Raw genomic sequence first — 60948 nt, 5'->3', positions numbered from 1 at the left:
TGCTAGAGAAACAACATGAAGTTTCTCTACCATTTAACTCGTATCTTACAGTATCACTACAGTGAGAGAACTGCGATCCCTTTTATGACGTTTCAACAACCTTTCCGTTCTAACCCTTTTTGCATTTATTCTGATGTCTGAAACCCGGAACAAGCTGCGCAAAATTTGTTGATCCATTTCTTATTCAAGAGCTGACCATTGGTTTAACAGTCAATTGTTCTGCGCTGAAGATTTTGGTAAACTGTCTGCAGCTCTGAATGACAATCCAAAAAGTTGTGAATGACAACCCAAATGCTGTAAGCATGCGATCAATTTTTTGCGAGACCTGCGCGACTCCTGCCACAACAGGGATAACCTTCCACTAAGATTCATCCTGCCCAATAACATTATTGTAAACAATTGACTTCTTTTGTGTATGATGACTATATGTATATAATTATGTATATAATGTTGTATAAAGTGGCTGTAAAGCTTGTGTTCAACTTTGTATCTGCTTAGAGTGAACTCAAAAAAAAAAAGATCAAAAAAACCGATAAAGTTTTAAAAATCAATTTGTACGGGAGGTTTTTTTATCAAATTTTTATATTGAAAGTAAAATTTTATCTTTAATTAAGCTCCTCAAATTATGATACAGGGAAAAGTGAAAAAAACTTATCACCCTAATAAACGCGTTGTTACTTTTTATTTGATAAGAAAACGCTTAAACACATTCTTCAATTCATTATAATAACATCCTCATTCACGTTCTCACTCTCTTTTAATGTAATCTGATTCGTCTTGCTTCCTTATTTCGTATTCAGTTCTTTCTTTTTAAAAGGTGAACAGAATTCGTAAGTTGCAAGATTTAAACGGAATTAAGTATGAGTAAAAACCATGAGATGATTTTAATGATGAAATGGTTTTACGGTATTTGAATTATTTGTATTATAATTAAAGTAGTTAACATTTTGTAATATTAACTATTCTCGTAATTCTTTTATGTGTTAATCTAATTAAAAGATACTACTTTAGTTTCTAATTAATTTTCTCAAAGTGAAAAGTTAGATTTTCGAGAGAAAAGTAATATTTAGAAGCTAGTTATTGCTCTTAATGTCTGAACAGATATGATTATCTATCAATAGTCCGACACCAATATTTTACACCTGCTTCGTTCATCAATACCAATGTTGATAGCTTAACCGTTACTTAACAAATTGGGGTCAAAGGTAGGGTCAAAATTCTTCTACGTATTTGTTTTTCTTTAAGCTAACTTCTTGTCTGACCATACAGTGACAGTCTGACAGTGATAGTCTCACAAACATTACTTGATTCAACCACTGCATGTTTTAGATTGTTTGCAATTGCAAATCATGTATGGTAAACTTTTTACATAAAAACTTGTAACTAATGCTAAAAATTTCAAAAATGTTTGGCATGCGTTCTAAATTTTAGAAACTAATGTAAACGAGTGTAAATGATGATACACCATATTGATATACCTTTAAACTAATACAATAACATAATAGCTATAATATAATATCTTTAATATCTATAAAAACGACGCAAACAAATGTAGTTTTTTTTCTAAATAAATCATTAAACAAATCATTTGCTGATACTTCTCTAGTCTGACTGAAATTATCACTGAAATTGATCTTAAGCTACACCTGTTGTATGATTGCAATGTATAACTAACCTGTTGTATGATTGCAATGTATAACTAACCTGTTGTGTGCCCAACTGAAGCTTGCTAAATTACCATGCTTAACATACTCTAACATCAATTACCAATAAAAGCTGATGTTAAAAGATTGCGAGTAGTTTTATGTATCACAAGTTCAGAGAAAGGGACAGCAACTGCATTGTACTTAGGTCGTTAGGAAAGTTCGTAGAACTTCATCTATAAAGATACAATGAGACAGGAAATAGTTAAATATTTATATATCATTTTAAACTGTTTAATAATGAACATTTTAAGTACTTGTTGAAATATTTTGAATGTTTATTAAAAAAGTTATTTAAACTTTATTATATACGTTTAAAAGAAAAAATTTAAAAATGGAAAAATTTGAATATCGAGCATATATTAAAACCCGTGCTCTACTTGGAGTTTCAGCACAAGCCATAACCGATGAGTTGTTTTTAGTTCATGGTGACCAAGCTCAAAAATATAGTACAGTTGCCAAGTGGGCTACTTTATTTAAAGATAGTAGAGAGAGTCTTGAAGATGATCCTCGCTCAGGGCGCCCTCAAACAACGTATACAGCTGAGAATATTGAACGTGTGCAAGCCATTATTGAAGAAACTCCGCATGTAACACATAATATAATTGAAGCCCTGACATCGATTAATCGTTTTACAATCAACAAAATTATTCACAACGCACTTAAAAAAAGAAAGCTAACACCACGTTGGATACCCCACGAGTTAACCGATCAAAATCGCAAGTATAGAGTTGAGGCATGTAAGGAAAATTTAGCTATGTGATATTATTACAGGGGATGAGTCGTGGTTTTATTTGAGACAAGTTGGACACAAGTCGGCTAACGCTAGTTGGCCGACTTGTGTCCAACAACCGAAAAACATGTTCTCCATCTTCTTCAAAACAACAGGTGTTGTTCATTTGGGTTATGTTGAAAAGGGAGACACCATTACTAGCGAATATTATATAAAAAATTGTTTTAAACCTCTTATATGCGAAATAAATAAGCAAAGACCTAAAACAGACACTCAAAATTTCAAACTTCTCCATGATAACGCTCAACCCCATGTGACTGAAACCGTACTGAAAGAATTTTTTTTTGTTTTCAAATTTAAAAAGTTTTTCATAAAATTGATTTTAATACTTAAATGATACATGTTGATTTATTTTCAGCCAAATCTTCAGTCTGCATTTCTTTCTGCTATAACCAGATTCTAGCTATCCATCCAATTACGATATTTTTAGAACAGATATCAAATCCCGTTTTTTTCTACAGTGATCGAGCTTCTTCGCCTTAAATAGAATTCAGAGTGGCTTTAAAAGTTGCTGCTTACTTTTTTGGTAAAAATATTATTAATGTAGCTAAAAGGGTCTTGAAAGTGAAAGCTATAACTAAAGCTAGTATATTTGTTATTTAAACAAAAAAATTTTGTTTTCCCAGATTTTTCAATATTTTTGTTTGTTTAAATGCTTAAATAAATCTATTTTTGGTTATCAATAAAATTTATATTTCGTTGTTTTAAATTTGTTGGAGTTGTAAAATTTAAAACATAAAAAAAAAAAGAATTGATTTTTTTAACTCAAATCTTTATGTCCTAACAAAGATATCATGTGCGCGTAAAAGAAGCTTGTTTTAAAGAATTTACCCTCGTTTTGACTAGCCTTTCTCGCGGTTCAAACGTTTTTTTTTCAATTGTAATATTAAAGCATATTAAATAAGCTCAATCTATTTCTGACCCTGTCGGCTTTTATGATCGTGAGCTATTTTTTTCTAAGGCACGAATCTCATTAAAATGGTAAGCTTTTTCACCATAAAAATTACTTCAATTTCATCGACACTAAAATAAATTTTATTGTATTTTAAACATTTTGTTGTACTTTCTTCATATAATTACTGTATTGTTAACGTTGGTTAGAATTTAACAAATAAAAATCCAAAACATCAACAGAAATTTGTAAAATTGTGTTGCTTTTGTATAAATAGATAATAAAAGAGAAGGTAGTTATAAAACTTATAAAAGAAAAATTGCAATCTTTAAGAAGGAGTCAAGTCATTGTTAGTTCCAAATTAATGGGCAACAAGTGATAGATATTAATAAAAATATTATTACTATTTGTAAAATTAATAGGCAACAAGTGATAGATATTAACAAAAATATTATTACTACTTGTAAGATTAATAGGCAACAAGTGATAGATATTAATAAAAATATTATTACTACTTGTAAGATTTATAGGCAACAAGTGATAGATATTAATAAAAAAATATTATTTGTAAAATATTATTACCAATCCCAACTCTAATTTAGGTCTAATAAAAAAAAAAAAAAAAAACAATTCACAGGTTCATCAAAGATCCTTTTGTGACAATATTTCAATATGATATTTTTATAAAGACTAAGAATTCAACTAAAATTAAAGCTATAGCCTAATTTTCTAGTTTTAGTATCAAGCATTTTTTTCTTAGCGTAGTGCCTTAAAAATTAAAGCATTAAGTTTTATTTAAAACTTAAATTTATGATGATTACTTCTTCAATTAAATAGATATTAAATCTGGAAAAATGCCACTAAATATAAAGTTAGTTTTTTTAAACACTTGGTAAGTAATACACGGATATCAATTCATATGGAATTACTAAATTCAGTAATTGCTACTATTTGTAAATCAACTCTTCGTATAAATCAATTTTTTATTTGCACAAATATCAAATGGCACTATGTAAAATTACTACACAGTTTATGTAGATCTCTATCAAGTTGTGTGAAAATTTTTTTTTTATAGGCTGATCATCTGACAGAGGAACAAATTGCAGAATTCAAAGAAGCATTCTCGCTTTTTGATAAAGATGGTGATGGCACAATCACTACAAAAGAGCTTGGAACAGTCATGAGGAGTTTAGGACAAAATCCTACTGAAGCTGAATTGCAAGACATGATTAATGAGGTTGATGCAGATGGAAACGGTACAATTGACTTTCCTGAGTTTTTAACTATGATGGCGCGTAAAATGAAAGATACTGATTCAGAGGAAGAAGTTAGAGAGGCTTTCCGTGTTTTTGATAAAGATGGAAATGGTTTTATTAGTGCTCATGAATTAAGACATGTGATGACAAATCTTGGTGAGAAGTTAACAGAGGAAGAAGTTTTGGAAATGATCAAAGAAGCTGATGTTGATGGTGATGGTCAAGTGAACTATGAAGGTAGGGATTAGTTTTTAGCCAATTTTTGAATTTATTTATGTTAAATATACATGATAGTACATAATTTTTTCAATCTGAAACCATTTAATGAGTGTAATTTCTATCACTAAAACGCTGTTTTTTATTTTTTGTTAAATTTGTTATTCTTTTAAAATTATGAAGTTGTTTGACTTTCATTATTAAAACTGTTTTTTCATATTTCTTATTTTTTTAGAGTTTGTAAAAATGATGATGGCTAAATAATGTTGTTCTCTTCTTAACTTGTACAGATTCTTGTAGATATGCCATTAATATTCGTTTATTAATTTGTTTTATTAGTTGTATAGATTTGTTTAATAAAATAAATATTGAGGGTTTTTTTCTTGGAGAAAAATAACACCTGAGTGCATTTCTTTATAATTGTTGCTTGTTCTTTGTATAAGCTAAAAAGTTAATGATTTTTTGTATTTACTCTTAAAATAGTTTGTTTCTGGATAATAATATTTTGGTTATAACAAATTCAGAATCAATTGTTTATTTAAGCCAAATGTGACCAAATTTTACCATATACATATTATATAATGCAATATTGTTAGTATAAATATTTATGTTCACAAATAGTTTTTGTTGAATTTCGTCGCCAGAGTGCTTATTTATATTTCACCCTTGGTTTGAATGGGAGATCCTCGTTAAATATTTAGTGAGAGACGCTGTGCTAAAATAAAAAATGCGGCGCTTTTTATTTTTATTTTTTTTTTTTTAGTTATTTGGTTTTTTAACGACTTCGGTCACAATTTTGTAGTCAAACATAAAAATCTAAAAGCACCAATAACAAGTTTGATAAATTGGCAGATAAAGAAAGGAAAATAAACAACTAGCTTTACTCTTAACAATTAAAACCATATTTGTTTAAGATTATTTATTTCTTTTAGGCTAAACTTCCGAATATTTCCTCTTGGCTGACTTCCGATTAATTGCAAACTTATGTCTAATAAAAATTCGCGTCTATGAGCATAATTTATACGATTTTCCTTAAAATGAAAAAACACTAATATTGCGACTCTGATAAATGTCTGTTACAAAATCGTTGTTGTATATTAAATAACTTTAAGCACTTTTTGTTCCGAAATCCTCGGAGATTTCGGAACAAAAAAGTGGCAAGGCGTCATATAAAAGATTTACGCCAGAATTAATATTAATGAGTATTTCTGGGCCGCTAATGTTTTTGAAAAAGAGTAATTAACAACTTCTCAAAGCGAAGACACCAGCCAGTCCTTTAATAACTTTTTTTTCTGTGTCCAGCTAAAGAGAACTATTTCAATTCAAATAAAACAATTGACTATAATATAATAAGTATATATCAACGTTTTCCGTTTTGAGTTTAAATCAGTATATTTGCATAATATCGCCATGTTAAAAATTTGCACTCTAATCTTTAAAGATCTGGTTTAGTTTGTATTGTTACCAGTGTCGTATTGGGTGTGGGGTGGGGCGCCATATAATTTTGAATCGTCGTTATAATGGTAAAACCCATTGAGCGAAAAGCTGTCGATTTTGGGTTAGGATAAATAATCGCCAATACAGCTTTTTTTGTGGCAGCTTTTTTTTCAACAAATGTAAGTTAATGCAACATTTGAAAGACTTTACTTAGGTTTAGTTGACACCTACAAACTAGAAAATCGCTATATTTTTTACCTCTTGTATAAACGCTTCCAAACTGAATAATTTTCTTCTTAAAAAATTTCTCAATTGTAAGTTACGTGTTTCGCGAGCAAAGTATTTTTCTCGCATTCATTGACATTCGTACGTAACAAAAGAACGCTTGACATAAAAATGCGAATCTCAAATCCGACGGATTTTGGACATCAAAAATTCTTAAAGCAATTTAGTTCGGATTAATAAGATTGTAAAAATCACTAGAGAAACTCGCCGTAAGTAATGAACTGACAAACTTGCCATAGATAATGAACAGCCTGCTGATTCCAAAAAAGCATACGTGCTGCAACACCTGTCAGAGAAAAGATTTCCAAAACACATCAAGGCCTTCTTACAGCTCTTATTCACAAAATGTACCAGAGCTGTAGGAAGGCCATGGTATGTTTTGCAAATCTTTTCTCTGAACAGCTATAGTCATTTGATCACCTGTTGTAGTACATAAAACATCATGAACCAGATTGAAAATAACGTGATCAAGCTGGCTCAACTCGCACGATAAAAGAAAAGTTTGCTAATATAGGTCAAAAGTATTGAAGTCTTTGTATGACAGGCTTATTCAAGTTTCACTTCCATTGTTCACTACCATTATTCAAGTTTCACTACCATGTTTTTTGGTTAAGTGTTAAAAGGTCTTGTTTATTGGCAAGTTGGTTTCAAATAAATAAAGTTGATTTCAAATAAATAAAATTAAAAGTCAGAAAGCAAGATCAAATAAAATTGTTAATCGAGAAAAAAAAGTAATAACAAAATAATAAATAAGCATATATCATGATTTTCAGTAATGATCCCTTTGACGATAAATATATGATTGGGTTTGCAGAAGCCCTATAAGTTTTGAACTGGACAGTTATAAATTTTATGTAAAACTTCGAAATCTTAATGTCTTGTGTAAGAAAAAAAATAATATTTCTAGTAATGTTAAGAAATAGGATTTGTGCTAAAAAACGATTTTTTTTATAAACTTTTAAAAAACGGCAAAGTTTATATGGTATAGATATGATACAGAAAAACCTTAATGTAAAGTTCATGGTACCGTTGCCCAAAAGTGCCAGTACAGCAGCAGTACAGTAATATTGTGGTAAATATCATTACAAATATGGGGGAAAAAGTCTCATAACCAAAGAGCAGCAATCATAATGAAAATGGAGGCGAAGTGTGTGTTTCAAATTTACAGAAAAGATTAGATCTCCAAAAGTGAAATATGTATTTTATCCAAATTTTTAATGCACATGATAAGTGTTTTATATATAAGCGTATTGCGATAATAAAATTGATTGTTGCATTACTCGTGTCACAGTGTAATGCAACAATCAATTTTATTATCGCAATACGCTTATATAATTGCGTATTATATAAGCGTATTGCGATAATAAAATTGATTGCCACCACCTTGCTATCAGTTACTGTTAATTAAGGACACTAGAATCACTTAAGATTGTATGACATCTTTTAAAGTTTTTTATGTACAGAGGCAATCACTATCAATCATCTTCCGTTTTTTTTACATAATAAAATCTAACAGATCTACAGTACAAAATTGACTTTGATTTTTGGTTTTTCTTGAACTAATCGAGCTGTTTTGTTTATGTTTTTTTTATTTGTATTTTTTTACCTTATGTTCTTTTTTCTTCTTCATTCTTATTCAAAAGTTTCCTCAGAAAAAGACATTCTTCTTTAGACTTGTTTTCAAGATCCGTGTCTTCTAAAGCTATTTATTTGTATATTGACTGTCCAGTTGAACTATCAAAAACAATATTTGTGGTCGGCAAAAGATACGTGTTGGATAGCACCTTCTCTTGATCAATTTCTAAATATATTCCTAAATATATTGTGATAAAAAAAATCCTGAGTTCTGCTGCACACAGGTCTGAGACTTAAATTCCTTTATCTGGAAGCAACCCGGGACAAACTGACCCTTATACTATGCGTCAACTGACCTTAATACTATAGGTCAGTTGAGGTGATTCGGGTAATCTACAATTAAAAAGCGAAATTCACAAAAAAGGATATTTTGAAACATATATACGTATACGGAGACGGTGTCATAGGTGAGTCCACTGCACGAAAATGGTTTGCAAAGTTTAAAAATGGCGATTTTGACGTCGACGACACACCTCGCAGCGGGAGACCTTCTGACTTCGACGAATAACGTCTCAAAGCACTTTTAAAGGAGGATGGTCACCAAACAAGTCGTGAATTGGCCGAAAAAATGAACTGTGATCATAAAACGATTCTCAACCATCTTCATTCAATGAGATTTGCTGAAAAATTGGGAGCCTGGGTACCTCACGAGTTGAGCGAAGTAAATAAAGAAAATCGCCTTCAAATTGCTTCTCAAAATCTCGCCCGCCATCGAGCAACACGTGATCATAAACAGCGCTTTTTGTATCGAATCGTCACGGGAGATGAGAAATGGTGTCTATACATTAATATGAAGCAAAGGAAGGAATGGGTAGCACCAGGAGATACGCCAAAGCCCAGAGTCAAGCGTGACCTTCATCCAAAGAAGATCATGATATGTGTTTGGTGGGACTGGGAGGGCATGGTGCACTGGGAAATGCTCGATAGGAATGTCACGATCACCAAGGAGCTCTACATAGCCCAGCTACGCCGCGTAAATGAAGCTATTCAACTGAAAAGACCTCATTGACAAAGCCAAACCATACTCCTTCACGACAACGCCAGACCCCATGTTGCACAAGTCGTCAAAGCCACACTCCAAGAGCTCGAATGGGAGGTCCTTCAGCATCCGCCTTATTCTCCGGATCTTGCACCCACAGATTACCATCTTTTCCGATCTCTGTCGAACCATATTAGGGGCGTTACCTTCAATAATGAAGAGGACCTTAAAAACTGGGTCAATAACTTCTTTGATACTAGACCGGGCGATTTTTGGCGGAAAGGCATCGACAAATTGGTCGAGAGGTGGGAGGAGGTCGTGAACAGCGATGGCGAATACATAATCGATTAATTTATTGTTATAAGTAAAGATTTCCCTTAAATAAAAGTCTTTGATAAAAACGCTACGAATATATTCCCTAACCCAATATGTTTCAAAATATCCTTTTTTGTGAATTTCGCTTTTTAATTGTAGATTACCCGAATCACCTCAACTGACGTATAGTATTAAGGTCAGTTGACGCATAGTATAAGGGTCAGTTTGTAATTTAATTTGGAACATTAATCACTGAGCATGCTCACGTGATTAATTTTCCCATCTTTTCCCTTTCCCTTAGCTAAAACGGATGAGTGGAAACTGACCCTTACGTGCCCTAATTATAATTGAATTTACATTTTTAGTCCAAGTACAACTTGTAAACTACAGGGCCTCATGAATTTACCAACTTTAATTTTATGTAAATAATGAATGAAAGTCAATCAATCCATCCAAGTTTATTTTTACTTGTTGATTAGCTTTATACATAGTTATATACAGGGTATAAATGGCAATCAAGTGTTGTTGCTCTTTACAGGGACAATCTGGGTTTTACTATTTCACTATTTCTTATAAACACAAAAAATATTGATATTGATACAACTGATAAGTTACAAGAAACACAAGCCGATCAAAAGATGAATCCGATCATAAGATGTTATCGATCGTTACAATGATTTAAAATGTCACACAGATACAAATAACGAACAAAATTTTTAAACAACAATAATTAATTAATGAACAAAATATTTACATTAGACAATACTTAAAAATTGAGTTTTTAATCATAAAACAAAATTAAAAAATCTAAATTTTCCCTTCATGTGGTTAAATTAATCTGTTAATTACAAATTCCTGTGCTTAAAATACGGCACCTCGCCTTAAAATACTGTTTACGGTATTTTACCGGTTAAACAAGTTACTCTATTTATTTAAGTTACGATACCACACTTAGAAGAGCACCGTTATTTTATAAATTTTGTTGAAGAAAAGATTTTCAATGCGACAAACTCAATGAACTACGTCGTTAATTATTTGTATATACTTACTTATGTTCAATTTCTTTTGTTTTCGTATTTTGGTGACACTGTCTTCGATGGTGTCACTCTGTGTGCCCCACACCCTCTACAACCCTAATGATGCCTCAATTTTGACCACTTTTGTGTTGCTAAGTAGCCACTTTGATTGCTCTTAATTTAAAATAGTCGTGAAAAAGCGTTGAAGCCTCACAACATCTAAAACATTTGAAAATACGCAAAAATATCCTGTATCAAAAATGAAGAAATTTGGAGAGGGTTGTTTGATTAGTCTGGATAAGTTTTCGACGTAGAATGACCCAAAAGTATTTCATAAAAAATTTGGCAGGTATCCTCAAATCTGGCTATAGACCTTGACCTTCAAAGCTTAAGCAATAAATCGTCTACGCATACTCCGAATGTTTTTTCTGAATCATACTTTAAGTGAAGAACTTGAGAAAATTTTGAAAGCCCAGCTAGCACACATACGTTGGGCCGACGTTGGGCCAACGTCGGAAGCGTTGGCCAATTTTATTAACTTCGCGCTGACGTTGGACCAACGTCGGGCCAACGTCGAAATACGACCATTTTTAAATGCGTACAGTGTGATACCGTGTTTAGCGTTAAAAAAGTTTTCGTCCATTTTTAAAAGCTGTGTGCACTGATCTCTATAATAACTGGATAGCGCAACTCCGAGCAAAACTTCTTATTTTTTGACGCCAAAATCGCCATATTGGAAAGCCCCAAAAATTTTAATCCCGTAAGCTTTAAGTTCTGTTTTTCGGCTTATCGCTTTATCGCACATTTCAGATTTCATTGTTCTGGGGCTTTCCAATATGGCGATTTTGGCGTGAATTTTGATATTAGAGATGCGCTATGCAGTTATTATAGAGATCAGTGGCTGTGTGGCGCAACTTTTTATTAGAGTATTTTATTGCTTTGAATTTCATGATTTTATAATAATTTCGTAGTAATTGAGTATTGAGTAATTTCGAATTTAATATCAAATCATTAAAAAAATAAATACAAACATGCTAATTTTTATATCTATTAAGATGCAGTTTTTAATTTTTCTTTAAAACAAGAGTTTGTTTAATTAAATTATAATGTTTATAATGTCATTATGTATAATTATAATGTTTATAATGTTTATAATGTCATTATGTATAATTATAATGTTTATAATGTTTATAATGTCATTATATATAAATTATAATGCTTATAATGTTTTTAGTTTTTAATGACATTATAAACTAAAGTTAAATAAACTCTTGTTTTACTCTTGTATGTACTACATACATTTATAATTTATGTACTGTACATACACATAAATTAATCGTATATACGATTAATTTGCATGATATCATGCATTAATTTTAAAAGTCATGTAGTTTGTATCAATAACATTATGTCATAATGTTATTGATACAAACTGTTGGATTTTTAAAACTGATGTATGATACAATCAACTACAATGTAGTTAATTGTATCATCCCTCAGTTTTATCTAGTTGAATAATATCTAATTAATAATGTATGTACCACATACAGTACTAATGCATGTAGTACACACATTATAAATAATAGTGTATGTAGTACATAAACATAATGTATGTAGTACACTGTCTATACTATATAGACAACTACTGCATGTCAAACACTGTATGATACAGGCTGTATCATAAAATATGATACAGTCAGTATCATATAGTATGTTACATACAATTAAAGAGTTATTAATTACTAAAGACTTAAGTAGTTCATAACTATACAGTCTATACAGTCTAAATAGTTATTAACCACTTAAGTCTTTAGTAGTTCATTATTTGGTAATACTTAATAAGTGTTACCAATTTAGTGTTGCATTTTGTTATATGCATTTGTGGTATTCTACAAAATGAATGCAATGCCAACAAATGTACTGATTAGTATTTTTTAAATCACATTTTTTTGCCATGTTTATGCAGGTAGATTGAAAAAAATATTTTATTATGTTTTATATGCATTTTATTTGTATAAACTAAATATTTTTTGCATGTGTTTGTCATTAACTACTTTTTTACTTCAAATATCGATTTTTACTTTGATATAGATTATTTATTGAATATAAAAATATGTAAATTATGTTACTGTTATCTACAAACACAAATATATATAACCTATTACCTATAATTTTAACAGTAGTTATGTCTAAAGCTCATCAAATGAAAGATGCAAGTTCAAATGTTTATATAAAGTTGTATAATGAGGAGCATTCAAACGTTAAAGTTGCTCTCAAGCGAAATCAATATGCAAGATTTGTAAGAATGCTAAGCTGTTAGAATGAACATTATTATGTTTGAATATGTGTATAATTTGTACAAATATTTTAATATAATTATAATTATTGTTACAACAAATTTTGATTTTTCTCTGTGTTACAAAGTTAAAGATGCTTCTTTGATCAGCATTAATGTTAAGTATTTATTTATTAGTAAATCCACGTGTTTAACAAAGATAACATATTTTTAGTAGATGGTTTTGTTTTACAAAGATGTTAGTAAATGCATGTGTTTTACGAAGATAAGATATTGGTAGTAAATATACGTGTACCTCATTCCTGTATTATAATTCTTATCTGCATTATAATTGTATGTTGTTAAAATGTCCTAAAGTTATAATATATTATATAACTTCTTGTTTCTGTATAGTTTTTGTATTTTATGTTTTTATTATTTATTGTTTCATTATTATTTTTTGACATTTATAATTATTTACTGAATGAAGCTTTTGTTTAAATTGTTCTTTTTTTCAGTTATGTTTAAAGGGGCGTTTATTTTTTAATTCATTTGGCAGCTGTTAAAGAGGGAGAAGGTAACAATTATTTGGTAGTGTATTAACTATATATATTTGTGGCATTTTAATGGTAATTGGAATTCTTTTAGTAATTTTATAGTAGAGTTTTGAAGCTTGTTGTCTCTAATTATTGCAGTGAAATACTGAATCTGTTAATCGAAAATTTTCTGTATAGACCATGACTTGAAAAAATGAATGCAATATCAACAAATGAACCTTATGTTTTTTCACCATTTTTGTCCAGGTAATACATAAAAAAAATTATTATATTTTTATTTATGTGCATTTTACACTCACACAAATATATATAACATAATACTTATAATTTTACCAGTAGTTATGGCAATGCCTAAAGCTCATCAAATGAAAGATACAAAATCAAAGATTATCAAATTAAAGATTATCAAAGACTATCAAATTGTATAACGAGGAGCATTCGAATGTTGTAGTTGCTCTCAAGCGAAGTAAAGATGCAAGATTCGTTAGGATGCCAAGCAGTTAGAAAGAACATTATTATGTTTAGATATGTGTATAATTTATACGATTATTTTAACTTAATTATAATGATTATTATAACAAATTTTGATTTTCTCTGTGTAATTATTAAATTAAAGTTGGTTCATTAATCAGCATCAATGTTTACTTTTGTTTCTTAGCGCCAAATTTTATTTTAACTTATTTGGACATTTTAACAAACATTAGAAGAAATAGTTGCGCTTTATTTAAATTAATAGTTGCACTTTATTTAAAGAAATAGCTGCGTTTTCTCTAAAGAAATAGTTCCACCTTAGTTAAAGAAATAGTTTACTAATTAAAGAATTAGTTTTAACTTGTTTGCAAAAACTATTGATTCAAAAGGTGTGCACATCTTTTGAATCAAAAGCAATGATTTTGCAAACAAATTAAAACTATTAATAGTAATATTTAACGTAATATTTTAGTAATTATTATTATTAAAATATTACGTTGGGCCAACGTCAGAATGCGACGCTCGCCCAACGTCGAAATCCGACGTTGGGCCAACGTTGGCCCAACGGTTGGTTTCGACGTCGCGCCGACTACCAAATCGACGTTAAGCCAACGTCGGTTACCGACCATCGGCCAACCAATTTTTCGACGTCGGCCCGACGTTGGCCCAACGTATATGTGCTAGCTGGGAGTAAAAATTGTAAACAAATGGTTAAAAAAACCAATAAAAAAATTGATTTTAAAACTTCATTAGTGTTTTTGAGTCAAGTAAATGCAGACTAATAGAACCCTCTTGCTACTTCTGCTTATTAACGGTGCTTCCACCAATTAGTATGAATTTCTATGTTTCTTTGAAAAATACCTATCGTATGGTCGTTAATTATTCGTAGTATTCTTTGATAAATATTTAAAAATTTTTTGCTCAAAAATAAAGCGATTTTTTTATGTCAACTTTCTCTTTTTTTTTTTTTTTTAATGTTAATAAACAAAACTGCATTTGAAATCTTGCAAATAAAAAAAGGTTCTTTTAAATTTTTATAAATTTAAATAAAGGTTCTTTTATATTTAACTTTTCTTTCTTTTCTCGAAACACCTGTCATCAACATTTGCAGGACATTCAAATCTATTATTGTAAATTTATTAAAGTTCTATTGATTAATTGTTCTTGATTCAAAGCCATCCAACCTCCACTACACACCTGTTTAACCTTTTCCCCAAAAAACGTCAACTGATCGAGTTTTGTTTTTGTTTTGATTTGTATTTTATACTTTAAGTTCTTCATTCTTCTTCATTCTTTGTCAAAAGAGTAAAATCCAGCAGATTTTTCAGCATATTAAAGTCTGAATAAATATAATTTTATTAAACACAACTCTTTTACACCTTGAATTTCAAAGCGATCTGTTTTCGGCTAAATTTTTGAACTTTAGTCGCTGTTTCTTGTTCTGTTTCTTGTTCTGTTTGTTAATTTAGGCGGCTTTTTTTTAGCTTGTTGTCTCATACTAGACCACTTTTGAATCGTTTGATAACTTGATAAGTAGTTTTCTTCGATACGTTGTTAGGCGTCGTTCTTAGTGCAGAATCTTCATTTTAAAAATGTTTTGAAAAATAGTCTTCTTTCGTTAATAAAAGTAGATAAACGTGTTTGAACAAATATTTTTATTTTTTATTTTTACCTATGAATTCATTTATGAGATTTGCTATGTATATCTAGAAAGAGTAACGAACTACAAAACTGTTTAAAAAATTTTTAATCCAAAATTTAAATGTTCTTTATCGACAAATTTTTGCCAAACATTCGACATGCCGTTAGTTTTTTAACTTTCCTCTCTAAAGTAAATATTTTCCTCTGTTTCTCTTTGTTTAGAAGAGTTTAGCTTTAATTTTTTTAGAGTCGGTTTCACAAAACAACCAAGCAATACCATCCTGTCTCAGATATTTGCAGTTGCTAATACAAGTTGTGCAAACCCATAAATTAAGAAATCGCCAAAATTTTAATCAACAACTGTTTGTCAAGAATTAACCCCAAATTTTTTGTTTCAAAACTGCTGATTATACTGATGAATAAAATAAACCTTTTTAGTTTAATTAAGAATACAAAATTTTTTTCTGATTAAACTTTTCATATTGATTCCAAATATATATTTTGGTTTTCTCACGTACAGAGCTGAGTTGTGATTACTAAGAAAGTTAATTCAATCAAATTTAAATTTCCCAAGCTTCCTTTTCTTCGTCGTGAGAGATTCTTTGAAAACCTCTTCAATTTGATGTCGGACAAAAGTTTCAATTTCGCTGCACTGATTTTTGAAAATTATTCCGCTAGATTTTTAAATGCAACCAAATTAACTTATTCATCAAGCAAACTTTGATATGCAGTTAAAATAATAAATATTTTGCGGACCAAAAGATTGTTATCAACACTTTTTCTTTCCGGCTTATACTTGTTCTATTGTTCCTATTCTCGTTTCATATATTCTGTTACAGCGTGATTGCCCAAACACAAGAAGCAGCAAATTTTTGTGAAACCCATTTTCATGTCTATCAGCATATCGATAACTTTTAGATCACCACAGTTATACCGTTGATGGTCTTTGTAGTTGATTTTCATGCGTCTCACTCAAATGAGCGAAATGAGCGATTGATGAACATGCCCTTTAATTGCCATTATTCAGCAACAACTTTCAAACGCCATTCAGAAGGTTATCACAATGGACCATCGACAGTAAAAACTTAGCTAATTCGCAATAATAATTTTGATAACGGCGTACTTAAATGTTTGCTCAAAGCAAATTTTTTGTTTAAGCTGTGACCCTAAAAGCACCTTCAATGGGTTTTTCAGACTAAATCATTTATTCTTTCATGAGTGAACAACTGGCGTTTTTTCGACTTTAGGTGAACAGACAAGATCGGCAATAGCCTGATGTTTGTCTCAAGCGGCCATTTCTGTCTTATCCTCAACAGAATTTAAACAAAAATGCAGCTATACGTTTGCGAAGCCAGTCACGAAATCCAAAAAAACAGTTATTGACCAGCTTTTGGATTTTAATTGTTAATAATAAAATAAGTTCGTTTGCAAATCAAGAGCTTAGTTTGTAACAATGGGTTTCTTGAATTCATTAGATATGGATAAGGATTTCTAATAAATTTTTGCAGAAGTAAACATCAGCAATTGTCACCACCCTTAAAACTCATGTTGTTAAAAAAACCATCGGGGCTCAATCATTTACGGTAAATAGAAAAATTATTGTAGAAGATGCTAAAAAGTTTCCTTAGATTTCAATTCCTTCTGATTAAAAAGGTATTTTTTAAAATCGAATGATGTATCACCTGTTAATTGGCACAGCTCAGCATCCATTAAATAGAGGAATACATCACAGTATGAAAATGAAAAAGAGACAACTAAGCAGCCAATCAGTAGTTGGATAAAAGTAACACAAAAGCATTCAATTTGATCAACAGACACTTGTTAAAGAGAAAAAAATTCTCAAAATTTCAAACAATTATACAAATTTCAACACTACCACCAGAATCCTTAGCAAAAAAAGTATACCACTGAAAATTTTGAAATATCGGATCATTTCGTAGATTTCTAAATGTTAAGCACAAATTGTAATGATAAAACCAGATGCCAAAATTGAGAAAACATTTTTAAGATATTATTGCTGTCATACGGAAGAGTCATTATGATTTAAAGAATAAAAAAAAGGAGTTGTTCCACGCAAACCTCTTACTGTGCAGGGAAGGAAACAAATATCTAGAGACCCCGACAAAAACTTTTTAACTGAAACCAATATCGCTCTTCAAAACTGCTTTGCATTACATATTAATTTTTTTTAGGGTTTCAAATCAAACCATAAAACATTCCATGAGTTTCATTTTAATGATTCCTGTTACGTTGTAAGAGCACACACTTGGAACTGGTTTTGCATCAGTTTCGTTAAGTTTAAATCCGTGAGATTAAATACCGGTGTCTTATTGCATATATTCTTAAAAAATGTGATAGTCATTAGGAGTATTTTTAAAAATTTTTATACCCCTCCGAATTTTGTGCAGGTGTGTCCCCTAAAGTATAATCCGAAATTAATTGACGCTAAAAAAAACTCCACTTCAGTCAAGTTAGTTTACAGAACTGTATTCAATATTATTTGCTCAAACTCCTCTTTTATCAGTAATTTAATATTTTTCTGATACCAGTTTTCCGATATCTGGTCAGCAAATTACAATCTGACGGATACTTACAGATTATCTTATGACTCAGTTTAAAGCATAGCCCATACTTGATAATTTAAGTAGTTCTCGAAACACTTAGACAGTTTGCATTACTCATCATTCCATTTGATACCTATTTTCACGTTTTCCTAATGTTTAGAAATCATGTTCTGAAAAATAGGCTGCTTTTTTGACACAAAAAATCAAATATTTAGAGCTTTATTTTCTAATAGAAAATGTTTTAAAATCAATCATAAACAAATTACCACGAACCTAAAAATTGGGTTGATATATCAATGCTTTAGAGCACAAACGAAACATTTCTTTTCAATAGAAATTTAATTGAATGTCCATTCTGTAACACCACGAGTTTTAGGTCGTAATGCATTAAGTAGAAGAAAAAAAGGCTTCAAAAAATTTTATGACAGACATTTTTTTACTTTGTTCCGCATGTTTACTGGGGCATAACTAAAAAAAAATGTCAAGAGGGAACTGTTCAAGCGCTTAATCTATATAGCATAACTTACAACGCACTATAGTCAACCAAGAGTAAAGATAGTTAAATCACATATACAACAACAACAAAAAATCATTATATCATCTTCCTGACCGCATTACAACATCTGCAGTATTGAACAATCACGTACACATCAAAACCTCGTTACTTCGACATCATCATTTTTACAAATTCTAAATGAAAAAATAAGAATTAACTTTTAAACAAAAAATAAGAATTAACTTTTATTACGTAACAAAATTTTAGTTTCCATTTAAAGAACTATTTCATTCGACTGGTAACTTAAATTTGGCAATGGATATTTATTGACAGCAGGTTAATTACAAAAAATGTGCAGTGCGTAAGAGAAAATATTTTAATATATTTCCTTTAGAGAAAAGGAAATTTCTAAGAAGATAATTGAAAAAGCATTTGGCAACTACTGTTCTAAGTTTTATGATTTGGTAATTAAAGGGAAAAACCTAATGTTATAACAAAGCCAGTGTGTATTATTTAAGTGCTGATGCTCAATATTGATATATTTATAAATCATTTTATAATTATGAATTAAGAACTGAAATAATAAATAGAAGAAACTAAGTATGTTTTCATATTCAAAATTTGATTACAGATAAAAAAAATTTTTTATTAAGCCTGCTTTCATTTTAAAAGAATGTGAAATCAAATATTAGCAATAACTTTTGTTTTTGAGTAAAAATAAAAATTTTTTTAAAAGATATTTTACAATTTAATTTCCAAACAATACAAAATGTAAATGTGAATTACAAGATAAATTTTATTATTAAAGTGAAAAATAAAATTACTATAGATTTTTATGGCTTTTCCAACTCAAAACTTAGGGCTATTTAATAAATATATAAAAATGTCAGAATCTTTCATCAAAACATTCATTTAACCCAGAGTTGGGTAACTTTCAACAGTATAATTTTAAACTTAAGATTAACATTTGAATGAAGTAGAACTGCTACTTTGTATCTAAAACTCTTGATACAAAATAAGAGCTCTTGAGAGAAAGATTTTATAGGAACATAGTTCTATTACCAAAAATTGGGTAATTAGATGTCTAAAGGGCTTAAGTAAAAACTACAAATTTGTATACTATCATACATGCCCATTTCAGACATTTTTTAAAAACATTAGGTCTCAACTTTTTTATAGGAAGAAAATAAGACATGTTCACAAATGTCATATGCATAAGACAATAATATAAACTATAATATAATTTGTCCCCTTGAGTTAAAACAATAATATAAATGCAATTATATTTTATGTAATTAAGTGTAATCATATAGTTACATCTGCTTATCTTGTTTCCATAAAACCAGATTTCTTTGGACTTTTGTTTTAAGAGGATAAGGGAATAAAACAAGAAAAAATGAATCATCTAATTGTTATAAACAAAAATGTAATTTTAACTTCAATATTTTCCACTTTAAAACAACATCTTTTCTGAGATTTCATCACACTGAGGGAATTATTTTCTATTCTGACATTTTCATGTTTTGACTTAAACTCTAATATTATACAAGTTTGGTTATGACACCCCACAGATTTTATGTTTGTGGAACCTCAGCTAACTGAGAAACTTAAACTATTCAGAGGCAAAAAGGTGGTTAATTTTTTCCCTGTTTATTTTTTGCAATATAAAAAATAACTCACTGTAGAAAATTGTTATTTCAAATCTTGTTAACTTTTAAAAAAAAAGCAACCTTCATGTTTTAGGATCATCTTGCATGCAAGAAAACTTAAACTCAACATTTAGTTTGTAAAAAAACAAAACAAAACAAAAAGACAAAAAAATTTAACAATGCTTTATTCTATTCAGATGTTATTGCTAAAAATGAAAGAAACATTTTTGTATTTAAAAAAAACAAATTTACTATTAAATCAGTAAAAGCTTTTCATTAATCTGTGTTGAATAATACAAATATCATTTCTCAAGTTTCTTTAAACAAATTTTATCAGCATGCAAAAGCTTTTTATCAAATAACAAATTTCAATATTCCTATAAATTCTAAGAAAAGTAATAATTTATGAGTTGCATTATTTGTGCTGTGTTAAAAAAAATTAAATCAGAATATATTTTTAGATCAGTATAATCAAAATTATTTTAAGTTGTAAAATACAAATTTTTAGCATTTAAAATTTTTAAAAACTTGGATACTTAGATTTTAAAGCCACAACCCTTCATTGTACACTAAAGACAAAAAGAGTAGTAATTAAAGTCTTGCCTTCATAATTTACTTGACCATCACCATCAACATCAGCTTCTCTGATCATTTCATCAACTTCTTCATCTGTTAACTTCTCACCAAGATTTGTCATCACATGCCTCAGTTCAGCAGCACTAATATAACCATTACCATCTTTATCAAAAACACGGAAAGCTTCTTTTATTTCTTCTTCTGAATCAGTATCTTTCATTTTACGTGCCATCATAGTTAAAAACTCAGGAAAGTCAATTGTACCGTTTCCATCTGCATCAACCTCATTAATCATGTCTTGCAATTCAGCTTCAGTAGGATTTTGTCCTAAACTCCTCATGACTGTTCCAAGCTCTTTTGTAGTGATTGTGCCATCACCATCTTTATCAAAAAGCGAGAATGCTTCTTTGAATTCTGCAATTTGTTCCTCTGTTAGTTGATCAGCCTGTAAAAACAACTTTCACGTAACATGATAGAGATCTACATAAATTGTGTAGTAACTTTACATTGTGCAATTTAAAATTTGTGCAAATAAAAAGGTGATTTACACAATGTAGCATTAACTACAGTGCCTTGTATCATTCTGCATGCTTTGATATTTATATTTTGAATAATTTAGAGTTGCATTTGCCAAGTACTAAAATAACTTATTTTCAAATTAACAGCATTTTGCTAAACTTAATATCAATTTCATTAAAGACCGAATCATCAAAAACTTCTGTTTTTGTTAAAAGAAAAGGGTATCAATGGATGTACTAAAACCTATTATTTTAAGATTTGCTGCAGATTAACACAGGACATTATGGTAAGAATGAGAACTAAGAAATGATGTAGACATTTTTAAAATCAAAAATAAAATTTAGTCCCCGTAACTTTTTGCTCTACATTAAACCACCCCTACTGGAACTATTTAAGACCCTTAAAAATTTTAAAGAACTTCTAAAATAAAGCACTTTTCGTTAAACAAAACATTCAAACTATCTTTTGGAAAAATACATTAATGATCTCCACATAACTTACACACTCCCTTTTTAAATGTTAAATAAAATTGCTTAATTACAATAATTGATCCTGTAACTTGGCTTTTTTAAATAAGTTTTCAACAGTAAAAAGATGTTATAAACTTCATTTCAGATAAGATACTAATCGAGTGGTTATTTTATGATTCGAAGTTTTGTAGATAACATAAGTTTTAAAAGCTGAAATTAATGAATATCGTTTTATTTTTTTAAATGTTAGTAATCTGTCTTTACTTTGAAATTTTGGATGCTAAGTTTCATTCAACTTACATGATTATTTTAAAGAAACTTTTACTTACCATTTCAATTTGTAGTTATGCAGGAGACAACGCGCTACCGTCTTGACTTTTTGCCTTGAATGAGACTTGATACAGAAAATTAGGGCCGATCAAACTAAACCTAGCGCCTAAAAAACTGATGTTTTTTCAATAATCGAGAACGGCGTGTCACCCTCTAAAGCTTTTTTGCTCGGTTATACAAAGTTAATCGAGCCGATTATTTCGAAAGAAAACTCGATCGAGTCTTCAGATGTTATCTCTCGGAGCAACGATATAAAATTAAACAATCAACGAGATATAAGTGAGAGCTGTATTAGTGGAAGGTTTTGTGTGTGTGTGTGTGTGTGTGTGTGTGTGTGTGTGTGTGTGTGTGTGTGTGTGTGTGTCTGTGTGTCTGTGTGTGTGTCTGTGTGTGTGTGTCTGTGTGTGCGTGTGTGTGTGTAACGAGTTTTCAAAATGACGAATTTTCGAATCATTGCTTTAAGATTATTATTACCTTATGAACCCTTTATATGTCGCAGCTAAGCAACTACCGAACAAAAAAAAAATCTACAGACATGCGAAATTGTAAAAAAAAAAGTAGACAGGCCTGTAAATTCTAAAAATGTTTCAAAAAATGCTGTTACGCTATTTTTATAGAAGGAAAGTCTATTCGATCAACTTAAGAGCAATAAAAGTTAATGTCAAAAAATATTGTTGGATAAAAATCATCAAGAGTTTTCATAAAAAAGATGCGCTTGAAATATATGCTTAATGTTGCTGAATTTGTCTCTTTTTATATGGTGTGCCAACTTACCCTTAGAGTATAGGCAACTTACCCCGGGCCGGGGTAAGTTGGCACATACTTTTTTCTTTTTTGGAGGCCCTTTTTGGGTCTCCATTTATTTTTTTTTTAATGTTTGACACTTGAACATGCTTGCCAAATTCATATTCTTTTAAACTGCAATTTGATATCCTCAAAAAAAGTCACCCAGAAATGCACAGAGCTCAAAAACTAAAACTGTAGCCAACTAACCCCGGTCTCCCCTACGTTTTTTTTTTCAAACAACATACCTCAAAAAAAATTATTCAGTTCTCTTAGCTTAGAAACCGTATGATTAATATTGTTATCCTGCTGATATGCCTAAAGCAACGGCAGGTTTTTCTCACTATATTGAAGTATTATTTCTTCAAGTATGTTGATATAAACATTAGCTGACGTAATTTTTGTTATTAAGTAAATAGGATCAACACAAGATGACGAAAAACATCCCTACAAGATTGCCAGTCAAAAATCAAGATCAAATATTAAAGGAACTAAACAGTAGTCATTTAAGAACTGTGCATATGAAAGGTTTAGATGAAAAATAATGATACGCATTAAAGAGTTGACTAAAATTCAATTTTAGTTTTCAAATATCAATCAACAAATAGAAGGTTTAAAAGCTGTAAAGAATTCACAAAAAATGATTAAAAAAATAACAACAAGCAAATCTTTTATTCACGGGAAACGATACAAACCACTAGTAGACAGCAATAGCAATTATAATGAAGCGAAAATTTAGAAAAACATCAATCCTATTCACACTGTGAAGTTGGCTCTCTAAGTTTGGAGAAAAACTCTTCCAATTGAGCATAGTTTTACTTCCACATTCAAATATTTTACAAAAATGAATATCTTAAAACATCTTTTCGTCCCATCGTTCAAATTTAAAAGGAAGAGCCAAGAAACTTTTGAAAACAGTAAATGGAGGATTAAACACAGTGAGATTTTGCTGAGAGACGTACAAGCAAAACTACTATAGTTTTTGGTTACAAAACAATACCATTAACCAAAACAGGATTTGCCCCAAGTAAATAATTTTGTGAAGGACGTAAAAAAAAACTCGTAAAAAAATTGAACTAATTAAACATAATCTACAACTAAAGATGAAGCAAAAATGAAAGGTATAGTGGTTTTACTCTTCTACCCAGATTTTCATTTGGTTTAAGGGTGAAAAGGCAAATAAATTATTTCCAGGCAACTTTATTGCGCATTTGGCGCTGAATTGATGTTTTTTCAATTTACCAATACTCAAGCCCTAAGAACACGAGTCACACTTACTAAACCAGAATACAGAGTTTAAAATTCACTATTTTAGTGAACAAATGAGTGTCGTGCCTATTTTACTATAACTGATAACCCCGAATAACTAGAAAACTGCCTCTTCGGTGAATTCTGTTTTAAATCACCCAGATACCAAAAAAAAAAAAACTACTCTTAAAATGAAGGTACTTATATGAATTTTTTATAGAAATAAAAATGTTTAAAGAAATTTGGTTTAAACTTAATTTAAAAGCCGGCCTTAAAAGTTGAGGGTGCAACAAAGTCAGCTGTTCTGCTGCATCCTTATCTTTACAGGCCAGATAAGTTTGATGAGATTTAATTGATTTTATTTTTTTAAAATCTGATCAAATTTAATTCAGTATATTTTAATCCTTTATTTCAGGTGGAGCTGTTAAGTGCTACTACAAAAGCAGTCTTAATCACCTTTGATGATCTTTCCATCTACACTACAGTTGGTGAAGTAAAAGAACTTTATAGAAAAGTCAAACCACATTTGTATCCATCAAGACAAGCCTTACGCATAGAACCACGTGGTCTAGTGGTTGATGATAAGCAAAGTCTTCAATCATTGAAATTTGATCATACTGCAAGATTTTATTTTAAAGATCTTGGTCCTCAAATTCAATGGAAAACTGTGTTCTTAAGTGAATATGCAGGTCCTTTCTTTGTCTATCTAATATTTTATCTCCGACCAAGTATCATTTATGGTACTGGCGCAAACACATTGTTCATGCATAAAAATGTTCATCTTGCTTGCGGTTGCTTTCTATTTCATTATGCTAAACGCTTATTGGAAACCCAGTTTATTCATAGGTTTTCTCATGGGACAATGCCAATAGGAAACTTATTTAAGAATTGCACTTATTATTGGGGCTTTTCTGCTCTGATTGCATATTTCATAAACCATCCACTTTACACACCTGCTATCTATGGAGATATACAAGTCTATGGAAGTTTATTTGGTTTTGCAATATGCCAGCTAGGAAATTACTCTATTCATGTTGCTTTGAGGAATTTAAGACCAGAAGGTTCAAAGGAAAGAAATATACCATATGCTGGAGCAAATCCACTGACATGGCTTTTTAATCTAGTATCATGCCCAAACTATACTTATGAAATTGGTTCTTGGTTATGTTTTACAATAATGACACAAGCTTTTACTAGTGGGCTGTTTACTCTGGTAGGTGCAGCGCAAATGACTGTCTGGGCAATAAAAAAACACAAGGCATACAAGCGAGAGTTTAAAAACTATCCATCTAGGCGAAAAGCAATTTTTCCTTTTTTACTTTGAAAAATTGTAATTAATTTTCTACCAATAAATTTGTTGATTTAATTAATCTGAGATAGTTTAGAATTGAAAATCTTTTGTAAAGTGTTAATGCAAAAGCATTATTAAAAACAAAAAGATTTTATTTTTATACTTTGTTTTTAATTTTTATTATTTTGCCCTTTCTTTACCTTTTTTGCAGATTATCTTTTGAATAACTTTTTAGGTATTTTTTGTATTCACTAACATAGGTATTGTCAGGGCTTTCTATATGTGCTTTATATATAAATTGAAAAAGTAACATAAGTCAAAATGTTGCTGCAACAGTAAAATTGAAACAGCTCTTCATTACTGCAGTGTTGAAGCCCTTTATTAGCATAGTTGCAACTGACATTTTTTACAATTGCATCCAACTTCTGCAGTGAGATTTTTAGCTCATTCTAAATTCACTTATTGCTTTATACTTTCTCCAATTGGTTACTAATGTACAATAAAATGACACTAATTGTTATAGGGAAGACTAAAATGAATAAAAATTAAGGTGAATGCTTTACTTAAAAAAGAATTAGTTTCTTCATCTGCATCAAAGTAACCTTCGCAGATGTTCAAAAAAAAACTTCCTAAAGGTGAGTTACTTTAAAACCATTACTAAAAACAGATTACTTGACCCTCTAGCCTTTTTGTTGGTATGCATTAATTACATGACTGATTACACTTTAAACGATTATTTAAATGCAGGTGATTCAGATAATAGTCTTGTATTAGAAGAAAGTTGCCCAAAACAGTAAAAAATTTAAATAGTACAATTTTTCATGATAACCAATCGTTTAGATCTACGAACGTTTTGATCTTTTTTTTTTCTTTGTAATCAACCATCAAAAAAATTCATAAACTAATTCGTTCTAAAAAAGTATTCTAAAAAGTTTTTACTTCTAAGGGAGTAAAAATTTTTTTAAATACTTTTTTAGAACGAATTAGTTTCACCGCGGATAAACCCAGTTGCCCAAGGAAACATAAAAAGAATCGTTCTTCAGAAACTCCAGTCGTATAGCTTTTAAAACTATTCCACTTTCTATCTTTCAAAAATTTGATTATTATTGACAAAGAATTTCAAGATCTTTCATAATACAGATAATTTCAACTTTCCAATGAGTTTCAATCTGTGAGGAATTGTAATAATCCTCTTAAAATTTGAAAAATTTGTGTGGAGAATGTTTATTTACAGATTCTTCCGGAAAGTTTAATTATTTTTTAATATGGTTTAATTAATTGAATCAATTGATTTGGAAATGGTGTTCAAAAGATATATTCGTTAATATATCTGCCCTTTGTATTGGAGTGACATCAGCTGTAAAATTTTTTAGGTATCTCTAATTCGTTAAAATCAAGAGCTTATATTGCTTTTACTTTTAAATCACGTTTTTCTCAAGATTAGGTTTTTTAGGCTATGGAGTTTTTTTTTTTGAAACCGATAAGACTGGTCAACACAATATTTGCTGACATTAGTTGTTGTTTTTTACTAAACTCGACGCCCTGATCCCAAATCTGACTTCCTTTTTTGTCTATTACAAAAACTTTATATTCTACAGCATATTCGTGTTTTACCATAAAATGGATAATAGAAAAAAAATGAAAGTTTATCAATTGACTTCTCAGGGTGGATTAATAAGTGAAATAGGTTCAAAACGTAAGTTATTCAATCTATTGAACTGAAATGAACAATTAAATACAGGATAACATCACATTTTTTTACATAGAGACATAAAAACCTATGACATTTGAGGAACAAATTCCCGCTTGCGAGAGCGTTTTGAGTGTTTCATATCCAGATACTCTCATTGAATTCTCTACAAGCTTCATAATGTAATGAGTTGTTTTTTGTTGATTTTCTATTAAGTATTATACATTATGCATCGTCTTTGACAGCAACTACCCGTTAGGATTTATTTTAGGAATTTTTTTAAAATGCACACCAGGTTAGGTATGTTTAATTCTTTTCAAATTTGGGAACTCTAGGCATTAGAAATATATTACTTAAATACAAATCAGTATAAAGACATACTTATTTTTTGTTAATTTAAGTTTCATTAAAACTTTGTTGCACAGAATATAGTAAGAAAAGGCAGCGATACAATTCTTAAAATGAGGTATACTCCACCATCACACACATTTCTTTTATAACTGATTGGTTGATCGCTGAACTTGCGTTGGAGGGTTGATTTTAAAGGAGATAAAGTAATAAACGCCACCTAAAACTTCTAGTAAGTCAGCTAAAATTGCAGAAACTCCTTGTAAGTTGCCGCTTTGGTAGAAGCACACAACTCACTAACACACACTCACTGCGCGGTCAACTCAGACTGACCATAGTCCACAACTACAACACAAGCCTAACCACAAAACAACAATAGGTTTCTAAAACAGATAGCAACAGGTTGCACAAAGATGAGTAAGTAAAAAAAACTCAATGTGATTGAAAAAACTATTGACATATTTGAACTCAGAGACCTCTAAATAGATAAAAACATCTGAGAAACCTAAATCAGCAAAAAAAAAAAATTTTTTTATTGAGCAGTGTAATTGACCTGATCTAAAATAATAGTTATTTATATACAACATCCACTAGAATTTGGTTTGCAATTGTGTTTTATGTTTGTGTGTGATTTTGTGTACTAACAATTTTTCTATAATAACACTAAGACTGTCAAAATGACTAAAATGCATTTACTTTCACTTTTTTTGGTTTAAATCCAAAAATTTTAGTGCAGGTTGTAATTACACACGTAAATAATCACCAGCAAACTTATGGACCTTTATAAATAATTATGCGCTTAATTACCTTTTTTTATAATTTTGTTATAACATGCTACGTACTGTTAACAAATTTAAAAAATTTAAAATAAAGATTTTCTTTTGAACGGTGTTTCACCATTAGCGTCAGCATATGTAGCAATTACTGACACAATCATCATTTTCTCGTTTAACTACTTTTATCTCCATATTTTAGACATTTACTACTTTCAATGTTTATCATTCGATAATTGATTTTCCATAGTTTAGCTTTTAACGCAAAATGCAAAATATTAATATTTTCATCAAAGAAATATGTTTATATTAAGCATTTTATCCATTATTACTTGATTTACCTCAACTTTTTTTACAGATAAGTAAATAAGCACACACTACCCAATCTTTAGATTATGTTCACAACTTATTAAAAATATTTATTAAACAGAAGGTTAAATGGAGAATCGAATGTACATTCAAAAAATCAAAAATGGTTGTTGGACAAACGTTACGTATTTTGACAAACGTTACGTAGTAAAGAATATTCAGATAAATGGAAATTTACAAAACAATGTCAAGTAAATATTAATGCTTTTTTAAGAAAAGATTTCTCCAAGAGAAAAAAAAAAAAAAAAAAAAAAAAAAAAAAAAAAAAATACCGAAGTAAATTAACGTTGCAGGATTAATTTCGAAATCTCAACATTTAAACAACATATAAGCGCAAATTGTTAAATTTGAAAAGCTAATAAGACAACTTCGAAGAGCTAACTATTCTTTCACTGGAACTTCGAAAGACCGTTTATTCAAGTTTATAACTTGACAGGTGATTAACTAATATATTTTACAAGAAAGAAAACCATGAGGATTTTTTACATTTTGCTATTGCTTTTTTTTCAAAGTAACTTTCAATCAAATTATTCAGCAAGATGAGGTTTTTCTTCCATTTAGTTTCACGATTTTTTTACATCTTGGTAAGATATGAAATACTAAAATTGCACATTGTTATTTGACAAGTTTTAAATAAGAGAGATGACAAAAAGTTAATTATAATTTTTTTTTTTTTTTTTGTAAATTATTTTATTATTTGGGAAACTGATCAAAAACCGAAGATTTAGCCTCGAAAGAAGAAAAAAGAAGCGGAAAAAGACTTATAGTATCTACTGTAAAAGACAAATGAGATAACTGTAAGAGACAAATGAGACAGGATTATGCCAGTGCTAAGTCTGAATCATTCAGAAGCTCCAGCCCAGTCCGACCATAAATGATTAGGACAATATATTAGGATAATACACGGATACTAGATCTGATTTCCATTCACTGAGTGGGAGTACTTTTTCACGTAGGAGTTAATTTTTTATAGTTTTATGGATAACTGGAAAAACAGTTTACTATAGATTTTTGGTAAAATAAATCATATTAATTTTTCCTTTTGTTTTTTTTCCCTTTCACTGCACCACGTCGAGCAGCTTTAACTAAGCCATCAAACTGTCCAGTTAGCTTGGCTTTTTTTCTGAAAATTAACATTAAAGTTAAATAACAAAATTTGTTAACAATTTGTTAACAACAACAAATAAAACGATTAATCATATATAATCGAATTTTAATAATTTTAATAGTAATCATTATTATAATCAATAACAACGAAACACCAAAGCTGAAAACTGCAAAACATAAATTTTAAAAATAGCACCTTTTATTCATTGTTTGACGATTAAGTGGAATGTAAGCAAACGGATCCGGTTTACCCTTTAATTTCATATCACCACGCGCTTTCTAAATATAAGTATAAAATAGTTTTCTAATACACTAATAAAAAGTAGTGACCGATATTTTTTATAGGACTCACCAAATTTTAAATTAAAACAGCTCGGTAATGATCAGGGATATTTTTATTGTTGATTTGGTCATCACCATGATCATCATTGTAATTTAACAATAAATATTATACGATAAATAATAATAAATAATAAGTAATAATAATAATAATAATAATAATAATAATAATAATAATAATAATAATAATAATAATAATTATAATAATAATAATAATAATAATAATAATAATAATAATAATAATAATAATAATAATAGTAATAATAATAATAATAATAATAATAATAATAATAATAATAATAATAATAATAATAATAATAATAAGAATAATAATAATAATAATAATAATAATAATAATAATAATAACAACAATAAGAAACATAAGCATTTTGCAATACCTTAGCCTTATACTCTTCTCCGTAACTCCTTTTTTTTGTGTCTTGAGTTTCATCACGATGAATACCACTGCCACCGGGTTTATATGTGGGAAATGAACCATCTTCATCTTCTGGCATATCTTCTAGATGTTTACGTTTTCCAAGTTTTATTTGCTTGGGAGTTTTTTCAAAACCTTTTCAAAAGCGACACAAATCTTGAAAAACAACTTTTTCAAAGAGAATATCAAAAGAAACTAGATTTCTTATGATTAAACTTGAATAATATTTGTACAATTTTATGATTAAATCTCCACTAAAACGAAAAATACTAAAAGATTAAAACAAAATTTTTAACCTACCACCCAACATATCCGTAGCACCAATATTCAGAGGGGTATCTTCATCTTTGATATTATCTTCATCGTTGATTATCAGTTTACCGTCATTATTGAGTTGGAAATTGTTTCTATTACTTAAATATCGTTTTGATTGATTGGGTTTGAAAGCTGGAGGGGGAAAAATCATACATTTAACCATAAATATCAACATGTGCGTATCTTTAACACAAAGAAATATTTTTAAAAACTTACCAACAATATTTTTAGCAACTTTTGAGTCCAGTAAGTCAACCTCATCTTCACCCTCAAGAATCCAGCTTTTACTTTCCTGTATAAAAAAAAAAAAAAAAAAAGTCGACTAAATCCTGAATCAGAATATTTTACAGAAATACACAATTAAATTGTTTTTGAAATCAAGCTTCATTTGATCTGCTAATAAACAAACAATTCATACCTTCTCTTTCCTAAGAGGCTTTTTAATACCAGATATGGGTTTGTTTTCTTCTACATCTGAATCTACAAGCACATCCTCCCACAAAGAAGTTCCTTTTTTAGATATTTTATCATCTTCATTATCATCTTCTTTATCCTAATGTAGTGTAAAAAGTGTAAGAATATAATTCTAAAGTTTTGTTATTTTAATCGACTCAACCGGAGCATTGGAAAGGTGTTTCAGTTTTCTTTCACTGCAAACATTTTGCTTTTTGCAGCTTTTTACATAACAAACAAATAATAAAAAAAAAAACAAATAAAAAAAACCGTGCTTTGTGGAAATAACGCAATTTTGAGGAAACACAGCAAAGTTTAAATTTCAATTATGAAATGCTTTTAAAACAATGTCTTTTTTGGTTGCTAGTAGCAACAACACATTACACAAATGTACAACCATGGACCTATAGCTTGATTTCCAATTGTAGAAATATTGTACAACAATCGTGCAACATTCGCTTGATTTGTTGTGCGGTAAATTGTTGTGCAACGTTATGTTTCCATTACATTGAATTAGGGCAAAAATCTTTCATAAAAAACAGTGTAAAAAAACAAAAAATGGCTGTCATAAAAAAAAATCTCACTCTACATTATCGACTTTTTGTTGCACTTTTAATTTTAAGACGCCAAAAAAGCGTAAAGAAAAGAAAGCATATGTTTTGGGTCAGAGAACTATTTAAAAATCGCGTTCAGCAAGGTGCGTTTAGTTCTTTGGTGCAAGAAATGATGCTATTTGATAGGGAATTTTTTTATCGGTACTTAAGAATGTCTCCTGACAGACTTGAACACCTTTTGTCATTAATCGGATCTTCATTAACGAAAAAGTATTGTCCGAGTAGAGAGTCTATATGTCCATCGCAAAGATTAATTATTACAATTCGATACCTGGCTACAGGAGAATCACAACAAACTCAGTCCTTTTATTTTCGAGTTGGGAGAGTTACAGTTTGTAATATAATCGAAGAAACTTGTTGTGCTATATGGGAAGTTCTCAAAAAAATATTTCTAAGAGCCCCAAATGACATAAAAGAATGGCAAAACATCATTAATGAGTTTAATCAGAATTGGAACTTTCCACAATGTATAGGAGCTATTGATGGAAAGCATGTAAGCGTTGAGGCTCCTGCAAAATCAGGTTCTTCTTTTTACAACTACAAAGGATTTTACAGCATGACTTTATTAACCATTTGTGATGCTAAATATTGTTTTACAATGGTTGACATTGGGGCTTATGGAAGGGATAATGATGCTCCCATTTTAAATGCAAGCACATATGGTAGAGCATTTAATGAGGGAAAATTTCATTTACCAAAAATTTCTGAAACTGATCCTAAAGTTCCACCAGTCCTTGTTGGAGATGATATGTTTGCACTTAAACCATAGTTAATGAAACCATACCCAGGTAAAAACCTTACCGCTCAGCAAAGAGTTTTTAATTATCGCCTATCAAGAGCACGGAGAACAATTGAAAATAGTTTTGGAATTTTAGCTGCTTCCATCAAAAGTGGAAAATATAATAAAGGCTATTGTCTGTATTCACAACTATTTACGTTTAACAGATGGAGCACATTATATCCCTACTGGTTTTGTTGATAGTGAAAGTAATTCAGGAATTGTTATTCAAGGAGATTGGAGAAAAGAATTACAGGATCAAGCATGTTTGCTTAATTTCTCAAAATCAAAAAGTAATAGGTCTTTTTTTGATGCAATAGCAATAAGAAACACTTTTAAAGATTATTTTAATTCATGTGAAGGAAGCCTTTCGTGGCAATTAAACTATGTTCAATCATGTGACCACAATCCAGTTAATAACTAGAGTATATGCAATATACTTTAATAAACTTTCTTTTGAATGACAATATGATATATTTAACAAAGCAATACTTTTTTATTATTTTAAATTTTAGATATGCCCCAATAGTTACTTAAAAGTTAATGAAAGACTTATGTTATACCTCCATGATTTTATTTAAAATGTGTAGTTTTTCACATCAGTTAGTTAAACAAAATAGTAAGCTAGACTGTAATATTTACATTTTTTATTCACATTAATAGGTTAAACAGAGAGGCTAGATTGTTTCATTTTTATCAGGAAACTCTAATTTGAGAAGAAGTGCTTGTATTTGAACTTTAGCCAAGGCTTTAGAATAGTTGTTTAATCGCTTTAGCTGTGGAATTAATGATTTCATAAATAAATAATCTTCATCCTTCTCTTCTTCAGTCGCATTTTCAAAATTGGAGTTAATCTTTTCTAATGTTTTTACTAAAGTTTTGTCAAGTAAATTATCAGAATCTTTTTTATCTTTTTTCTTTTTCTTTCAGTTTTGTTATTAGTATGAATTGTCGATTCACTTGACTCTACTTGCACACAAGAATTTATATAATTGTTTTTTTCAGTCACATCTTCAGATAAATGATTATCTAGTTCCTTGTTCAATTGATGATGAATATTTTCAACTTGCTCACAAACCACCTCAACGTTTTCCTCCAAATTTGTTGTTTCTAATCTGGAATCAGAGGTTGAACAAATATTCGATGTTGTTTCACGATGTTCTATAAAAGTATTTAGCCAATCGAGTTGAAGAAACTGAGGTGGAACTGAATTCCTTCCAGAACCTGATGGGATATTTCTTTTTGATTTCAGCCACCTTTCATAACTACTTCGAATGCTTTTATATTTTTCTTCCGCTTGATTAGCAGATAAGTTTGACAGACGACCAATTTCTTCCCATGCATTTTTCTTTTTCCATTTGTCTTTAAATTCTTTATCAAACTTGTCATACAAAATGGGAAACTTTTGAACTTCGTTCATAAAAGATGCAATTAGCGTGTGTGTAGGTGTTAATGTATGTAGGTGCTAAAGTGTGGGTCCTAATGTATGTAGTTGTTAATGCATGTATGGTCCTAATGTATTTAATGTGTAAAAATATTGTCAAGTTCATAAAGAAAGCAATGACTCATAAGTATCTCAGGGAAGGTTAAAATAATTCCTCACGATGGCGATATTTTGTAAACTTTATTGCTGTACAACAGTTATTGAGTGGTTTCCATTAAAAAAATAAGCTGCGCATTTTGCACATAAAACAAAATACTGTTGCAGAAATAGATTTTTTTCAAAACTCACAAATGCAGTTGTACAACATAAAATTTCTTGTACAACCAACGTTAAGTTGTACAACTTACACTAGAAAACAAAGTTGTTGTGCAACTGTTGTACAACATTCCTACAACTATTGGAAACCAAGCTTATAAGAGATGAATGTGCAACCTATTATTTTACATCAAAGAGGCAGCAGAAATCAGCAAGCCATGCGAGTTTCCGACAAACTCTAAATTTTCACCTGTCAACAAAAAAACTTATTAAAATGGCTGCCCACAGTTTTAAAACAGAAACTCTGATCACGTGGTATTAGTTTAAACTTTTATAGCATTTGTTTAATAAGACTGTTCAGGATAAAGAAGCTACTTCACAGGTTGACAAATTACTAAACAAATTACACCAAGGTAAAGGAAATTAGTTGTCAGCATGAACAGATTTTCATCATTTTTCCAAGATAAACATTTGTAAATTTGGGAACTTTTTTCGTGTAAACAAAGTTCCGCCAATAATAAAATAGACCTGTAAGGATAATTTTAAAATGACTAAAAAAAGTATAGCGAAATATAAAAAAGCTTAAATAAAATTTTTTGTCAAGGTCTGGTTTCATTCAACTCCTTGGTACTTCATTCACCAGGCTTAATTTTGTATATTTTTTGAGTATTTTTTTCTGATATGTTACCATTTTTTGCCTTGACTACTCTATAAGCTCCATAATATATATTCCACTATGCATTATTTTTTTATAGGTGTTTTTTCTAATGGGCTTTTTAATAATTCATTTGATATAGCAAAACCTTTTAAAAAGTTATTCAAATTTATAATTATTTTGCAAAATGCAGCCAGATATTTCATGTTTTCATTTTTCATATTTCATATATTTCATTTGTCATAAAAAGCACATAATAACACATTTGTTTTTATCTAATAAAAATTAGTTTATAATTATAGCTGGTAAATCATATTATGTTAAAATTAAATACTTAGTTATTCTTGCGGTTTGCCATAAATTGGCTTTGCTAAATTCTTTAAAACTGTGACAAATTATTTTTTTCTTTATTGTATTTACATTAATTTTATGTATAAGTTTTTTATCCTTAAATGTATATATTTCTGTTGTTAAACATAAAAATGGAAAATTCTATAATATTCATAAACAAGAAGTCTACAGCAATATAATAGATGGAGTAGTTCCCTGGACATGAAACCATTGTGCTTTAGGTGGCTACAAAACTATTTGATATTCTGTATTATTTATTATATCTCTAGTTATACATGTACTAAAGTAGTTAAGTAAATGATCTCAATTTCTATATTATTATCAGCGTTATTTCTTATAATATTAAGAATGTCTAGCTATATAAAATTAAGCTTAAAACCTAGTTCTATTGCTGTTATCTTGAATAACTTTAAGGAAGTTGATGTGACTGGTTAGGCGAGACCAAACTTTTTTTGACGAACCCGACAGACTTCGATATAATTTAATTTCTATTGTTTGAAACAAAAGATTTGTAACAATGCGCAGTGAGCATGGTTCGCAAATAAAACAATAGGTTGCATGTCCATCTCTTATAGGTCCATGGTACAAAACAACAATAGCATTTACCGCTAAAGAAAGAACATACTATCATACCTGGTTTTTTTTAACTTCTTTTTGACGTTTGGTTCTCATGAGGGTTTTATGGATTTGTATGATGAATCGCTTATGTTCATCAGGTACAAAATTTCGAATTAATTTATATCTAAAAAGATTGAATTCAACAGATACCTCATAAAGCTCAAATAAACAACAAATATTCTAAAAATTTAGAAGCAAATATTTTATAGCAAATGAATAACATAAAAATATAATAAAATCTCTTATGGGTTGAATATGTACATCAACGGAAATTTTTTGTTTTTGAATTCAAAATCTGACCACAGGCCATATGAATGTTCCAGCAATTATAGAAAAATTTGTTTATTGCAACTTTTTTTATTGCAAGATTTGAAAACAAACTTTAATTGGAATTTAAATCATTAAGTGAGTTAATGAGAAGAAAATTTACAAAAATGTCAGATTCTTATGTATCTAAATCTCAGATTTGTATGTATTTTCATTATTGACAACATACTATATTGATGATTCATTAACAAACCTGCTCTATTTCTATATTAACCTTAAATATTTATAAAAAAAAAAAAAAAAAAAAAAAAAAAAAAAAAAAAAAAAAGAAGAAACTCAACACATCCATTATTAGATATTCGATTTGAAAATTCAAATTTTTATGAAAAAATCTTCAAAAACAAAAACTCTTCTTTTATCTCTTCTACTTTGAGTTAATTATTCTTTTAACTCTGATCCCTCTGGACAATAGGGCATTTTCGTACTTTTCAACATTTGTTAAAAAAGTTGGCCCTAAGGATTTTTTTGCCATTAGGTACACACATTAAGAAAATACAAAATTTTTTTTACCAGAATAAATGCATCATTTGCAAAAACAGGCCTTAATTTTTCAAAATTTGATTGAACTGGGGAGGGGGACCAAAAATCACATATGTCTAAGAACATCCCATATAGACGGTGAAAATTTTTTTTTTTATGTTTTAACATTTTTTCATTAAAGTAAATAGAGAACAGTTTTAAAATTTAGAAGTAATGCACACGCGCCCCCCCTCCTTTGCCTATAAAAAATTTCTTAAGTGCTTGTTTTACACCATAAAAGCAAAAACACAAATGAACACAAGTTAAAGTTGAAATGAAACTCATAACTCTATCTTTCTAATATATTACATCAGAGATACTAAAAATGATAAAAAATATTAGTTAAACTAAAATGAGGTCCTGCTTGCTGTTAAAACGAGGAATTATTGCTCTATTTTCTGCTCTAGCACGAATAAATCCATCGCGCCTCTCAAAACCAAACACTGTTTCAGAAGCTGCAGTTACCTTAAAGAAAAACACATTTTAAGAAGATTTTTTGAAAGTTTCTATTGATTAACATATTATTAAGTATAAGGAAAAACCCTTTACCTCTTTAACTGCCCTCTCAACTCCTTGTGTGTGAACAGGGAAATATGGAACTACCATAGGACAATCCACAATCATTTCTAGCTCACTTATGTTCATTTTACAGGTTAAGATGGGTTCATAAACCTCTTCCCATGTTATAAGCTCTGTTAATATGGTTGCATCCAAGTTTAAATAAGGAAGCTTGTATGTTCTGGTAGCTAGATTTCCCATTTCCAAATTTTTTCTAATTTCCAGAATTTTATTAACAGCAAATTCTCTTTCAATTTTATTTTCGCTGCAGAGTAATGTTTGCAATAGAATTTCGGAATGAGAATTCCATGCAGAAGATCTCACACACTTTTCAATAATCATTTGTACAAGTTCATCTTGAAGTTTTATTAGGGTGAGTTGGTTCAAGATGTGTCATGGCCCTTCTATCCAACTATGTTTCACTTTAATTTGGAACCACATAGGGAAGTAAACTGATACAAGAAATTTAACAATTAACTCTAGATTTTTTAGGTCATCCCCCTCTAACCCATGCTTGCTTACCCACAATAAAAGCAAGGAAGAACCTGTATTGAGCCACCTTAAATGGACTAAAGTACCTGGCTTTTGGTTAGCCAAATCTTCAGTAAGAGTTCCATTAATTACTGTCTGGCATATTTTATAGGCATATTTCTGATCTGAAGATAACTCTTTTACTATTTCTTCAGGAAGTTCAATTAGACAGGACCTATAGATATTGGCTTAAAACTGTAATTTCTTTCCATTTCAGTAATCTTTGTAAGCAACTTCCCAATGGGTCCAGAAAATCCTGTCTTTGAGGTTGTCTTACCATCAAGCTCTTCTATTAAATGTCGAACACAAAGTTCATTTGTGTGAAGAGAACATATTAGCCATCCTAATTTTCTTTCTAATCTAGTTTCTAAATAATGGATAACACCTCCAATATGACCTGTATTTGTTGCCGTGCTATCACAACCAATGAATTTTAAGCTATCTTTTACCCCATGCAAATTACACCACTGAAATATTTTATTTGCAATATGTTCAGCAGGTTTAATTTTTGATTTTTTGGGTATTTCTTCTTTGGTTAAATGATGAAGATATTTACCATATTCATCAGTTAAAGTATAGTGATCTTCCTTTTGAACTGAAGGATAAAATTTTTTAGTTTCATCATTAAATGTCAATACATTTGTTTTGTCACTTCTTCCATCAAAAAGAATGCAAGAAATATCTTCACTTCTAAATCTATTTTCTCCAATATTCTGACACTCTGACATAACTTTATCTTTGGCTCTATGCACTTTGTTTTTGTCTAATAACAAATAAATAGCTGATTCCGGGACAATTTTTGCCTCCACCAAATCTTTTAAAAATCCTGAAGCAATAGCAGCAGCAGCAGCAGTGTTTGAAACTTCATACCTAATTGCAGCAATAGCTGTATTTTGTATCTTCATATAATTTCTCTTTAATTTAATATCCTCGCTTTTATCTAGTACATGAGAACTTTCTTTGTTCTAAGAACACTCTAACTCACTGTTTGACCACTCTTCTTCGTCAGTAAAATTTTCCAAAAACTCATCATATGTTTTTTTCAAATAGCAACTATTTACCATCTTTTTTTTTGAACTTTTTCAGATTATGTTCTTTTTTACTGCTTCGCTCAATTGCTTTTCGCTTCCTTTTAACCTCTTTATAATCTTTTGATCCTATCATAACTTGAGCTTTGTCCCCCTTTTTGTTTCTTTGTGATTGAATAAATTCTAACTCTATCAAGGGAATCCTTGCTGATTTTTCACATTTACAGTTAATATGAACTTTTCTCTCACATCCCAGACAACTTGATTCATTACAGTAAAGAATTTCACATTTACATTTAATTATATCAAACAGTCGTGACATAGAATCCATTATGTTGTCAATTTTTTCCTTTTTGGTTAACCTTTTTCGGCAAATATCCTGAACATCACAATAACTTTTTTTGATCTTTCTGTCAATGGACTTATCTGTAAATATTACTGGAGAAGAAAAATCTGAATTTGCTTTTTTCCATTGATTAACAACTTCCAATCTTGTCTCCCTAATCAAATCATCCAATGGATATATCTTCTTTTCTGACAACTCTTTAAGCAGTATAGCTTTACGAAGAACAGCACCAAGAGTTGGTAGCTCAGATGGAATAAAGTCTCTTCCTTTTCCTGGAGATAAAATATTATCATACTATATATAGTTTTTAATTAATTATTATTATTACTCTTATTATTATTGTTGATAAAATGGTTACTGTTCATAATGTTGTTGATGATAAAACTTTATAGAAGGAAATGTATTCATGATTCAATACTAATGATAATAGTAATAAAATAAATTAATAACATTATATGATATAATTGTCGTGAATATAATATTATCTTTGTATTACAAATATTATTTTAGTAACATTACTAAAATAATATTAATAATATATAGAAAATATTATATTCACAACAACTTTATAACCTATTAAGTTGGACATTACTGTGCTTGCTTTTTTTCTTGTTTTTATACCACTCATTGCTTATATATTTTATATCACGAATATATGACAATATGACTGAAAAGTAAAATAAAGTATTGAAAAATGCTTTAAAACAAATATTCAAAATAATTTATATTCCCGAAACATTCCTTTGTGTTTGATATTTTATCAAGAAGTTTCTCGGGCTTTTGGTTGTTTCCGCAAAAAAATCTCTTTTTGTATTAAGTTATATTTTTGGTCAACAAAAGACCAATTTTTGCAAATGAAGACTTTTTAAAATCAACTTTTTTTAAACTGAACTAAAATATATATATGTTCAGGCAAAAAAATACTTGGGGCCAAGATTTTATAATGAAAAAATATGTTTTTTGAAAAGTACGGGATGCCCTACTGGACAACCTTTTAGTCATTTGGTCTCCAACCTTAAACATACCAAAATCTGTTGAGCTTGTATCCATTATTAAATGGTACATGAAATTAGGATACTCCCAAAAGGTCCTTAACAAGTAATACATTTCATAATCTCTTGCTGCTCACCCAACATTCTAATAAAAGTGCACAAGATACGTCCTAAAAACCAATATTTCTTGCAGATCTAATTGACCCCTCCAGACATGAAAAGGATTAAGCTTGTTGTGATAAAAGCTATTTAACTTTCAAAAATACTTATGAATTGATTTAAACTTTTTGTTACAAGAAATATTTATAAAAAGTTATTATGTAAAACGCATACCCGCATTTTTTATCCAGCCGCTCTAATATAACTCGCACTTGTTGGCGATAAGCGCCACTACTTCTTGCATTCCATGCAAACAGATTTTGAACCTAAAAAAAACACATTTCAAAAATAAAACTAAGTAAGCATCTTTATGACTAAAAAACAAACACACATAAAAAGAAATAAATTCCTTAAATCCATTAGCTCAAATAAAACTTTATAAGTAATTTTAAACCATAACAATTCATTTCAAATAAACAGTATTACAAATTTTGTCAAGCATATCTTACTAAGGTTGGTAAATGCTCTGTCAATTCATTTGAATCCAAAATTTTAACAACAGCCTAAATATTGGAGGATAAAAACTTAAAGTGATCAAGATACATTTCTTGTGTTTTACAGAAAATAAATATATATATATATATATTTACACGAATGAACAGCAAACTGGATTTGATCACTTCTTTGAATTTTGATTTCAGCAATGATACCGCTGCATCAAGTAGAGAACTCACAAGCTTTGAAGATATGCAATCTAATACAAAATTTCATGCCCTCTTTCAAATCAACAACTCTATAAAGCTCTATTTGTTTTTACACTTTAAAAACACTTAAAATTTTTTTTTTTTAAATCTATAAAATCACACTTACATCTATATTCAAAGATAAGCTTAGTAAATGCTAACAGAGTTGCACTTATCATATGAGGTGATGCAGCTAATCCGGCCATAACTATTTTAAAATATTCTTCAATGCATTCTGAGAAAAAAAGAAAATGGATTAAGATTTAAAAGCAAGTACTTTTTACATAGAATAGATATAAAAACGTTCATACCTTCTTTTGGTACATTACTTAAAAAAACAAGTGATGTTCCAATATCAACAAGAAGATCAAAAGCTGCTGTCTTTGCTTTAACACCAACTTCTTTTGTACAAAGTATTACCTAAAAACAAAATATGCAATGTATGCAAATGTTTGTAATATATGCAAATGTTTGTAATATATGCAAATGTTTGTAATATATGTAAATGTTTGTAATATATGCAAAAAGAAAGAACAAATTATAAAATTTTCAGGCTTTAACTTCACAAAAAGAAACCCAACAACTATACCTCAGGAATAACAGATATTAAAAAATCTTTTTGGCTTGAATCTAGTTTCTTAATCAGTAATGAGATGCAACGCAATCGAGGCTACAAAAGAAAAAAAAAAAAAAAAAAAAAAAAAGCAATAGAAATAAAAGTAATAATTTGAATATTATTTATAGAAATATTTATTTCTTAATAAATTATAATTAACTGGATGCTAATTATCAACTACATCAAAAATCACTTTAAATACATATATGAACATAGAAAAACAATTTTAACTATTCACTGCTTTTGATGAGGGTACTGCACTTGAAAGAGAATCAACAAAAATTTTCTTTAAGACTGTAAACTTATTCTTCACTAAGTCTTTTGCAGCTTCTGAATTGCTATCACATAATTCCTCAAGTATGCGATAACTTTTTTTTTGCATACTTTTATCTTTTTCCTAAATTAAAAGATAAGCTTAATTAAATTACTAAGTTCTTTACTTTAGGCGAAGCAAGAACACATCAAGAACAGGGATTATCAAAACAAATTCTCACATTAAGATTAAGTGTGGCAAGAGTAAACAACTCTTTTAGAACTTCTTCATCTGAATATTTAACCATTGCAACAGCTAAATCCATAAGATGATGTCTAAAAAAAAAGAATCAATTTAAAGACACTAAAGTTAAAAAAACATTCAAAAGATGAATTCTAATAACTTATTACTTATTTACTTTTTATTAGCAGAGCTCTCATTGGTCAATTTCTCAATCAACTTTTTTGCAAATGTCTTGATGAGCTGTAACAAATAGAATTAAAACACATTCATTAATTTTTAAGTTTACTACATTATCAAAACTAAAAAAAAAAAAAAAAAAAAAAAAAAGAAAACTAACAGATTATTTTTTATTAACTAAGGAAACAAAAAAAATTTTCAACAAATTGTTTCCATTATAATAGGAGGATGAAACAATCACAATCATTAGGAGGTTACTTATAAGCAATCACAAAGAGCAATCAACAATACTTTATATTTATATTTAGCATGTTAGATTAAATTTATATTTAGATTAAAGTTAATAGCGCCATTTTCCAGGGGTTTACATACACTTGTTCTAAGTTAATTTAAATGGCCACCTAGAAACACAAAAATCTTTCAGATGTCATTTATATGTTTTATTGACACTTCTAAGTTGTCTAGTAACTCAGCATATTTTAAGACCCTTTTACAGAGGAAAAAAAGAAGCAATTAAAATGCAAAGGAAAATTGTTCACCTGAAAGTTCAATAAATAAAGTTTTGTTATAAAACTAAAAGTAAACTATAAAAATATTTGCATAGCTTAATTTATGAAATAAATTTCAAAAAAAATAACACTCAACAATTTTTTTTTACAAATGTTTACAGAAAAAAGTTTTTCAGAACTTTTACAGACAAAAAATGACACATATTTTGAAATAGGCTTTTTATTAGGAAAAAAAAAAAAAGAAAAGGAAGAAAACCTTCAGTCACTGCACCCAAGCTAGCCAGTGCCTTTTTCATCACCAAAGAGACTGCAAAGGAACTTCATTGGATTGTTGCCACCTTCCCTGACCCACAAGAAGTTCTCTTTGTTGGCACACCTTGTCATATAGCAAAGACTGTGCAAACCTGGCTATCTGTGACTATGAATTTTTGGCCTAACACACCTGGCCACCTTCTTTGTTTGAATAAAACCCCTTAAATTTCTCAGTGTTGGCATAGATTGAGGCCAAGGCCTGTGATTGCCAGCATCCTCCATTGGCACCCTAAAGGCTGTTATCACTAGCAATGAGCTAAAATGTCAGAGCTGTTTGCTCAATGTTCCAGCCCAAGATTGAAGCTAAGATCGCATTTAATAAAGGCTACATTGATTAAATATTGCAAAACACTTTTTAGTTTAATTTTTGAAAAAATCTAACTTGGTGGACAATTAAAAAAAAAATCTAGAAAAATTGTTATTTTTTGTGATGCCTTTTAATTAGAAATACATTTAGCATAAGTGATTGTATTATGAAGTGATTTTTATTTCAAGTCATTTTTGTTATATTTTAGCAACTGAATATATTCTGCATCTCTACATCACACCATTTTACTTATTTTTCAACAAAGAATCGAAATAATGAAACAAAAATTACTTTGGAGTTATTTTTGTTTCAATTTTTTGATGACATCTTTGGAGAATTGTATTTTTCTACAAACAACAAACCAACTTATCAAAAAAAATTACGTTAGTTCATTTGTAATTGATAAAAAGTAAATCATGTGTAGAGATGAGGAAATAATTACCATTAAAAAATGGTAATTATTTACTCATTCTTTTAAAAAGCTTAAACTAACATTTTTATCTGTAACAAGGAGAAACATTTTGATTGTTTCCAAAACAGACAGTGAAATGGCCTGGCAATCTTCATTATCAGATGTGTAAAGATTAAACAAGATTGGTAAATAGTTTTTGGAGAAATAACCAACAGATTTCAGATCAGACTCTATAAAAAAAAAGAAAAAAAAACACTTGAAACTTTAAATAAAAATTAAACTTACTTTTCTTTTATATTACTCTCATTTCTTTTATGTGAAAAAATTAGAGCTAAAAAAACTACCATTAACAGTTTTGCTGATGAGAATCCTCAAGGCTTGTAAAACAACTGATCGCAATTCCTTTTGTTCTGTTAGTGCAGTTCCCAAAATCATTGCAATGTTTTTAAATTCCTATAATTATATTATCATAATTATCATAAACTCATAAAGTTTTATATAAATGCTCAAAACTCTTTAAACCTCACTTAACAAATAAAGAAAATCATTAAAAAAAAAGAGAGAACAAAATGACTCACAGAAGATAAATCTGAAGGGTTGTTACAAAATCCAGGTAGCAAAGCCCATATCTAAGCATTTAAAAATTCAAATTACTTTTTCCATGGAAAACAAAGGGAAACAAATATTCTGATAGGTTACATCAAAGAAAGTACCACCCTTTTATAAATACTATTGAATAAATAACAAATTATTAGCAAATGAGAACATAAAGCCATAGCTACTATTTGCAATAATAATAACATTAAAAAGTTAATACCATTTCCAATTTTTTTTGTGAAAAATATCACCTGGGATTGCAGTGTCTCATAAACTTTTGCCTCTAAATCTTGTTTCATTTCTCTACATTTCAAACCTAAAGTTTGAACAAAAATATAAAAGAAACATTGACTTAAGTAAGACTTCAGTAAAATTAAAGTTGTATTCTTTGGTATCTTTTTTTTCATTTTGTAAAAAATGTAAAAACCAAGTCATACTTTTTTATGGCCCTTGTATACTAATCTAAAATTTATTTTAAGATTTAAATAATTCCAACAACTACTGTCATAAAAATTTTCATTTTAATTTGTTTCTGATGTCAAAACTGTTTTGACATCAGAAAAAAATCAAAACTACTGTTTTGACATCAGAAACAAATTAAAATGAAAATTTTCAAGTTGTTTATATAGGGGATTGCTGGCCAGATTTTTTTTACATGAGAGCCATATTCTAATATTTAACATGAACCATAGAGTTGATTTTGAAGTTCAAAAAAAAAAAAAAAGAAAAGAAAAGTGTTGTACTTCATAATATGAAATTTAGATAGGACTTTTATAGAAAAAATATTTTTTTTGTACAGAAAACCAGCTATGAATCAAACAACTGGAACTGGAATAAACTCTGGATACTTAGATCACTTTTTAATATGCCGAAAAAGTCCAACATGTTTGCCAACCATTGCTGGTGTACCGCAACACAAACAAGCTTGTTGATGGATATATTGACTTTTAACTGAATGGTTTCAAGGAGTTCCTTTATATCAATTAAAAAAGTTGTGCCTTTCAGTTCAACTAAATCTAGTAATTTTTCTTTCACAGTTACATCTCATATTAAATATTTAAAAAATGCTACTAATTGACGTTTATCTTAAATCTCTGTTGATTAATCGAGCTAAACTAAATGCTTCACAGTTTTTCAAGTCACAATTCAACATTAATCTAAGATTCTTCTTTCAGTTGAATGTTGAGAAATAAGAATTTGTGAAACTAATCTTTGAGTTTTGAAATATTTTGCTCTACACATTCTCCATCAGTGTAAGGATAATTTACTCTTGCTATGTGCCATGGCACAAAAAAACTTGCTTCTATTGTAATATTTAAGTCTTTGCATAGAGATGAAAAATTTATATGATGATTGTTCTTTTAAGCAATTTTATTTTTTCTATGGTTTTAATTTAATGCATATTCCTTAGAAATTTTTGTTTTGTTTCATATGGGATTTAACATTCCCTATCTTGTTATGAGTTCTGCATTGCAAATTAAACAAATTGGTTTAATTTCTTTTCAATAAATGTATATTTTTCTATCTAATATCCATGATATATTCTTTTCTTATTATCAATTTTACTGTTCTTACTTTGATATTGAAGTGAATTATTGTTATTACTTACTTTATCCATTTTGAAATTTTTGTGATAGAGTAATGATTTAGTAAAGATACTTGTCTAATAACACTATTGAAAAGAGTAGCAGTTATCCCTGATATAATGATTTTCTGATTTAAAGATTCAATGAAGACAAAGATGAAATTATCAGACGTTTGTGAAATAAACAATGATTTGATTATTTGATGATTGCATTTCTGCCATAATTGAATCATGCAATCTGATCTGATTATCTAATCATTGATAATTACAGACGGTCAGGAATTAAATGTTTTTTTGGGAAGCAAGCATGTTAATCTCTGATCATTCCTACCCACATAGAATCAGACAATTACTGATCCTGTGCAATACTGATCATTGTCAATAATTTAGTGATTTGGTGAATATAGAGAATACAAAACTGAAATGAAATTATAAAAAAAGTGAAGTAATTCTCATTTTTTATTTCTTGATAACAAAATTATTTCAATTATTGCAAATGCTCCAAATATAACTATTAGAGAATTAAGCTGCATAATTTTTTTTTTTTAAATCATTGCTACAATATTTCATGTATGCTATACTACAATTAAATTATCTAAAAATTTCTTACCTTTTTGCCTCAGATTTGCAGCCATAGGTAAAAAGTGTGAAATAAAAAATTTTAGTTCACTATTTTGTATATTATCTTTCATTACAGGAAGAAGCCAGGCCCTTGGGAATTCACATACATTGCTATAAAGTGTTAAAAACAATTGTAAAAAATGAAAAAACATACAATAATGCAAATAAGGAAGTAAGCTTTAATAAAAAAAGTATGGTATATAATTGACAAAATATTAGATAGAAATATTATGTTGAAGTAACACCTCTCTTTCCCAGCTATGTTGCCATGGTTAAAGTAATAATTTTGTTTGTTTTGATTTTTGTGCTTGAGTATATGGTATTAATCACAAAGCAAGCTCTACTGTCAGAACCTTGATAGGCTCTTGTAACAAATTATAAAAAAGACTCTAATAAAGATAAATGAATTATTTGATAATTATTTACACAATCTTGCTTTTATCAACTTTATTTGTGAGGATCACCTCTACATCATTGTCACATGAGGAAACATTATGAGGGAACACAATTGATAATTGCAGTTAATTCCATAAAATACGGCAGTGCAGATGAATACTACTACATTGCAGATGAATATAACTAAAGTTGCTTTGTCAGTAACTTAAGTTTATTTTTAAAACTAATAAAATGCAACACTGTCTTGTCATTGGCATAGGACAAAGAGATCAAACTCAAACTGATGAAAGGATTATTTGTTCTCAACTCGAAAGGTACTGCACAAAAGTAATTATTTGCCATAAATTTTAGCAACATTTTGAATGTAATTTAATGGAAAGAGAACAATATTGAAACAAATTCATAAGCGAACTTTAAATATTAGTTTTTTAATTAAGAACCAATGCTATATTTTGATGCCTAACTTGAAAAAAAAAAAAATAATAAAAGTACTTAACTTACTCATTTCGTACTAAGTTCAATGGACGCTCTTCCAAAATTGCTTTAGGTCCCATTCCTTTGAATGCAGCACCAACAGTGTTAACAAGGTCACTTTTGAATAGAAAATCAGGATTATCATGTAAATCGATAAGGCTTGCAACTCCTTTGATCATTACTGAATGACATGTTTTTCCAAATGTTGCATATAAATATTGCAAGGATTGTAATACAATATTCCATACTGGCTGATATTTATAACGTAAACCAGACTCTATAATCTTTACAATTTGTTTAAATGAGGAATTTTCTAGTTTTACATCTTCTAATAGTTCTTCTTGAATTGGTTCCAAACAATTGCGACTTGTTAGCTATATAGATAAGAAAATTAATTTACATGTTGATAGGAAATTTAACAGTGAAAAACATTTTTACTAAAAGGTAATAAATTTAATACTTAAATATGTATAAAAATTATAGTAACCTTCATTACATCTGCAGCAGCCAAAGCAACACTTTTATGTTCAGATGAAAAAAATGATAGGGATGCACCAAAAAACTTTGGTAGAACAGTTAGACACAAACTACTGTTTAGTCTAAACAACATTTTTTATTAAATAGAATTTATTACAAATAATTCTTTTAAGAACAAACAAAAAAATGATTTAAGGACAAAATCATTTAAGCTCTCATAAGAATGAAGATACTTAAAGTGACAGTCAAAATTGCAGAATATTTTAACTGCTAGACTCCTGTTTTTATATCATAGTATATCTAACATTACGACTTTAAAAAAACCCTGGAAAAACACATTTCAGTGTGAAACACTATAATTGTTGATCCTGTTTTCATGATATAGACGAGTGAAAAGCTCTTAAAGTAAAATAATTTGAAATCAATAATCATACTCATATATTTAATCAAATTAGACCATCTGAATAATTTGAAATCATACTAATATATTTAATCAAATTAGACCATCTGAATTCTTAAGATTATTACTGATTATCTAAAAATAATTATTACTGATTATCTAAAAATATTATGTGTTATAGTTTTTATTTACAAAAAGTAAAACCTTAAAAATAATAGATAAATAATTACATTGATAGATTTGAATGTGCGGCTGACTGCATAACTAACCATCCTTCTGAAACATGAACATCATTGACACTTGGTTGAAAGTCATATAAAGCCTGAAACAGTAATAAAGAAAGCAATATAAAATTTAAGTATGTAAGTAATAAATTATTTGATTATGGTAAAAAAAAAGAAGGAAATATCAAAATAAAAAGAAATTTTTAGTTTTAAAAAAAAAATAATTTAAAGTGCTGCTAACTTGAAAAATAAATTTTTTGAAAAAAACCACAAACCAGATATTGATACACAATAAATACAAAAATATAATGAAAAAATAGTCATTAAGATAAGTATTTGGCTACTTTAAAAATTTCTTTTCTCTAATTTATTTACTTCTAAATATTTTCTTTAAAATACATATTAAAAGTTAGAAAATATATTGCATAAATACTCTTTTAATAACTACATCATCTGCAGTCAACAAATTTGATGCAAGAAAGTATTTTGTTTTATCAGGATTTTGTGCTCAGTTTAACATTAAAAAAGAAAAAATGTTTTTGAAAACAAGTGTTTAATATTTTGATTGATTGCCTTTATTTTCTTGAAATGCAGTAGCTGTTTTATAGAACTGACCTATTTTTTCTAGTAACTTCAATCTGGATATTATTCCACTCTCTTTCAACGACAGACATGAAGTCATTTAGGTTGCTAATTATTTTGTCTTGAATTTTTTTAATCCAAACGATTCCACAGGTGTTCAATTGGATTAGGATCTGGGGATTTATCAGCCATTCAAGAACTTCACTGATGTTTTCTGACAACAATTGCTTAACACTTCATGCAGTGTGATTTGGGTTTCTGAATTCTTAAATTAGATTTGCTTAATTCTTCATTTTGTTTTTAAAACTTGCAGTGGTGAATTGCAAAACTAATTTTTGTATAATAATAATTCTACTTATCAGAACACAAAAAATTTAAAATCTTTTCAAGTTGAAAGAAGGTTGAAAAGAAAAAAAATTTTTAATTAAGGTTGGGTCCGTAAACAAAATTTATTTTTATTCCTTTTTTCATAGCCGTAATTTCATGTTGCGTTGCCTGATCTTCATAAACATATCAAATAATTTTTAGATTTGAAAAGAAAAAACATTCTTTCTTTTTTAAATGTTACAAACAGAACTATTTTTATTTATATTATTTAATTTTACAATAAATATTAAGTGACAAAAAAATTTCTGTTACAAATAATAAATTAGGCAAGTATGTGTGTTGCCATGATACTATGACAATATCATTTAAAATTCTAATTTGGACATAAAGCTTTATCTTTTTTAAACATTAACCCAATTTTTATGTTTTAATGCCAATGATAATACAAAAAAAATAATACAAAATGACAAAAGAGCAATAATATAAAATAATAATGTCAACATTTTCAATATGAAACAATTTTTAAAATCAATTCTCTCATTAACTAATTTTAAAATTACTCACATTAATGATTTTACCATTTAATTCTAAAGTCAAGTTATCTTCTGAAGGGTGGCTTTCAAACAGAGAGTGAAGGGTTTGCATGGAATTTGTTTTAACAACCTGATAAAGTTTGTATTAGGTTAAATAAAATAAAATAAATTTTCATAAAGCAATTTTATTGTTAAGTAGATGATGATTAACCTTTCATACAATCAGTAAGGTATTCTCTTTTATATCAAACTAATGTTCATTTAATGAATTGTTTACAAATGAATTTCTTACTAAGTCATTTATAGACATTGTACTTAAAACTGCTTCACATAACATTTTCAAATTCTAAAAAGAATAAAAAAAAAAAAAAAAAAGCACAAAAATAATAACATTTAAAACTTCACATGTTTTAGAAAATTATAAGAACTGAATCTTAACAAATAAATTACTTGAGATGAAAACAATGCCAAACACTGTTTCAGTAAATTCAAAATATGATTTGTTGAGATAGTGGAATCTAAATAGAATTTGTAAATAAAACTAAATTGAAATTTTAAAATTAGACTTTTGACCATTAAATACACATTAAATTTAATTATTGACTAATTCAGTAAATTAAAAGTTTTTTTTAAAAAAACAAAATCTTAAATGACTATTAGGTCTAAATTTTATCAGTTTACTTAAGTTAATGATCTTAGAGCTAACAATAATATAAATATAATAATATAAATATAACAATATAAATATGATAATATAAATATAATAATATAAATTATAAAGCAATAAAATGAAGAGTGAAAAATACCTTGCTGTTTTAAAACTTGAACAAAATATTTAGTTGCTATAGCTGCTGATGGATGATTTTTATTGTTTGCAACTGCAACTTTCAGCAAAGAATTAATATTGAAATGAGCTGCTTTTCTGACCTAAAAAAAAAAAGTAAAAAAATTTTCAACAAAGAAACAATTCATAAATAAAATCATAAAATATTATAACTATTTACCTTTGGTTTACTATGTAATGAAAACGTCAGCAAAGCTTGAAAACATTGTTGTGTTGATGACTCATGCCAAACAGCAGACTCTACTGCACTTAAAAAAGTAGTCATACATTCCAGTAGCTACAAATAAGTGTAAATCAATTTAGGAACTGAAATTTCAAAATTTCAAAAGTGGTATCAAATTTCAAGTCTTTTTTAATAATCAAAATAAAAATTTTGAATAGCCAATCTTGAATTCAGAATATTATGAAAATTTTCCACATAAAAAATACTTAACTAGTAAATTCACACACTTTTAATTCAATAACCTTTTTATAAAGCATCTAGCTCAACCAATAATATATACTGGAAAACTTACAACCACATAAACATAGATCATAGTTTATTATCTAGAGCTACTCTTAATGATACATATTCATTTGGTTTGAACATGTATCATTAAGAGTAAACACTATAATTGTTGATCCTGTTTTCATGATATAGATTAGTGACTTAATTAAGATTTTTTAGATCCACTGTGTTTTAAAATATTTACCTCAAAAGCTTAAAATTATTTAAAGTCCTCTGTTTTGAAAGCAGTAAAATGGTTTTTTCTATCATCCACCACACATAGCAGGAGTATTTTTCAAACTTTTCAACTCCATGGCAACCTTTGCAACCACTTTTTGTGGCTTGTAAATTACATAAAAATAACACTAAAAGATTAAAATAATCTTTAAAAAAAACATGTGAAAAAACCAAGGATTCTAGGAATACCAATCATAGTTTCAGAAGCTTGTAAACAAGGTTTTATGTGAAGTATAAGAAAGCCATGTAATAATAATTGTGTCTTTCCTATAATAATTAACTTCAACAGCATTGTTAAGTTTTACTAGTCCAAGTATGCAAGTAAGTAAGTATGCAAAAAGTTAAGGTTTTCAATGACTGATCAACTCTTATACCTATCAGAATACAAATTATAGATAAAGAAACAGTATAGTTTAATTGCTTATTGTTTTTAAATGGAACTATTTGATCTATTGGAATTAAAAAAAAAATCAGTATCTTCCCTCCTCCCTTCCCTTTTAACAGTTCTTATTTTTTGTAAATCAACTTATTTCACAAGCTGTTTATAAGAAAAAAAAGTATAAAAATAATGAATAGATGATTACATTTAAACATTGTTAAAAATAGCAAACTCACACTTTCAAATGTATAACACTAACTTCAAATACTTGTTTAGCAGGCAAACATATAAAAGAATTAAATAACTCCTAACTACTTTTTAAAAATAATGTAGAAAATTTATACAGTCAAAATATGATTACTGCATTAAATAACAGATACAGTTTAAGAAATCTTACACTGATTAAGAGTGCAGCACGACCATTTTCGTAGTATTTAGCTAGCAATTCCATGAAGAGTTTTGATGATTGTGAGAACTTCATTTTTAGTAATGAGCCTTGCAACCTTTAAAAAATACAAGATCATCATCATCATCATCATCATCATCATCATCATCATCATCATCATCATCATCATCATCATCATCATCATCATCATCATCATCATCATCATCATCATCATCATCATCATCATCATCATCATCATCATCATCATCATCATCATCATCATCATCATCATCGTCATCATCATCATCATACTTTTTTATAACTAAACTCAGAAGATATGTTATCGCTGCTGCAGAATCTTCTCCATCATTTGCTGCTAATGTAGTCATCTAAAGAAATATAACAGAAAATGGGATAGCTATTGTACAAAAGTACCTCATTAGGAGGAAAAAATCTATTTTTTTTTTTTAAATCTCTAATTTTTTCTATGTAAAAAAAATAGAGATGCAGCAGTAATTACTACAGTAGTAGTTGTAATTGCATTTTTATCATTAAAATTAAACTCATAAAATTGTAAACTTCAAAATTTGCTTACAAGAGCACCAAAATATTCTGTTTCAGTTTCAGAGCCTCCTTGACTTCTAATCACCTACATTATAAGAATAAAATAGTAAAATTAAAAAAGTTTTAAATTCATGCAATATGAAAAGTTTAAACACTCATACTATGCTAAAAAGAAAAATATAGAAATGTAAAACCTTTAAATTACTGTCAAGGACAGGTTTAGACGTTCAAATATATTTTTTAAAGATATTATTGTAAGCCTGTTAAAATTAGCAAAAGAACTTAGGGACCAAGCCTAACAATCTGAAGCAAACACCAAACTGATTTCCTTATATTTAAATGATTAACCCTTCACCACTGGTGAGCAGATTTTATTGAAACTAATATACACTTAACCGCAAAATTAACGCAGCACTTATAAATTCTGATTTTCAAAATTATCAAGTATTTCCTGGATTTATCAATTACAAAGATGATAATGTTTGTTTTTATGACTTTTGTAGATTTTATTCCATTTCCCTGATTTAATTATGAAATTATAGTAGCTTTTCATAGGTAGCATGTTTTGCTGTAATTAAACCTCACTTTTAAAAGAAAAGTATGTATTGGTTTTAAATTGTTTTAACAGTAGAAATGATAACTGTCATTTGAGCAACACATCTTTTCGCAATTCAGCATTCTAGACAAAATTCAAGGTGTGAAGAATATTATGCAATTGTTAATTTGAAGGATTAACAAATCGCCAACTTGGTAAAAGATTTGGAGTGTCTCATACAACAGTCAGTAGGGTTCTACAAATGTTTTTAGATACCAATAATCATGCTAGACAACTTGGCCAAGGCAGATCATGAGCTACCGTGGAGGACCAATTTTTAATGCTTCAAACACTGACGTCTGACTTCTCAACAATACATAGCAGATATTTTAGAACCTTTTGTGGTACCTTTTACACCATACCTTGGAGATGGATTCCTTCTTATGACAGATAATGCTAGACCACATACAGCACATATTGTTACTGAATACTTAAAGAATGTTAATATTCAAGTTTTGGAGTCCAGATATGAACCCAATGGAGGCATTGTAAATTAAAAAGAATCTGTCTTAAACCCTTAAGAAAATACTTATTCATTTCTAATCAATTAACTAAAAAATAATTAATAACAATATGACAATAAATATTAAACTATCTTGCTTACCTCAGTTACAGCAGCAAGTATAGCACATTTCTAAACAACAAAATAAAAATAACAACTTTAATAATAACAATATTACAACAACAACATTAATAAGGTCATTTCACATAAACAAAGAAAGTTGAAACTTTAACAACTCCAATAAAATTTACTACCTTATATTTCTTTGTTTAATACTTGGAATGGTAATAAGCTGAAACTTAGCACCTTTGTAGTTTTAAATATGCTGAATTTATTTATTAAATTAGACTTAATTTAAAGCTTTATATAGGTCCTCTACATGATTGCTAAAAAACTCAGGATGTGAGCGTGTTTTTTTAACCATTTCATGGATGACATATGTATTTCCCAAACGAGTTTGCTAAAAATATTTCTCAATTTATTCCTTAGCAAACTTAATGTTATTGTTTTTAACTAAATTTGAGTTTAACTCAAACTTGGCACTCTGAGTTTAACATCATGTAAAATTTGAAGTATTGTATAATTTTTGTATGAAAAATTGAAATATTTGTATGAATAATTGAAAGACATAACAAGATGGTTAGAGTAATGCTAATTCAAATATTTAAATTGTTTTTATATTGAATTTTCAGCATTAAAGTTTTGGGTTAAGATAATTTCTAACCAAACCTTAATCCTGAAATAGAGCAGCTTTAATGGTACTTATCAATGAACAGAAATCGGTTTAAAATAAGCAGGTATTTTATAAATTGAGTAAATGGCAAGTTAATTTACAGGAAGTTTTCATGATTACAAATAATAAATATTTACCACTCTTAGAACTGGGCCTTTACTCACAACTTAAAAAGGATTAATTAATAACAGCAAAAAGCTACAAATCTTCTTAACCCCCACCCCAACCACCATCCTCCACCTCCCAAAAAAATGAAAACATGTTCCTAGATTAATTACGTAAGTATACCCAAATGATCGATGAATCTCAGGTTACCACTACTAGTACTATTGCAAAACAGTTGTTTACCATGCCTGTTTTACTACTGCTTGTTTACTATGAATTTTCTATAAGAGATTGGTGTTTATGATGATCGTGCTAAACCCATTCTGTTTGGGTGTAACAAGATGGACAGCTCATGAAAGAGTCTGTGGAATGATAAGAGTGTGAACCTGAACCTTGTTTACCTGTTGCTCTTGTATCTGGCAACTTGATTGCAGTATTACTGTTTCTTTGAGGTATTTTCCACAACTCTTCCATGAAAATATGGTCCTCTGAAAATATGGTCCTTTGAAGTTAGAATATGGTCCTCTGAAAATATGGTCCTTTGAAGTTAGAATAAACTCCCTTTTTGCATTCAGAAAAGCAGTCTCAACAAGAAGCAGTCAAAAATTTAAGATTTCCATAAGATAGACACTACTCAATTTCCACCCCCTCCCCCCCCCCCCCCCCCACTTATATTTTTTTGATTGATTATGATTATCGTTGGGAATTGTACCGGAATTTTAGATTACCAGTTTTTGGTAAATTTTTATCCTATTACAGGTAATTACTGGTTTTTACTGATATTTTAAAAAACTCTATTATATCAAAAAAATATCTTTTCTGAATGATGATGTATTGCGAGTAGCTTTGTGTTTCTTGTTTACAAAATTTTGAATTAAATGTGTGAAATAAATTAAAGATTAATTTGTTAAATCATTAATTAACGAATAAATAATTACTAAATTTAAACCTTTTATAACATTTATATTTATTTGAAATATGAATTGTATGTTAAAATGTTTTTGACTGAACAATCTTTAATATGTCAACCAAAATGCCCTCAGTTTAGGATGACTTTACCACAAAATATGGTAAAGAATCTGCCATGTGTAATTTATCTAAAAAAAAAGTTGTTAGATGTGCTGGTAGATCAGCTTCTGGGCTTAAAGCTCATTTAAAATCTCAACATGACAATATAAAAAGAAAGATTTGGCTCCTAGAAATTTGGCTCCAGATATTCAGGTTCTTACATCCAAAATCAGATATATTGTAAAAAAATTTAGAAAATTTTATAAAAAGCAATTTTCTTCAAGAAAAAATTCAAGAGAGGTTTGGCAAAAAACTCTCTTTCTTATAGATGTGAAAACAAGATGGAATAGCATGATTATCATGATTAGAAGATTTCTCCAGGTTTTGGATATTGTTCAGGTTTTTTTTAAAGAGATTGGAACAGACTGAGTTTACCATTTTGATGAAATTGAACTTTTGAACAATATAGTTTTGATTCTTGAGCCATTAAAAATATTTGCAGCAGAGAAGCTACTTAAATTACTGCACATGGAGCTTTCCAATTCATTATCAAAAAGTTAGAAAATAATAACTCCTATCTTGCAGGAAGCATGAAAGAAACTGTATTAAAAAGATATAGAGAAAGACAGCAGAGCAATTTACTTGCTTTGTTAATATATTTGAAATTATCTAACTCAGTAGGAAAAACAAATATTCTTCTATCAGTTCTTTCAAAGCCAATGTTGGTTTCAATGTTGGTGAAAAAAGTTGGGGGAAAGAATAAAAAACTTAAAGACTTGACAGTCTTACAATTAATTCCTCCAACATCTGTTGAAAGTGAAAGAGCATTTAGTGCTGCAGGTTGCTTTGCTACAAAGAGAAAGCACGAATGAGTGCTAAATTCCTTGATAGTCTTTGCTTGCTGAAAGGTTATTTTTTTAATATGAATAAATAAACAGATGAAAAAATAAATATCTTTGTTAAAAAATAGTATAATTTAATCTTCTTTTATTTAATTTCTCAGACAGTAAAAACTGGTAAATTTTTACCGGTAAATTACCGATTCCAAAATTGTAATGGAGAATTTTATAGTGATTATGAATATAAAAACATAGGTCTCAAAATCGAAATAAAGTGTTCTAGTCTGATATTGAATGTAGAAAAATATACTAAATTGTAAAATCTTTTAAAATCTTATTTTAACTTATTTTGATCTTACTTTTTATATTGAAATGTATGATTTAAAAGTAAATTTTTAAAGAGATTAATTTTAAATCATAAAAGGAAGCCAACAGTTTTAAATATACATATTTTTACAACTTTTAATCAAAAATTCTAAATCATAATGATAAAAATATGGGTGAGAGAAGTCAAGTAGCACCAGAATATACAAGATAAACCTTGTTTCTGATCTTACAAGGACAGGTTGCAAAAAAGAGCTGTTGAATTCTATTTAAAACACCATTAGGTCAAATTAACTGTCTTCTTGGAAAATTTTAGAAAAAACAAAGTTTGAAATTAACAGCCGTAATGAACATTAAACTGAAGTTAAAAAAAGTCTAAAAGCCCTAAATTTTATTAAGGTATTTTAAAATAGGTTACAGCATAATTTTTTTATTTGAATCAATTTTTACCTATAGACCCTATCCTAGAAATGAAGTTAATTAGATAAAATGATAAAAAATAGCAATTTTTGTTGAAGAAATTGACTCAAACTTTAAATAATCTAACATGCAACTATACCATGATAGTTTATTAGCTGTACCTGTAACCATACCTAAGTTTATGTTTTTATAGCTATACAATTCAAAAGTTAAAAACTACTGTCTAACAACAAGGTCAATTGTTACAGTCTTCATCTATATAAAGCTTGATAAGACCAAAAAAAAAAAAAAACTTTAAATTGTTCTTTAATTTTTCTTAAAATATCATGAATTTTATCCAAACATACATAGCTTTTCTGAAAGAAAAAAAAAAAAAAAAAAAAAAAAAAAAAGACAGCTTTTATTTACTTTTTTCAAAAAAATGTGCCTTACATGTTTAACAATCTAGGGAAAGTTTTTGAAATCAGGTTTTCTTAAAATACACAGGTACCAAACTTCAGCTCATAAGAATTATTTTGGGAACCCAAAAATAGTAAATTATTTTGTTTTCACAAAACAAATTATTTTACAACACAATTACTTTTAGCAAAACCAAATAAATCTGATCAACCTCACGATCCAAAGCATTAGGAGAATGCCACTTCTCCAGCACACCACTGAAAGTGATATTAGAGCAGTCAGTAAGCCCACTTACTGAAAAAGCTGTAGATTTTGTTGATTTAGCAGATTTTTCACTGAGAGCAAGGTCATTAAACTCTTCTAGCTCTTCATTGTGCTTTTCTAATGCTTGCAATGTCAGTCCTATATCAATTTAAATACATGTTTATTAGTTATATGTATTAGTTATATGTTTAGAGTACCATCTAACAACTATTATTTAACATTTAAAGATAAAAGTTTATATAAGCATACTTTAATGGAACTTAAGATAGCTGAGATTTTTTGTTACTGAAGTTTGTTTATTAACTTTATTACTATATAATAATTTTTAATAAATAAATAACTACAGTGGCTAAGTGGCTTTTAAAAAGATATCAATTACTTAATGCCATAATTTAAAAAATGGAAATGAATATTTAGTTTCTTTACTCCTATTATGTCTAATTATTTAATTATTTAATTACATTTTGCAATTCAATTATTTGTTGTTTTTTCCACTAAACTTATTGCTATACTCATCAAAAATATTTCATATACATAATTAGAATAACTTTGTACATAAAATGCCATAGATTGTTTTCAAAATTATGCAATAAAAAAGAAAACTCAATTATTTAAATAATAGGTTTCCTAAATTCCTTCTGTTAGATATCTATTATTCAGTTTAGGTAACTATCTTTTTTTTGACTAAAACAAAGCAGAAAATTATAAAAAAGATGCTTTGAAATATAATTATATTAAATAAAGCTTAATAATGAAACTGATTCAGGATCAATCAAAATAAATATCCACATTGTTTAAGCCCTCAAAACTAATATGGATCCTTAAAGATAAAACAAATAAAGAAACGTACCTTTTTTGGAGGAGTTTCGAGAAAAAACACTTTTCTTAACCTGATCTCTGAATCTTTTATTCTTAGGGTTTTGTACGCACTGATCTCCCTTTTTAAATGTCTTCTTTCCTTTCATTTTTTGTTTCATTTTTTTAATTTTCTACTTGATGTTTAACAAATATTAGTGTTTAGTTCAATAATAGTAAAAATAGCAGCAAAAACTGGTATTTATTATGATGCTATTTTATTGATGTTTCATCATAATAAGATAGTATGTTGCTGAATTGACTGCATCTCTTTAACAGAGCGTTTTACCACGTGCCTGTTGCGATCAGTTGCTTCCTAGCATTATGTGTCTTCGTTCAAACGGGAAAAATGAACGCTTTCGCATATTTAAATTCAGCAGTAAAACAAAAAATTTTTGTTTGACTGTTTTTAATTGTCTATACTTAAAAGTGTTAAATATTTCACCAAATTAGAAGATCTACACCTTTTCAACGGCTGATAAAAGTCGATCATAAAATTTCCCTTTTTTTTTAGCAAGTTTACATCTTAAGTTTATAAAAGCTAATTGCTGACAAGACTACAGGAGAAATCCATAACTAAAATATAATTTAAGTGCTCCACATTTGCTGTAGGTACCATTATAAATTGTATATATTTAAATATATACAGAACTGATCAATAGTTTAGCACAGTTTTAAATTGCAACGTTTTCTTTCAAAATGAAAAAATTTGAATTTTTAGTTATTTTGAAATCGAAATTTATTGAAATCTATTTAGATAAAAATGATCGAAAAATATATATGATGCATACATAATTTGCATGTTCATTGTATATGCTGTAAATATATTTTCAATTTAGGTAGATAATTTCAATTTAGGTAGATAATTTCAATTTAAGCGAAACAAAAAGAAAAAAAAGGAGAAAAAAGGTTGCTCATAAGTTTAGCACATTTCAAACGAAAATCTAAATTTAAAATAGAATTAATAAAAATTGTGCACGTTTCTTATTTACTCTGTCTTGAAATCTAATTATTTTAATTAAATCCATGGTAGACTTTGTTTTCGATAGAAAGTTTAACTTTTTCTTGTATTACAATTGAAAAGCTTTTTGACAATATTCTATTGATAAGCTGTTGAATGACACTTTCAAACTTTTTTTTTAAGAAATTCAGTTGATGACAGGAGCTTTGGTCAGTTTTCGGTCAAGTACTGTTTATATATTTTCGATCGGATTTAAATCAGGCGATCTGGCCATTAAAAAACCTATTGTTGATTTCCTTAAGCCAAGCAGTTACATTTTTTGATTTGTGGCTTAGGGCTCAATTTTACTGGGACGTCCATTTAGGTTTTTGGTAGATTTACCTTCTGTTTACAACCTATCTTGATAAGTGTTTTAAAAGTGCCATGTAAAATTTCTTTCGCCAATTAGTCAGGATTTTCTTGAAATTCTGTATTTATTAGTACCATCTAAGATACTTGTTGTAATGGGACTCCAGAACGCATTTTGTTCCCAGGTTCTAAATGCACATGGTGCAGAGTTTTAGCGATGATTACTTAAACTACTGAAATATAAACCTTTTTATACAAAAATATATTGTTCAACTTTTTGAGTTGACTGGCTTTTTTCCCCATACTTTTTTCTAACTTTCAGTAATCAGAAAGATCATATGTCTAAAATCTAACGTTTTATCTTTCTGATTTGATAAATCTAGTTCTATGACGAATACAACAGGGCTGGTTGTGTGTGAACTTATGACTTTTAATAAAATTTAATTATCAAGTTCATGTTCTACGCAATTAGGGTTTAACTTTAAAGCCAAAAGTACTTCAGTTAAATGCTGTTCATATTTTTGCAAAAGGTTTTTATATCTTAAATTCGTTATAAATTTTTTTCTAAG

General features: G+C 28.7%; 5 protein-coding genes, 2 long non-coding RNA genes and 2 pseudogenes across 14 annotated transcripts; 4 read left to right on the top strand and 5 right to left on the bottom strand.

The window, feature by feature from the left end:
• The first annotated feature begins 794 nt into the window (after window positions 1-794).
• LOC149890841 (uncharacterized) lies at window positions 795-3065 on the top strand. 2 transcript variants are annotated; one of them, XR_016451087.1, is made up of 3 exons: window positions 795-906; window positions 1122-1205; window positions 2855-3065. It is a non-coding gene; the product is annotated as an uncharacterized LOC149890841 (long non-coding RNA). The 2 variants fall into 2 exon arrangements; XR_016451088.1 differs by having other exon boundaries at window positions 827-906; window positions 1102-1205.
• A 261-nt stretch (window positions 3066-3326) lies between these two features.
• LOC145200480 (calmodulin-like) lies at window positions 3327-5280 on the top strand. Its single transcript, XM_090082991.1, has 3 exons — window positions 3327-3477; window positions 4464-4881; window positions 5096-5280. Exons 1-3 carry the CDS (start codon window positions 3475-3477, stop codon window positions 5122-5124), a joined length of 450 nt encoding a protein of 149 aa, XP_089939117.1. The 5' UTR covers window positions 3327-3474; the 3' UTR covers window positions 5125-5280.
• Window positions 5281-11817: 6537 nt separating this feature from the next.
• Window positions 11818-14027, top strand: LOC149890840 (uncharacterized). Of its 6 annotated transcripts, none has more exons than XR_016450398.1 (5): window positions 11818-12826; window positions 13041-13099; window positions 13321-13379; window positions 13537-13605; window positions 13696-14027. It is a non-coding gene; the product is annotated as an uncharacterized LOC149890840 (long non-coding RNA). The 6 variants fall into 6 exon arrangements; XR_016450397.1 differs by having other exon boundaries at window positions 13038-13099; XR_016450396.1 differs by having other exon boundaries at window positions 11907-12826; window positions 13038-13379; window positions 13699-14026.
• A 4497-nt stretch (window positions 14028-18524) lies between these two features.
• LOC145198780 (calmodulin) lies at window positions 18525-22210 on the bottom strand. The gene is made up of 3 exons (XM_090082400.1): window positions 22075-22210; window positions 20784-21201; window positions 18525-18725 (listed from the first exon to the last, which is right to left on the bottom strand). The coding sequence occupies exons 1-3, from the start codon at window positions 22075-22077 to the stop codon at window positions 18697-18699; spliced, it is 450 nt and encodes a 149-aa protein (XP_089938526.1). The 5' UTR covers window positions 22078-22210; the 3' UTR covers window positions 18525-18696.
• Window positions 22211-24181: 1971 nt separating this feature from the next.
• LOC145202517 (very-long-chain enoyl-CoA reductase-like) lies at window positions 24182-25559 on the top strand. Its single transcript, XM_080075486.2, has 2 exons — window positions 24182-24303; window positions 24522-25559. Exons 1-2 carry the CDS (start codon window positions 24298-24300, stop codon window positions 25428-25430), a joined length of 915 nt encoding a protein of 304 aa, XP_079931612.2. The 5' UTR covers window positions 24182-24297; the 3' UTR covers window positions 25431-25559.
• A 4026-nt stretch (window positions 25560-29585) lies between these two features.
• LOC145201976 (RRP12-like protein) lies at window positions 29586-59425 on the bottom strand. 2 transcript variants are annotated; one of them, XR_016450825.1, is made up of 35 exons: window positions 59066-59425; window positions 58163-58353; window positions 54226-54255; window positions 53058-53111; window positions 52775-52851; window positions 52475-52580; window positions 51135-51251; window positions 50937-51057; window positions 50581-50648; window positions 50423-50476; window positions 50162-50260; window positions 48695-48786; window positions 48075-48186; window positions 47615-47961; window positions 46707-46828; window positions 44763-44827; window positions 44493-44543; window positions 44259-44367; window positions 43140-44144; window positions 42373-42437; window positions 42196-42289; window positions 41940-42098; window positions 41675-41755; window positions 41397-41505; window positions 41213-41320; window positions 40993-41096; window positions 40852-40905; window positions 40577-40668; window positions 35958-36066; window positions 31193-31327; window positions 30991-31066; window positions 30760-30906; window positions 30422-30594; window positions 29881-29963; window positions 29586-29700 (listed from the first exon to the last, which is right to left on the bottom strand). XR_016450825.1 is itself a non-coding variant. In XM_090082254.1 (35 exons), the coding sequence occupies exons 1-35, from the start codon at window positions 59190-59192 to the stop codon at window positions 29607-29609; spliced, it is 3774 nt and encodes a 1257-aa protein (XP_089938380.1). In that variant the 5' UTR covers window positions 59193-59425; the 3' UTR covers window positions 29586-29606. The 2 variants fall into 2 exon arrangements, 1 of the variants encoding a protein (XP_089938380.1); XM_090082254.1 differs by having other exon boundaries at window positions 43996-44144.
• On the bottom strand, window positions 33297-34449 carry LOC145188204 (uncharacterized; annotated as a pseudogene).
• On the bottom strand, window positions 37097-37745 carry LOC149890839 (uncharacterized). Its single transcript, XM_090082256.1, has 2 exons — window positions 37338-37745; window positions 37097-37253 (listed from the first exon to the last, which is right to left on the bottom strand). The coding sequence occupies exons 1-2, from the start codon at window positions 37686-37688 to the stop codon at window positions 37131-37133; spliced, it is 474 nt and encodes a 157-aa protein (XP_089938382.1). The 5' UTR covers window positions 37689-37745; the 3' UTR covers window positions 37097-37130.
• On the bottom strand, window positions 37701-39519 carry LOC149890838 (uncharacterized; annotated as a pseudogene).
• Window positions 59426-60948: the final 1523 nt, after the last annotated feature.

This window comes from Hydra viridissima, unplaced genomic scaffold (assembly GCF_058129835.1).
Source record: "Hydra viridissima isolate aposymbiotic clone 2 unplaced genomic scaffold, HvirCarnegie_v1 scaffold_3, whole genome shotgun sequence".
NCBI classification, from domain to species: Eukaryota; Metazoa; Cnidaria; class Hydrozoa; order Anthoathecata; family Hydridae; genus Hydra; species Hydra viridissima.
The sequence above is the reverse complement of the archived record's forward strand: the minus strand, read 5'-3'. Positions and strand labels throughout refer to the sequence as shown.

Excerpts from the sequence above, each read along its gene's own strand:
- LOC145200480 (XM_090082991.1), top strand. Across the intron at positions 4,882-5,095 it reads TGGTCAAGTGAACTATGAAG|AGTTTGTAAAAATGATGATG; the intron begins GTAGGGATTAGT and ends TTATTTTTTTAG.
- LOC145198780 (XM_090082400.1), bottom strand. Across the intron at positions 18,726-20,783 it reads TGGTCAAGTAAATTATGAAG|AATTTGTAAAAATGATGATG; the intron begins GCAAGACTTTAA and ends TTTTTCATTTAG.
- LOC145201976 (XM_090082254.1), bottom strand. The coding sequence starts at position 59,192 with ATGAAACAAAAAATGAAAGGAAAGAAGACATTTAAAAAGGGAGATCAG. Across the intron at positions 53,112-54,225 it reads TACTTGCTGCTGTAACTGAG|GTGATTAGAAGTCAAGGAGG; the intron begins GTAAGCAAGATA and ends CTTATAATGTAG. Across the intron at positions 50,649-50,936 it reads TCAAGTTTTAAAACAGCAAG|ATTCCACTATCTCAACAAAT; the intron begins GTATTTTTCACT and ends AATTCTATTTAG.
- LOC149890839 (XM_090082256.1), bottom strand. The coding sequence starts at position 37,688 with ATGATTATTGAAAAGTGTGTGAGATCTTCTGCATGGAATTCTCATTCC. Across the intron at positions 37,254-37,337 it reads TTGAGAGGGCAGTTAAAGAG|GTAACTGCAGCTTCTGAAAC; the intron begins GTAAAGGGTTTT and ends TTTTTCTTTAAG.